Below are 72,089 nucleotides of genomic sequence, written 5' to 3'. Positions count from 1 at the left end.
AAGGTCGATGGATCTATCTACGTATAACCACAGTACTATGCGACGGGGACATCAGCGACACTCTCACCCGTCAACTGAGCCTTGACCTATCATGTCGATGGAAATACGATCGTCGGGCACCCTTTGGGGTCTTTCCCGTAAACAAGCTCCCTCTAGGGCCTTTTCCCTCACAATATATCCAATCATATCATCGTATCATCGTATTAGTCATAATCACTTCACCTCCTTCAATGTTTCATATTTTCATCACTTATGTAAAACGTATTCGTATCATCTTATTTTCCTTCTTTTCTCTTGTTGTCCAGACCTTAATCATGCCTCTATTGACCCTTAAACCTACTGTAAAACGTCCCTTCTAGTAGCTCTATCTTGGCAGCCCTTTTGTGCATCAATACCATGAATTTAAAAGCATGAGAATCCAAGTTTGATCATGTATAAGCCACAAAAACAAAAATAAATGAGAGGGTATCATATTTTTAATGCAAACATGTATAACCACACATAATATATGGTATGAACTATGAGCAAGGAAAGAATAAGGCGTGACTTTGCGTGTTTCACGTACGAAAAATAATTATTGACGCGAGGGACGTTGGTGGAGAGACGGAGGATTCTTGCTTCGTTTTTATTCTTCAAAATCACGTGAATCAGCCTCAAAACGTGGTGTGTGTGTTGCTGCTGTTGGAGAGAAAACTAGGAGTCCTAGGCGTTGTGTGTGTGTGTTTGTGTAGGTTTAGGGCTTAGGAATTTCAAAGCTTTGATATAAAGGACTTGGGTAAGATTTTAGACCCAATAACCTTAGTATAATAGGCCTATTATAATGTAGGTAAAATATTTTGTTTAGGAAAATTTTCGAAAATAATAACCGAGCTTCCAAAAAGTCCTTGTTTTCGTCAGAAATCGATTACCAGTTTAAAATCGATTCTGTTCCTCGATCGCGTCTCGAATAACTCTTAAAAACTCAGTTTTATGCATTATAATAGAAAACCATATTTTTAAACATATAAACATACCTACTATATATACTCAATGCAATTAAAATTGTTTAATCAAGCATTTTTCATTTTTCCTAAATTTGCATACGGTTGGGTTACATTATAGCATTTTGAACCTTGCCACTGTGTGGCTCAGTTCAAGGTTGTAGGCTATCCTCCTGAGGGGAACTCAATGGATTTCCTTAGTGTAAAGAAGATTTTAGATTATCTCCCCCCGGATATTTAAATGCTTGTAAAAAAAATTTGTGTATTGAGCTCTTGAAGAGTATAATTATGTCTTCAATTCTCATTTTTGTTTGTTGTTATTGAGCTTTTGAAAGAGATCGGTTGGGATATTGGAGCTCAGTTGAGCACTTAATAAATAACCATATGCTAACTTGAGAGAGGTCGGTCAGGCTCTAAGAGCTCGGCCAAACACTTAATAACTAAACAAAGGTCATCATGAGAGGTCGGTTGGACTCTGGAGCTCGACCAAGCACTTGGCTAAATAACCAAATAAAAGTCATTGTGAGAAAGGTCGACCGGCTCTAGGAGCTCGGCCAATCACTTGACTAAATAACCAAATAAAGGTCATTGTGAGAGAGGTCGGTGGGGCGATAGGAGCTTGGCCAAGCACTTGAATAAATAAACAAATAAAGGACATTGTTAGAGGTCGGTCCGGCCCTCCGAGCTCGGCCAAGAACTTGAATAAATAACCAAATAAAAGTCATTGTGAGAGAGGTCGGCCCGGCTAATAAAGGTCATTGAGAGAGGTCGGTCGGCTCTCAGAGCTCAGCCAAGCACTTGATAAATAACCAAATAAAGGTTATTTTGATAGAGGTTGGCCAGGCTCTAGGCGCTCGGACAAGTACTTGAATATTCTTCGAAAAAATCTGAGCTCCTGAGCCGAGCTCGTGTGAAAACTCTTATAAGCCTTGTGTAACCGATGCGAGGTGATCTTGACATAATCAAAGCTACTGAGCTGAGGTCGGATGAAAACCTTTATAAGCCTAGTGTAATCGAGGCGAGGTGAGCCCTGACGTAATCAAAGCTCTTGAGCTGAGGTTAGGTGAAAACCCTTATAAGCCTGGTGTAATCGAGGCAGGTGAGCCCTGACATAATCAGAGCTCCTAGTTGAGGTCGGGTGAAAACCCTTATATGCAATAGTTTCTGATAAAAATGTGCAATCTTATAAAAATAATAAATTTGACTTGACCCAAAACCAAAGTACAACGTTATTGTGGTAAAAGTAATTAAAAAAATAAATGACGTTAAAATCAACACAATTAAGCATAATAATTGCGAAGGTGATAAGCATTCCACGGCCTCTTCAACTTCCTCCCTGCTAGGTCCACAGTAGGTTCCTGAACTGAGTTTCTCTATCACTTTGAATGGCCCCTCTCATCTAAGATCCAACTTTCCAACATCCACACTTGAATCTACCAGGTCTCCGATTAGAAAGCTCCTCTGAATGAACCTATAGTTGTAGGACCTGGTTATGCGTCCTTTATAAGCTTCCATCCTAATGATTGTGGCATCCCTCTTCTCTTCAATTAGATCTAGATCAGCTGCCCGTCTTTCATCATTTTTCTAATCATAAAACATGACTCTGGAGGTCGCTTCTCTGATCTCCGACGGAAGGACTGCTTCATTTCCATAAAACAGGATGAAAGGTGTTTCCCCGGTGTCAATCTTCATAGTGGTCATGTATGTCCATAGAACACCCAGGAGCTCTTCCACCAAATTTCCTTTTGCATTCCCAAGTTTGACTTTAAGGCTTTGTATTAGGGAACTGTTGAAGACCTCGACATATTTGTTGCTTTCAGGATAAGCTAGAGAAGTTTAGTGTTGCTGAAATTTCATTTATTTGCACCAGACTTGGATCCGTATTCCCTGAAAATGTCTTTCATTATCTGATATAGAATTCCTTGGCACCCCAAATCTACAGAAAATGTTCTTTCCATGGAAACTTGAGGACCTCGTTCTCAATAATTTTGGCCAAAGTCTCGGCTTCCACCCACTTCGAAAAATAGTCAATAACTACGAGAAAGAATTTTTTTCTGAGCCAGGGCCATGGCTAAAGTTCTCACTATGTCGATTCCCCATTGGTCAAATGCGCAAGCCGCCACTATAGCTTACACCATTGTGACTGGTTGATGTTGGAGCTTAGCGTGACGTTGTCCGTTGTTGTATGAAATTACGAGGGTTTGAGCGTCTTTCTGCATAGTTAGCCAGAAATACCCGCCCAGAAGTGCTTTACGTCCTAAGAAATAAGCTCTAAAGTGATTTCCCTAACAGCCTTCATGAATTTCCCTTAGTACGCAATCAGATTTCTTGGGACCCAAGCATTTTAGAATAGGTCGAGAAAGTGACCTCTTGTATAAAACTCCTTCAATAAGTATAAATTGAAGGTTTTGCTGCTTCAGCCTGCATGCCTTTCTTGGATCTCAAGGGAGATCACCATCTTTCATGTACCCCAATATCTCGGCTCGCCATTTATTGTCTTCGAGTAGGGACTCAATTCTACCTGGACCACCACCTCCCTTGATTTCCAACTATGGAGTGAGCTGGCCATTTTAACTAGGGTATCAGCCTTCTCTGTAACGCCCCAGATTTGACGACAGTCCTCACTGTACCAAGACGAGTCTTTCCAGCGTGCTTATGTCGTCACTCACACGCACCCTAGGAAAACTTCCCAGGAGGTCACCAATCCCAAAATTGCCCCAATTCAAGCACGCTTAACTTTAGAGTTCTTATGTGACGAGCTGCCGAAAAGAAGATGCACCTTCCTGATATGAGTAGTACAAATCAAATCTTTTAAGCCCTCTTCAACTGTACAGTCCATTACATTGAACAGTCTCGGAATCCCTCTCATTCCGGTGTGGGATCGGTTCATTCATGTTCCCTCCACCTAGAAGCCTGCCCGGAGACTCTCATTGTCCGTGCAACCTCATGGCACCGGCGATCACCCCCCGCCCTCTTCGGCCCCGGGCCTCACATTCTCATTTTCTTCTATGGGATTTGCTTAAATGCAAGCTCGATGAAGAGCTCTTGTGATGCCTCAACTGTCTTCACGTATTACATCGCCTTCTCATTTTTTATATCATAAAATGCATTCACTTGTTGGGCTATCAACGGAGAATCGGAAAAAATGTGGACCTAAGTGGCTCTGACCTGCCGTGCTGCCTTTTGCCGGCTAAGACTGCTTCGTACTCCCCTTCATTGTTAGATGCCTGAAGTCCAATCTTACGGCAAACTTTACCTTGTCTCCATTTGGAGAGATCAATTGCACTCCTACTCCACTGCTTTCACTGATGGATGAACCATCCACATATACTTTCCACATATCTTTCGACATGCAAACTTTCAGCAAAGAAAATAGATAAGGCTTGGGGTTTGATGGTCGTCATGGGCCCGTACTGTATAACATACTGCCCCAGTTCACTTGTCAACTTAACTAACCGTCCTGAAATATATCCATGAGTCATCATCCTCCTGAGAAAGATGTTGGTAAGGACCATAATTGGATGAGATAAGAAGTATGTCCTTAATCTCTGAGCCGTTGTTGCGAAGGCCAAGACGAGGTTTTCTACCACCGTATGATTGAGCTCATCTCCTTTGAGTGCATGGGAGATGTAATACACGTGGTTCTGTTTGGGGCCCTGTTGTTTGATTCTGGAGAGCAGTTATACATCTATCTCTCACCAGCTAAAGGGGCTGCAAGTTCGGCCCAGGAGGTTAGATAGATTGAATGGTCTTTACTTTCTCAGGATTGGGCTCAAATCCTCTTTATGTTGTCGTGGCCTAGAAAATTTTCGCTCTTGAACTCAAAAAGCATTTTTGGGGATTCAGCTTTAAACCATACGACCTCAAAGTGGCGAAGGTCTCCTGTATGTCTATTATGAGGTCAGCCGAGCTCTTGGACTTCACCAAAATATAATCCACGTAGACCTCCACATTCCAACTGACGTGAGCTGTGAAAACCTTGTCCATGAGTCTTTATTACGTAGCTCCCACATTTTTTAATCCGAAAAATATTACCACATAACAAAATGTATTTTCAGAGGTGATAAAGCTTACTTTATCTTGATCTTCTTCAACTAGTGGGATCTGATGATATTACTGATAGGCGTCCATCAGAAATAAGTACTGATGGTCTGCGGTCGAGTCAATCAGCTGATCAATCCTAGGCAAAGGATAACAATCTTTTGGGCATATCTTATTGAGATCCTTGAAGTCAACATACATCATCCATCTTCACAAGTTCTAGGGAACCAAGAAAACATTCAATAACCAAGTTTGTAAAATGACCTCTTGAATGTGGCAGCTCATCCACCCGCTCCGTTATTATTTTGTCTTTTTTCAGGGCAAAAGAGCATTTTATTTTGTTTCACATGTTGAGCTTCAGGGAGCACATTGATGCGGTGCTCCATGACGCTCGGACTGATTCCTCGAAGTTCTTTTGCGGACCAAGCAAAGCCGTTTGAGCTCGCTTTTAGACATGTCATCAGATCACATTTAGTTTGAAGATCCAGGTCGACCACAACCTTAATGTTCTGTCGGATGCCTATCTCGACTGTCTCTGGTTCTTCTTTCATTGCGAGTAGAACCTCCTCTCGGGGAACATCCTCCGTTGACCCGCTCCAGTCATCCCTAATTCCTTACGGGACCTCTTCGCTTCCAATTTTACCTCATCCAATCATCAAAGCTCGGAACTCAATCAGGACAGGTCTACCCAATATTCCGTTGTAAGAGGAAAGAACATCCACCACAGTATAACATGTCATTTTGTAATACGACACGCCCATGTCCCCAAAGATAAGGGGAACATTATGTGTCCTAATGGCTGTAAAGCATGTCATGTGAACCCGAATAAGGTAGTAGCGATGGGGTCAAACCCATAGCCTTCCACCTTCATTTGATCAAGTGGTCTTTTTGAAGAGAAAATTAACTGAACTTCCTGTATCAAAGAAGATTCTTGACACATCGTAATTGGCGATAGTGAGGGTTACTAACAAGACGTCGTTCTGGGGTGCGACAACATCTTTTAGGTCCTTTGGTCCATAGCTAATAGTTGGGTTGGACTTAGGAACAATATCTACTCCAAAATTTTCAAATCTCCTCCCATGATCTTTCTTGTCTCTGCCCAAATCTCCATTGGTTGCCCCTCCTAATATCATATATATTGTACTTCGGGTCGAGACATTGGCTATTTGTTGACCCGAGACCTTTGATTACGTTGCTGTTGTGGAACATCAGCTCGACCCCCTTGATTAGGTCGGTTTTTCCTAGGTGGTACCTATGATTTGCCCACCGAGGTCCCTGAACTCTCTTGTCAGCCTAATACTGCCCCTCAGCTCGGGTTAGGAGGTCCCTTATATGTTCATCTCTCTGCATGATTCTTTGCACTTCTTTCCCAGTCATTGGAAATCATTAATGGTGTGACCATATTACTGATGAAATTCGCAGAATTTGTCCGAGGGAGGTAAACGTGGACCTCTCTCAGCTTGCCTCAGGCGCTCCAACTTCCTTCTTTCCTCGCAGATTACCATGACTCTTTCCAAACTCATAGCTAAGGGTGCATAAGGAAACGGCCCCACAGCTCGGCTCCACTCCTCAACTCTATATGCTGGCCTCTTCTTACCTGTCTCTACCTTGTCTTTCCCCTATCCTTATCTCCTGACCTAACATTCGTCGTCCTTTTCTTCTGCGCATCTTGAAGGTTCACATATTTCTCAGCTTGACTCAGGAGCTCATCACAACTTCAAGGGGGTTTTTTTAACCAAATATTTGAAAAACCGACCTCTCCCAAGGCCTTGCGTGAAGCCATTTACTATTGTCTCTGTAGCTGCAGCTGGCACCACCAGGGATGCGCTGTTAAATCGCCTGATGAAATCCGTTAGCGACGCTGCCTCACAGTACTTCACATTGAACAAGCCCATAGAGGTCTTCAAATATTTCTTAGTTGTGGTGTATTGGTTCATAAAGACGGGGCTAGATTCCCGAAAGATTCTAATAGAGTGAGGTGGCAATAGATTGAACCAACTATGGGCAGGACCCACCAAGGTGGTGAGGAAGACTAGACACTTCACCCCATCCAATATATGTGCAGTAGGGCGGCATTGTTGAACCTCCCCAATTGTTCTTCTGGATATGCACCCCGTCGTAGCCGGTCGAATGACAAAAATTGAGTGGGAGGTTTTCATTTAGTATTTCTGGGGAGAGTAGGCTCTCCATGTCCAATGGCGGAGGTCGACCTCCAACTTGTCTGCCCAACCTCCTATTTTCCTCTCACATGGCTTCTAAATGCTCAAGCGGAGGCGGAGGTGATGGTGGCAGTGGAAGGGGCGAAGGAGGTGGCGTTGGTGGTAATGGAACTCGATTTTGATGGAAGGCCTTCTCCACAGACCTTGTAATCAACTGGGCAAGTTGATCTATGCTGAGATTTGCCACACCTCTTCCTTGATTGTCATTAGGACCTGTTCTTCGTCCTCTTCATCCCCACATAGCTACGTTTTTTGCTCAAGATTTTCCCACAGATGACACCAATTGATGATGATGAAAATCGTGAGGCCTGTTGGGAGGTCGGATCTTGTTTTGGAAGCTTGGGTCGACCTTCAGATCTGGAAGCACAAACAAAAATGTTATGGGGGCGGAAAGTTGTTCTGACGTAGCTCTCCGATGCTCACGTCAGAGAATAAGAAATATAGAGAGTATTGTGTGTGTTCACAATGAGTGAATATATGAATAAATGAAAAACAATCGGAACCTACTATTTATAGGAGAATTATCACTATGTGAGTAGAGTTATTTGACTAAAACTCTGATCTTTGTAGAATTCTAAATATATTGGAATCATTCCCTATGTTGGACTCTAGATTCTCAGAATGCTAGATAAGGTTAAATTTAACATCTACTAGTCTTATTTATATGGATTACATATTGATAGATCTGAGTGTGAGCTTATTTGAGGCATGAGCTCGTCTGATGTGTATTGAGCCAGTTCAAGTTTTTAATGGGAGCTCGGCTCAGGAGGTCTGCCAAGAATTTCTCAATCGCTGCGATGGTATGTGCTGGGAGGTCGGATAAGCCCTTGTCGGGAGGTTGGCAACGCCTTGCTAATCGACAAGATTATGGAAATATTGGAGATCGGCTGGGATGAGCTTCCGCATGATCTCCCAATAAATATGGTAAATGTAGCCCAAGGTGGGTCCCTATACGATCTGATGGATCCATGTGAATGGGCTGACCTTTTAGTGAATCCTAGCCATTAAAATGATCTCTCAGGGCTACTTTAATATTAGACATGAATTCTTCCGGACTATCGAGAGTGGAGTGAACCTATCTCTTGGGATATCAACAATTGTGTCGAGAAAGTTGCTAGTTAAATACTTTTGAAATTGTAAAATAATTTTAATTTTCAAGAATTAATGTAATCAATCAGAAATAAGCTTAGACATATTATAATTCTCTTATGGAGAAATTAACTAAAAATAATAATAAACGAACAAAATATAAAAGTATATATTATATTTAAATAAAGAAAAAAATGGATACGCTGATGATGAATATACATGATTTTCAATGATAGAATTAAATTTAAAATACAAATGGAACAAAAAAGAGACAATAAAAAGAGAATATGAACTCATTCGTAGTAAAAATATTCCTAATAAAAATCTCAAATATATTATTGTGTTACAATAGTATATTATGAATATAAAAAACATTTAGTATGTTAAAATATATCAGTGACATCAAAATAATATTGAAACCAGTGAGATTAATATTTATTTTGTGGGGTTATATGAATAAAGAGAAAAAAATCATTTATTAAAGTTCTAATATGGGTATATTTATATCTAAAATTAATTAAAAAGCATGACAATTGACAAAGAAGCTTTTTGGTCACTGACTAAGGAACAAAGAGATCTGAAAGAAGCAAACAATATTTGGAAGATGAACAAAACGCCAAGATTTCTAAGTATACTGAAATATGCGTAAACCCAATTCTCACAATAAAGTCACCTCCCGGCATTTCTTTGACGTATGGATAATACAATTCAGATTAATGTAATACAACATATAGTTTTCTTGATTGTTCATCAGCTTCCACTTCCTCAGCTCAAACATAAATACAACACCGTATTTGTTCGTAGTTTATGTACAAAATGGGGACCAAGTAAAGCGATCGTATCAATCAACTAGAATCGTGATAACGGCCACCAACTTCAACTTCAGTACGAGTAGTCAGGGCAGGCCTCATGGTAACAAGAGCGGATTCATTCGCTCCGGCTTTCAAAGCAGCTCTTCCAGCTTCCAAGAACCTTTTTACTGCATCCTCAGCGTACTGATTAGCTTCACCCACAGTCATGCTCCTCCCAATATCAGGATAGGAATTCAGTATGTGGTCACCATTGAGCTGCGATGCAAGTTGAATCATTTCGATTTGGAATTCAGAGAGTTTTACATCTTCCTTTGGTCCAAATGGCCTTAAACTCACCTTGACTTCTGCGAGTTTTTCTGAAGGCAAAAATTTCAGAAATCGTTAGTTTCATAATCATGCAAGTTCCATACTTGAAAACAAAGCAACACGGATGCAACTTAAAACACAAAACACCACTATAATCAAGTCAAAGAAAAAACTCAAACTACAGGTTAATTGTCACGGATGGTAGTCATGTAATTATAGTGATCATTAGTTTAAAATGGACAATATGACATTGAAAGGTTTCACTTCACTACAACGAAGAAGACTACTACGTAGTATTCTTAACCCTGAAGATAAAGTCCATGGTCAGACCATCAACAAGCTAACAACAAGAAAGAAGTATTTTTATCTACACAAGCTCCAGAAGAAGCCAACAAATAATATAATCCATTCTCGTTGTTTTGTGTCTGGCCAAAAAAGCACTTTCTACTCTCATTTAAAATAGTTAGAAAGAAGCTCAAATGTCCCGTGCATTATAAGTTGTATTTTCATCCACAGGTGCAAAGCATTTAAAATCCAGAGGCATCCTATTTTATAACTGCTATTGCTCGCTTCTAATTATATTAGTTGCATGTTTCCAAAAGAAAAATAAAAATTTGGCCACAAGGATTCATCAACTTCGAGTTCAGAGGGCGCCCTCCCGATTCTTTATTCACCTTTTTAGTCACATGGTTTTACCTCCTCAGTCATTCAATTCCATCAAAAGATCATGCAATTAAAAAGTTCAACCATAGAAGATTTCTCCAAAAAAGAACATTCATTTTCTGCTTTGTGTGGCAATGTGATAAAACAATATTTTTCCATAACAGGTTTATACCAGTAGTACTTCATATCCAACTGAACAAACTTCAGAAGCATTTGGCTCGGCGTACAAGTTTCAACTACTTGTAACCAATGTTCTAAATTGCGGCCTAGGCGCTAGGCGAGGACCTACCGCACCGATAAGGTTCTAACGCGCCTAGGCGCACCTGGGCTGGCCTAGGCGGGCCTGGACACCCTTAAATAGGCTTGATTTGTTTTGAAAAAATTGTTTGGAGCTTTAATGTTTTAAAGCCCGATTAAAAAATTAAAGGCTGAAAAGAGGTTGTCCTAAATCTAACGCAGCACCAAAGAAATCGAGAAGCCCAGATGGGAAATATTTACATCTCCCGTCTTGTGGAGCAAAAGCGATGTCTTTGTTCTACCTCTTTTTTCTTTCAGTTTCTTGCATTTCTTGATATATCTGCCTTTTGTAATGACTTGAATCTTTATTTTGAATGAATTATAAATTAAGAGATAATTAAATAGTTGTTAATTAAGTATTATTAAGGAATTGATAATTCGGGATCAAGCTGTTGGAATCCATCGGATTTAAAATGGACAATCTGATCTACTTCAGATTACATTATCCCGAGAAATCCATATAGACAAATGAGATTCTGACACGTGGCAGATAAGATTGATTCGGATTTTCTGAACTAGTCCGGATGAATGGAAGCTGAATTCTTTTGTTTCCTACACCGCATTCTTCAGTGAGAGTTCTAGCCATATACATTGGTTTTCTAACCAGTTTCTAGGGCACTTGGGTGTCGGGAAGTTTCGGAGCTAGTGTCGACTCGAGGAGGGATCGGTGAACTGAGATCGAGGCATCATCAGCGGGCTGACAACGGACGCAGGTATAATCCTAAAGCCTTAAATAGTGATTTAAGACTAATTAGGGAGAACTTTGTAGCATGTTTGGTAATTCAGGATCTGGTTTGATAGTGATTTCATTATGTTGGTATTGTCTAAGTTCAGAGCTTTCTGTCAGATTGTTTTAGTAAGGTACGTGATGTATTGACTCAGATATCCAAGCGTAATATACACACTTATATGTTACATTTTTATCTGTTGCATGATACATATTTTACTGATTTGGCATATTATGCATGACATATCATGTTGAGCCTGATATCTTTTGAGATATACATCGTTTGTTGGGGCCGCTCAGCCCTATTCTGTATTGTGGACGATGTGACATCGAGAGCTACAGTGTCCGACGGGACCCGCGTGCTCTGATGACCTGGACATTGTAGGTCCACGTCTTGATGATGAGTGTAGGAGCCAAAACATGCCTAGGGCAGATCAGAGACTACACACTCAGGCGCCTCTAGACTGAGCATGAGATTTGTTGGAGCATTTCATGATCGCAATCTTGATTTTGATGTTAACAAAACTTGTTACTGTGTTTCTAACATATTTACTCAAGTGTGAAGTTGCAAACACAATAAGTAAACTGAAATGGAATTCAGCCAAACTGAATTTCTGGCGAGCTTCGGTGTTTGGAAGATATCTCTCAGCTGGATGATCCAAATGACAATCCGCCAACTGAACTGATCAGAAAACTCAATTTGGAACAAGTTGTATTTCACGTCAGTTGGACAAAATTGGATCTTATCTAGGTCAAACTGATCATAACTGATCATAACTGATCGTAACTGATCGCACGAAGACAGCAATCAGTTGGGTTTGAGCAGCTGCGGTATTTTGGTCATATCTCTCAGCTCGGTTATCGAAATAAAGCGATTCAGTATGCGTTCGAAAGATAAGACGATGATCTACAAATCATCTTCAGAAGTCAAAGTCTGAATCAGAGCTTACGATGCTGATAAATGACGATGAAGCTACTGGTTCTGCACAAACTGAAATCAGCCTAGCTGATTTCAGCACACCAGCTGAAACTGAACCAACTGAACCAGCTGCTGACCAACTGAAACTGAACCAGTTGAACTGAACCATACCAGCTGAAACTGAACCAAACCAGCTGAACTGAACCGAACCAGCAGCTGACCAACTGAACTGAACTGAACCAGCTGCCGACCAGTTGAACTGAACGACCAGTTGAGTTGACCAGAGTTGACCAGTCGGGAAAATGTCCAGCAAGGAGAATTTGACCGTGGCAATTGCAGAAACAGTACAGAAACTTTCCAAACAGTCATATTCTTGTATCTAACGTATATATCATTGTTGGAGCCTATAAATACAACATCTTGAAGATCAAACAAGAGCTTTTGAAAAGGATTCAAAGCATGGGCAGTTAGCATGAAGAAATCAGCTAGTTGAGAGCACAAGCCCTTGTGTGAGGGGACACATTTGAGATGTACACTGTAAAGGATAAATTCCTCACATACAATCACTCACACATATACAAGAGAGTTGAACTTCAAATATTAGTTGAGTGAGTCTTTACACAAAGACGTAAAACATTGTGTTTGTAGTCTTTGCATATGAGACATTAAACAATATGCTGATTGTGAGGTGCTGCCTACAATCTTAAGTGCTAGGAGTTCAGTTAAGCAATAGCGTAAGTCCTAGCTGAATGAGTTTGTACAAAGAATTGTATAAATCAAAGTCTTCTAGTGAATCCTTACCAAGGGGAAGAAGGGGTGACATAGGAACATTTGAAGTCTCCGAACATCAATAAAATTGCATTTACTTATCATTTTCATAGTTTTAAAGATGCATTGTTGAAGCATTTTATGTGTTCTTCAAATACCAAAATATTGGATACCAAGTGTTTAATAAAATGCTTTAACCAAAAATATTTTTACTCATTCAACTTGCATATATTTTAAATGCTTTACAAAATGTTTAATCGGTTTCTACGAAGGATTATTTCGAGTGTCTTCCGCTTGGTTTGAAAATCAAACTCGATTTAATTCATCGGTGTTCAATATTTCAAGAACCAAGCTATTGTAACTCAACGATGATCCCCCCAATCGATTCTAACAAGATTCTTGACTTGATCCTTGATATCCGAGCATATTGCATTTCGCATGCATCATATCAGTTTGTCTACTCGTACATTCTCGTATTGGGTGATTGTCGCTCACGTCCTTATTTTCATCTTGGACACCCCATTCCACGGGGCAGATCGTAGGTTGGACGGTTCAGACGGCCAGGGCAGTGGCTAGAGTGGTCCAGTGGAGGTTTTATGTGGTTTATCGTTTTCTCGTTCAGAATTATGTTTTCAACATGGTTGTATTAATGTTTAAGATTGTTGTTATTGTAAAATGATTAAGTATTTGGTTTCCGCTGTTTAATTGTTGTTATTAAGTTTAATGTTGCATGTTTATTAGTTTGTTTAGTAGTGGCTCGGGTAAGGCCGCTACACCTTTGCTCCCTCAAGTACATGAAACAGAATTGAAGATTTTTTTGCAAATATAACTGATTCTGATACCATTTTATTAAGCAACTTCCTCTGGTTTTATTGTTATCTCAGTCTTCTCATTTCAGGTGAGTGTGAAAGTCCTTGGTATTTGCAGAAAAGCATGTAAGTTATTAGCATTGGTATTTTCCTTCTCGTTTTTTCCCTTCTCGGCTAACTGCTAAGTTAAGTTTAAACATTAAATGATTCTATTCAATTCTTTAGCATTAGTATTTTCTTCCTCGTATTTTCCTTCCCCTGATGCTATCTTTGGCTAGGCTAAGTTTAAACCTTAACTTATTCTATTCAATTCTGAATTATTGTTTCTAAATTCCATCTCTGAGGTTACAACTGGTTGCTGTCAGTGGTAACTTGTGGGTTTTCTTGGCTATTGTTCCTGTGCGTATGTACTATGTAGGATCACATACTGATTCTCTATATGTGTTTCTCATATCCATCATCTAAAAAAATTTGGTGGATGTTGGGCAGTACTAATTATGCTTAATATATTATGGCTCTTAATGTATATGTTTATGCAAACAAAGATAGAGTTTTATAAAAACACAAATTATTATTCTAATATATTATGGCTCTTAAAGTATATGTTTATCCAAACAAAGATAGAGTTTTAGAAAAACACAAATTATTATTCTAATATATTATGGCTCATATCAAATGCATAAGGTTGGATTGTGGATGGTGGGGAAGAAAATTAAGTTGAACCAGGTTCAAGACTCACTTGGCAAATAGTTGATGAAGCAACTGGGACAGATGAAAATCCAACCCCGAAGAAGCTCTAGAGTTAGAGAACTTCATAAGGATGATTTTGAATTCGAAGAAGAAGAGGATGATCACAATGATGATATTGATTTTATGCCCAATGAAGAACAAGTTGTTGAAAATTTCGGAGAAGAAGAAGTGGAGTAAATTTGTGATATTCAATTAGTAGTGTAATCATTAAATTAAAGCTTCCTACATTTAAATGTGAAGTTTGGAAGAAATCTAAATTCTTTCTTATTTTATTGGGATGACAATAGATTAAGTAGGGAATATTTGAACGCATTTTAAATTTGATGTTATTGTATTGAAGTTCTAGTATGTAATTTATTATTGTTGGAACTTTTCAAGTTCGCAATCTTTATTTTTGATGTTAACAAAACTTGTTATTTCGTTTATAATAATTTACCTTAAGTGTGCAGAAGCTAGAATCAGTTACGAGGTGTCTGAATCGCAAACTAAAGACCCAACTGATCGCATAAACTGAATCAGACAAACTCATGTCATATGAGCAGTTCAGCTGATTGTCCAGCTGATAGGTGGTTCAGCAGGAGAACCTCAGAAGCCTGGCCAGCCGAAGGAGTGTTCAACTGATGAAGAGCCCAGCTGACCAGTTCAACTGAACAAGAGCGAAATCAGTTCAACTGACGAGTCAACTGATTTCGCTAGCCCAACTGAAGATCGGTTCAGTTGACTAGTTTGGAGCACCAATTAGAATCTTTCAGTTGTAGATCAAGACAAACTCATTTAAGTGGATTCCAGCTATACACAAAGGTACAAAGCAATTGTCCAGTCAAAGGACAATAATGAACGTTGCATCAGAGCATTAAAAACAAACGTTCCAGAAGGGCAGTCGTAAAGTCGAGACACAGAGTCCAAGGAACGAATTCAAGATGCAACGGATACAATAATTGAGTCTCACTGTACGATCAGTTTCCCCCCTATAAAGAGAAGATCAGTGGAGACGAAAAGTAGAGTGAACCATACAACACTAGAGAGAGTGTGGTAAAAAAAAAGGGCATGCATATCGCGTATCAGCTTACAAGGAAGCAACCGCCCAGTTGAGGGAACACTCCAAAGTTATATCAGCTTAGATTAGAAGCTCACTTCCCTTAGTGTGTGAGAACACCTTTCTCGTGTATTCATTGTTCAGTTCTCACACACGAACACACACCACCACCACTCAAATACAGTCTTGCACAAAGACGTTAAACTTGTATATGTAGTCTTTCTCACAGAGACGTTAAAGAAGTGTTGGCTGGAAGGTGCTGCTTTCAGCTAGGAGTTCAGTTAGGCAGTGGATAAGTCCTAAGCTGGGTGGATTTGTACCAGTAGTTGTATAAATCAAAGTCTTCTAGTGGATGCTACCCGAGGTGGTAGAAGGGGTGACGTAGGAGCAGTTGAAGTCTTCGAACATCCATAAACATATTTTGTGTATTATTTCTGTTTAACTGATTGTTTTTGTTCTTAACTGATTTGATCAGTTCAGCTGATATCAATTCAGTTCTATCTATAACTGAACTGATATAAGCCAGAACTGATCCCATGTAATTTTCAGTTATTCAGTTTACATAAGTTAAAACGTTTTCTAATATAACAGTTCTCTTCATGAAGGATTAATTCGAGTTTCTTCCGCTTGGTTTTAAACCAAACTCGATTTAATTCATCGGTGTTAACATTCTTAGAACACGAGCTAATGCAGCTCTTGGATAATATTTTGTTTGAAGCACCTCACGGTGCCCAGCAAGCGATCCTTCAATTATGTTGATAACGTAGAATACGATTAGTGGCGCCTAGTCCCCACCTCTCCGCCTAGGCGGTCTAGGAGCTGGTCTAGTTCCCGACTAGCGCCTAGCGAATTTTAGAACCTTGCTTGTAACACGAACAATCGACCGAGTTTTCAAATATTGTTAAAACAAAATGGTGTTTGCAAATGTATATTGATAACGTAATACATAGTAATATAATGTGCAACGGTATACAAAAAATGAAAGCACATTCATTGGATGACAAAATTTGAATAAAACGTTGTTTTTTAGGAACAATGCAACTATGTTTGAATAACTTATTATTGTGTAATTTGCATGGTTGTACATCAAGAATGTAATAATATAACATAGATCATACACAATCTGATATTCTTTGTTAAGTTACAATTAAGTTTAATTCAAGCTTAATCATTACAGTGAGAATTTTCAAATTCAAATTCATCATTTTGCATATTTAATAATAGATAAAAACTTAATTTTCCATGAGACAAATGACGCTTTAAATAAAGAATTTAAACTGTGCATGTAACAGTTGTCAGTATCGATTCCATCCGTAGACATCCCACAAACATAATCCCAAATCTAAAAATTTCTCACCCATGTTTAAAAATTAAAGCAATTAAGCAAACCCATTTCTAATTCTAGATAATAAAATACAGAAACTTTCAAATTTTTCATTCCAAACACAATTTTGAAAAATATATTAAAAGTTCTTTTCAAGAGTTTCTAATGATAAATAACAGAAAGTCCAAAGAAATGCCACCAAATGATTGCAGGTTGCCAAACAGGCAACATTCATTTAATATATCAAGTCATTCATATTTAGTCAATAAACCAAAGCTGCAATCATTTTTACCATGTGATAGTGCTAAACACACGTTCGCTCAACTGACTGCAGATTATACAAAAACATGCACACAAACAACAAATAAAATCACAAGGATATTTTGAAAGACGAAATACCTGGACAGTCGTCACGTGGAGAATCACGCATATAAAAGTAGTTCTCAAAGGTTCCAGCCCATGCATCCCTTTTAGTCAAGAAGTTTGACTTGAGATTAAAAAGCATTTTCACAGTAGCAGGTATGGAAGAGTGTTCATACTGTGAATCTGGGGTTGGGCCACTTGGTTCATGAATCACTGCCGGAAAGAATTATGACAGCAAATAATTATTGTGCTATAAAGTCGTGTAAAGAAGGGAAAGAGGACACTACTATAATTTTTTTTTATTAAAATAAGAATACTTCCTTGTATAATGCAGATCGAAAGTAACTTTTCACTTAACTGTGACTCTGAGGAAGTTTCTCCTCGAAACCTTGTACTCATCTATCCAACAACTATTAAAACAAGTATAAGTTGTCCATGTTGGGAAGACAGACAAGTAAAGAATCTGCTTTCAATTATGTCGTTATTAATAAAGGAGACGTGCTGTTTTCTTATCTAGGACAGAACCGTCGATCAAACGGTCATGGTGCAATATCTGAAGAGGCTAAGGATACTCTATGAGATAAAATGCAGATTCCACAATAAAATAACTTTCAACCGGAGCAGAGGAGGTGTTGGCTCAGTTCTCCAATTACTTTTATTATAGTATAAGAATTTCTTCTTCTCGAAGAAGACATGCAAATAAAATAGCAGACAAATGCATTGTTTTGATCCTGATAAACCCCTAGACAAAATGGCCTAATGTACTGTACTAGTATTGAAAATATCGAGGGTCAAGACAATACCCAAGTTAAGCTGTATCTACCTTGTTGTTAAGGTTGGATATCTCGGTCACGCTAAAAGGGGTGAAAAATATATTTTAATAATATATTACTTGATTACAGATGAAATGGTACAATTTTATATCACGCTTACACATACATTTACATTTTAGAATGAGTCCCACTTCCCAAAACGCTGGTCAAAAAGACATTATAGATCGACAAGAAAGATTTAAATAATAGTGGCATTTGAATGTAAGTAGAAAATCATGGTAGATAAGAATATATCAAAGTACTATCATGTTTCAGCTACAAGTTAATCACATCGAACTCTAAAAATCTGCATGAAACCAGACAAATAAAACAATTTTGCCAATCTCCCATTAGAAGTCACATCGGTAGCATTAGGTTAGGTTTTCAACTAGGTTCAACTCAAATGTTTTTAGTAGAGAATTGAGATTTGACAACATAATTTTGAAACGTCGTTTGGTTTAAAATTAGGAAAATTGCTGTGATACATCTAAAGTAGTATTATGATTGTCGGGAAGAAAATTATGACAAAAAAAAAACCAATGATGTGACAAATATATTTTAAATAGTTATTTCCAAAAATTAAAATGTCATAGAGGTTAAACATCTTGAAAAGATTAAACAAACTTACTTTCAGATAGTTCAAGTGGAGCAAGCAAAGCACAGGAATTATTTCTGATATCCAAATTTCTGGACATAATTACACTTTTATTCCCTAGGCTATATAGCACCAACCAAGTTGCCCAAGGGTTGCATCCAGCTGCGCCCTTGATAAGGCATGCTTGATGCACTGACTTGGTGACGCCAGGCACAGCCCTTGCAAAAGGCACACTTATGCACGTGACTTGCGCCTTATGCCCATATTAGGCCTAAATGAAATCCAGTTAAAAAAACAATATCTCAGGTCTAAAGAAGAACTCATGGACTAGCTTAACTAAATCTAACGCAATCATGCCAAGTCCAAAATCTTTAATAATTTTTCTTAACCTACAGTCCTGCACCACGCAAACCACTCTTCTTTCTTTATGCTTCAATAGCAAACGATACCAGCGACCTCTTCTTTAACAGTTTCCACTTTTTCTCTGTTTTCTTTGCAACAATCTAGATGATTGAAGTTTTAGTCTTTAGTCATGCCAAGTAGTTTGTAAAATATACTTATGCTGCTATATAATATTCTAGTAAAATCCAATTCATGTGAATACATTATAAACGTATGGTGCTTCTTACTTCGGTAAGACCCACCTTGCCCTGTGCCATGCACCTTAAATAACTACGGCAGAAACCTGAATTCCGAGGTTGCTTATACTTTAGCCACCATCACTTACATCTCTTCCTCACCTCAACTCAATAATTCTTGCACTTGCCCTTGCCCTTGCAACACAAAAACCATGCCTTCTGAATTTCTATTGCGGCATTCAAGTGCCTGATTCTTCTTATATTCAGTAACATTAGCCCAAATTTCAGGGAAACCATACAAGGAAACAACTATGGACAATCAGAAAATCTATACTCGCCACAAGCATTATGAAACAATTTGGATCAAGTCACAAGCACAAGATATCTACATAAATAAAACATGAAAACAGCATACCAGTGCCTTTGTCAATCCAGGGGGAAATCAACAATGTGGGCACACGCACGCCAAGCCTATCAAAGGCGAAATAATACGGGTCTGGGCCAATGATACCATCAGGGTTGGGCACTCCAGAAACAGGTGTGGGAACGTGATCGTAAAATCCACCATGTTCATCATACGTGATCAAAAGCGCCATCTCTTTCCATTGGGGACTCGACCTTAGTGTCTCGTATACTTCCTTAACGAACTTCTGCCCCAAGGCGACGTCGTGAGACGGATGATCGTCGTTTGCCGGACAGACCTCCACGTCAAAATATCTCTGCTCGATGACCACATAGTTGGGGAGCTTCCCCTTTTTCGCATGAAGTTTGAATTTTAAACTATAATCATGAAACTTAACTATATTTTTTAGCTTCCTGAGGCTAGAGTAGAACATAGTGGCCGGAATGTTCTGGTAATAAATCCCAAAACTGAGGTCATTTTCTTCCAATGAATCGAAGATGGTCTTCTGAGGGAAACCATTGACGAGGTCCTTCCTAACATTACTGGAGGCACCGTGGGAGGTGGCGGAATGGACGTACAACCTATTCGGCTGAGTCGATGCCGGTACCGACGCGAACCACCGGTCGAGAACGGCAAACTCGTTAGCTAACTGGGTGTAAACCGGTACGAGTTCCGGTTTGAACCCGCTCATGACGGTTTTGGACAACCCCACAACTCCCATACTCTCTGCCTGCTGCACAAACCCGTTCATAGGTGCCGGATTCTCCGACGAATCATTGCGCCCAAATATCTGTTCTCGTATGGCTTGGATAGAGTGCCCCGGATCGGAGTTGATGAAAACGGCGTCGTCGGTGACACATACAGGTCGCGAGTTCGGATCGGAAGCGTTGACCCGGTTGAACTCTGCGCCGGTTAAACCGTCTATATCAGGTCGGGTCTTCTTGAGCCAACCCAAGATATGGTCGAAAGAGCGGTTCTCCATGACCAGCACCACAAAGGTTTTGATGGTCCCTTCAATTTTGTGGGTTTCTTTCCTGGGAAAAGGGAAAGATAGAGAAACGGAGAGAGAAAGCAGCAAACAAAGGAAGATGGAAACCACTGAGAGGCTTCGCCTGAAACCCATTTTTCGGCGATGCATAGTTTCACCCGGAAGAAGGAAACTTGATAACCTTCCGAAGTGGGAATCCGCAGTCCCACTCAATAACACTTGACAGAATTATTCGACTCCCAAGGATAATATTCCCATCTGCGTTTGAGTTGGGAACTTCTTGTACGTTTCGTTTACGATTACGAAGACTGTGACCTCTTCCTTCTTTAACAGTGACATACATATCGAATTCTCACCCTTCAATTATATTTAAATATAACTATGACCCCTTTTGCTTTCGCTATTTCACTTTAAAGCCCCTGCCCTTTATTTATTGACATTTGTAGTCAACAGTTATGACTCGGGTTTGGGTTGATTTATTAAGATCGACTCACTCCTTTTAAATATAAACTCAGATTTGTGTTCGGTAATAACAAATCTATTACTCGATCAAATGAGCCAGGCTCGGGTTGAACACTCATGCTATCGGAAAACTATTGTCATCCCTATTTATTGATGGGCTACCGGTCTAACTAGCAAATTTAATTCAAAAATGCGTGAATTATAAGAATGGTCGAATCCAAAGAGAATGTGAGATTAAATCTTTCAAGGATAAACATAACAATCGAGATATCTGTAATTGATAAATCCAGTTTTATTGATTTATGTAGATCAAATATGCTATGATACCTCTCAACCGAGTTAATATATCGCTACTCACGTACCAATAATACATAATAATTACGAATAACTGAATTCATGGTTAACAATAAAAAAATCATACATCAAATTAATTTGTCATATCAATCGACATACAACAGTCATAGAAATAAAATCATAAATCAACATATGCTTAAAACAAAACAAGAATATTAAATTAAGCGCAAAATCTCACAATGATAAAATTGAAATAGAATAAATATTCTTGAATCAGAGATTAAACATTAGCCAACCATGGGTCAGCTTATAATCCCCAAGGAAAATTAAAGAAAAATATGAAAAACTAGGTTTGTGGAGAAGGATGAAAAATTCTTGCAGCTCTCCTTTGTGTTTCATGTTCAAGAAAGAAGAAGAGAGTCCAAATAAAAAAAGACTAGGATAAAAACTAATGCTAATAGAAAGAATTGGAGTTCTTATGGAATAATAATATCTTGATCAAATATTTCTTTCTTTCAGTACTAAATGTCTCTCTCCAAAAGTCTTTCATATATTCAATGTCATAATTAAGACTCGTAAAATATGGTATAATCATTGTAAAACTCGAGTCTCAATAGTTGCAAATCTGGTATGGTATATTTTGTATCTCCCAATAATAAAGGCAAGAACAAGGGGATATGATAACAAAATTATAAACTAATTAATACAAGTATTTCAACAATCATCTATCAAGCTCCCATGTTGATGCTTTAGCTTGGTCTAGATCAATTGCATCATATGAGATTAAATTTATCTTTTTCTAATATCCATTGATATAAATTTAGCTGACCAGATCAGATAATTCGACAAAACGATTTATCGTAATAAAAAATCACTTAAAGTGTACCTCCCATGTCGGTGAATTCCCAAAAGAATTGTTGAACTATATTGCCGTTAATAGTTTTTTCATTGTTCACTACTTAAAACCACTTTAATTTTAACGAATTATTTATTGCAAAAATCTAAGGATTGGAGGAAAATGCTAAGCTTTGTTTGACTTTCATATGGTGTTGGATTATAGTAATGTGTTATGTGTTGATGTCATTTCCGTATGCATTTTTATGTTTTTATATTGCACCACGTGTTGCTGGGCTAGTAGTTATAACTGGTGCATGAACCATTTCCAGGAAAATATAGGGGTGTCAAAATGCGACACGATCCTTCAATCCGACACGACCCAACACGAAAAAAATCAGGTTCGGGTTGGGGTTTTTGGGGTTCGGATTGGGTTGATTCGGGTTAGTGCCATGTTATGCGAGTTTCGGGTTGGGTCGCGGGTTGACCCGCAAACTTTTTTTTTTTGAAAATATTACCTATATTTTTATATATTGTATGTTTGAACAAAATTTATTGTATATTTATATGATAAATTTTCATCATTTAATATTTATTTTGCATATTTTTATTTTTTTAACAATTTTTTATTTGATTTAGTAAATATACTTTTAATTTTCGACGATTAAACTTTCCAATTTAAATCGAAAATTTTGTTATTATGTGTTCAAATTAAAATATTATTATTATTTTTATTTTTTTGAATTTTTTCATTAATTTTTTTAAAAAAATTTAAAAAAATAAATAAAATCCGGGTTAGACGGGTTGAGTCGGGTTATACGGGTTCGTGTTCGGATTGGGGGTTTTCGGGTTGTTTCGGGTTCGGGTTGGGTTAGGGTTAAAAAAAAATAAAAAAAATTTCGCGGGTTGACCCGAAACCTGACCCAACCCACCCGATTGACACCCCTAGGAAAATACATGTTGGCCATCCATGACCAATATTTTGCCGCATGAGCCTGATCCTTCGTACCCATGCTAGCATCGATCTTTCCCCATTTCTACAAGTAAAATCAGAGGCAGGAAAAATATCGAAATTTTTTGCATATTGAATTTATTATATCGAAAAATAACATATATATCAATATTAACGGGATACCGTATCAAAATTTTCATATCGATAATGGCATGATATTTGTAAAATTTTGATATTTCAGTATAATATGGAACAAAGTACTTACAATAAATATATTTTAGCTATATTTCTTATGCATCTAGATTTTGGACACCTTAGTTGAATGTCCTAGGGTGCAAAAAATATATTTTTGTTCCAAGAATGTGTTAGAGTATATGTTCAGTAAGCCAACTTATGGTTTGAGCTTTTCTTGAATTTAATGTAAAACAGTCTTTATTTTAATAATATTTTACGATTTTATTCAATTACGGCGTTATACTTTATCTTTATATCAATACAAGCTTCATAGATAAAGTCTTTGAATATACAATATAACATGAGGTCTGTCTCACAACGTAAGATCATGAAACTCATTAGGAAGTGTACCGTATATTTTAAATAAGTTCCTAGTCGAATCAGCCACCTGAAATCAAGATAAAGGTCGCTTGAGATTGAGATTAGCATCGGTGATGTAAACGTCATGCTTCATTGACAAGGACATGAAGACGTCTATTCATGCAGACGGGTGATCAAAGAATGATGCAAATAAAAACCCTCCATCGGACTGTCCAAGAGGTTCTCATTTATCGAGTGGAATTGTAAGGTCTAGAAATTCGAACAACGTAACGTGACTGCATGGAAATCTAGGGTTTTGTTAAAATGTGTGTTTAATTATTTTTAACGCATTAATTATATGATTATGACATGGATATGTGTTTTTATTTCATAGTTCATTAAGATTTCATGTTATAGAGATTTTAGCAGTATTTCACGCTCGAACGAGGAACGGAGACCGGAGACAGATAAGGAAAAATGTTTTATTAAATAATTATTTTTAATTATTTAATATATAAGGTAATTAATAGGAATTTTGGAAAATGGGCCTTTTAGGTATTTTTACGCATCGAGCCATATTTTAAACCGATATTCAATTTTTAGCAAAACGAAGAACTTTTTGAGGGTTCAGGTAATATTTTCAAAAACGTATCTAAACGAAATATTTTACGAGTATGTTATTGGGCTTAATGGGCCTATTTTAATATATATTGGGTCTAGACTCCTACACACCTTCATTAATTTTAAGTATGGGCCCAATATACACCTATTTTATATCAAACCCAACCCCAAAACCTTAATATCACCCTCACACACACTCGGCCGCCCAACCTCACGTCCAGCAGCCTCTCGTGACTTCCAGCAGCCTCCTTGCTCGACTTTCTTGAGGAATTTTCGTAGAAACTTCGCCCTGTCTCTCCGGTGTTCGTCCCTCGCTCCGTTGGTCATCGTTTTGCATATGTTTCTTCACTAAGGCACACCCTATTCCTCTTTCTTCTCATATTTCACACACTAGTACGTATTTTGATTTCATTTACATGATATGTCATGGATTTAATGATATTCATCGTTCCTTCATGGTTTTACATAAACATGTTGCATTTTATTGTCATGGAACTCACATTTTTGGTGTGGTTGAAGGAGCTGCTAGGGCTTGGTCATGCAAGGGCCGGAATACAGCAGGTTTAGTGAAATTTTAGGTATTGAGATTAGGTCTGGAGCGTGCGGCTTAGGGGTCGACCGGATCTCATGTTCTTTGTGGTTGTGGTGGCCGATCGGGAGAGGTAAAGATTCAAGGCTGTGTAAGGGCCAAACCAGGCCATGGTTCAGACCCTGGTGGGTCTGAGTCGTGGTCCAGGGTGGCCCAAGTGTAGCTGGTCGCAGCCCAAGACCAGATCGTGAGTCCTAAGCTATAGAACGGTCGCGCTTTGTGTTGTTCTGGGAGTTTCACACACGGCCACGTGCAATGGACCTTAGGCCTAGGTTGAATCCATCTAGGAGGATCCAATCACGTCCTAGAGTAGTCAAGTTATTTAGTTGGAACAAACATTTTTGAGCTTAGTTTGAGTAAAATTTCAAGTTTGTATTACTTACTTGATTTGCTTCGGATCGTAAAATCTCGGGTTCTCACATCCATCCCTTCTTATTAAAAGTTTCGTCCTCGAAACTTGCATTAACTTGTTCTTTCGAATAGATGAGGGTATTGTGATCGCATTTTCTCCTTGAGTTCCCATGTTGCCTCCCTTTCGGTATGATTTGACCACTATACTTTGACATAAGGTATGGTCCGATTTCTCAACACTTGGTCTTTTGAGTCCCCTATTCAGGGTAGGGACTTCTTCGTATTTGAGTTCTTCATTGAGGTTTCCCTCAATCATCAGTGGTGCAACCTTGAGTACATGACTCGGGTCTGAGACATACTTCTCAATTGTGAGATGTGGAAGACATTATGTATCCTGGACATATCAGGCGGTAAAGCTAGACGGTAGGATAAGGTTCCTACCTTTTCCAGTATTTCAAACGGTCCCACATATCTCGGGTTCAACTTTCCGGATTTACTGAACCGTACTACTCCTTTCATTGGCGAGACCTTGACATAAGCCTTTTCACCAATTTCTAATTCCAGCGGTCTCCTCTTCAAATCGGCACAGCTCTTTTGTCTATCCTGAGCTGTCTTGAGTCTTTTCTTGATCATGGCTACTTTGTCAACGGTTAATTGAACAAGCTCTGGTCCGGTAACAGCTTTTTCTCCGACCTCGTCCCAATATAGAGGCGACCTACACTTTCTTCCATACAAAGCTTCATACGGAGCCATCTCGATGCTACTGTGATAGCTGTTGTTATAGGCGAACTCGATCAGAGGTAACTGTTCACTCCAATTTCCAGCAAAATCCAGCGTACATGCCCTCAGCATATCCTCGAGGGTCTGAATTGTCCTTTCGGTTTGGCCATCAGTCTGGGGATGATAGGCCGTGCTGAGAGTAGCATTGGTTCCCATAGCCTTTTGGAAACTTTTCCAAAATCTTGATACAAATCTTGGATCTCTGTCAGACAGAATACTCGTTGGAACTCCATGTAGCCTCACTATGTTGTCCATATACAAAGTGGCTAATTTATCCAAATTATAATTCATTCGTACTGGCAAGAAATGGGCATACTTGGTCAATCTGTCAATGATCACCCAGATCCCATCGTGACCCTGTCTTGATCGTGGTAGTCCTACTACGAAATCCATGGAGATGTTATCCCACTTCCACTCTGGTATCTCCAATGGCTGTAAAAGTCCTCCAGGCCTTTGATGTTCCGCCTTGACTTGTTGACAGACTAAACACTTAGCAACAAAGACAGCTACATCTTTCTTCATACCGTTTCCACCAGTAATTATTTTTCAAATCCCGGTACATCTTGGTGCTTTCTGGATGTACTGAAAATCTCGATTTATGTGTCTCGGCCATTACTTCTTTTCGAATTCCATCGACGTTTGGCACATACAATCGTCTTTTCATCCAGAGTATTCCATTTTCATCAATTTGAAATTCTGGAGCTTTTCCTTCTTGGATTTGTTCTTTAATTTTAAGGATGGAGGTGTCTTGACTCTGTTTCAATTTGATGTCCTCTCGGAGACCTGGTTGTATCGATAATGAAGATAAGTTCACCTTCCCAGGGTTCCTTCGGCTCAAAGCATCTGCCACCTTATTTGCCTTACCCGGATGATAATTGATTGACAGATCATAGTCCTTGAGAAGTTCCATCCACCTTCTTTGCCTCATATTTAATTCCTTTTGAGTGAAAATATACTTGAGGCTCTGGTGATCAGTAAAAACTTCGCATTTTACTCCATAAAGGTAGTGTCTCCAGATTTTAAGCGCGAATACTACTGCGGGTAACTCCAGGTCATGAGTGGGGTAATTCTGCTCATATGGTTTTAGTTGCCGTGAGGCATAAGCGATTACCTGACCCTCTTGCATAAGCACACACCCTAATCCTTCCTTTGAAGCATCACTGTATACTGTGAAATTCTTACCATCCTCGGGAAGAACTAGTATTGGTGTGGATGCGAGTTTTGTCTTCAGGGTTTCAAAGCTTCTTTCACATTCCTCATTCCAAATAAATTTCGAATTTTTCTGAGTAAGTTTGGTGAGTGGGATGGCTATCGAAAAAAATCCTTCCACAAATTTTCTATAGTAGCCTGCTAAACCCAGAAAACTCCTGACTTCAGTTACTGTCTTTGGTTGTGGCCAATCCTTGATTGCTTCCACCTTCTTAGGGTCTACTGACACCCCTAATTCAGAAATTATATGACGTAAGAACGCCACACTTTTTAACCAAAATTCACATTTCTTGAATTTGGCGTATAGTTCTTTTTCTCTGAAGTGTCTGCAAAGTGAGACGCAGATGCTCTTTGTGTTCTTCTTCACTTCGTGAGTACACAAGGATATCATCTATGAAGACAACCACAAACTTGTCGAGATATGGTTTGAATACCCGATTCATCAGGTCCATGAATGCTGCAGGAGCATTTGTTAGGACAAAAGGCATTACCGTGAATTCGTAATGTCCATATCTTGTCCTAAAAGCAGTTTTAGGGATGTCTTCCGTTTTGACCTTCAACAGATGGTAACCAGATCTCAGATCTAGTTTTGAGAAGACCTTGGCTCCCTTTAACTGATCGAAAAGATCATCTATTCTTGGGAGTGGGTACTTATTCTTTATGGTGATCTTGTTCAACTCCGGGTAGTCAATACATAGCCTCATGCTTCCGTCCTTTTTCTTTACAAAAAGCACTAGGGCTCCCAATGGGGATGCACTGGGACGAATCTGCTTCTTGTCTAGTAATTCCTGTAGTTGCTCCTTTAGTTCCTTTTGTAACGTCTCACTCACTTTAAAAGTGCGAAAATATTTTTTTTTAGTTAAAAGCTCGTATTTTTTTAAATAACATTTAATTTAAAAATGATCGTAATTATTTGTCAGTAAAAACAATGCAGTTTAAAATAACTCAACTCGTCTAAAATCATACGTAAACATAAACGTATAAAATTCTTAAAATCATCAACGTATAAAAATATTTCATCTCATCTCAAATCTCATAAATCAAAATACGAAAAACATGTGGTCCTCGGGTTATGTCACCGAACCAGGTCTGCCTACTCAGAGTTCGTCACCTCCAGTCTCCTCATCATAAAGATCACCTGCATCACACACGCCTAGTGAGTCTAAAGACTCAACACGCCTGTACCAGGAATAACAAGTACATATACATAGCACACAGCAGTGAAAAATATCATACTCAACATATCTTTCATGAACTTAAAAGCATAACGTAAACGTATTGTATAAAATCATATCATGTCAAAGCATATCATCTCATGTTATCATATACGTAAACATATCGTGTAAAATCATATCGTATTAAAGCATGTCATCTCATGTCATCATATACGTAAACGTGTCGTATCCTTTCAAAACATGATAATAATCATAGCATGTATCATCGTATCAACATATACGTATTAAAGCATGTCAACTCATGTCATCATATACGTAAACATTTTCTTTTAAATTGAATTCAGTTCATTAGTTGTGACTTTCGTATCAGCTCTATCGTATCAGCTCTATCGATGGATCCATCTACATGTAACCGTGGTACCCGGCGGCGAGGGACATCAGCGACAGCATTACCCGTCCACTGAGCCCGGGCCTCAGCTCATCATATCTCATATCATCGTATACATATACATCGTCAGTCACAACCAAATCCCATCTTTCAAAATAGCATCATAATCATCACTTAATAAAAACATGTATATACGTAACTTTTCCTTTAAACCAAGCATGCAATGTATTTATCGTAATTCCTTAAAATTCATGAACGTGATGCATAAACATTTAAAAACATGATAAAATGTGCTCAGGGCGCTGCCAGGACCAATCTCACCCCGGGTGCAAAATGACCATTTGCCCCTGTAAACCCAAAAATTACTGTTTTCTCCCTAGACGTAAAATTTCACGTCTTTGACATTTTCTTAATTACATTGACTCTAACATGTCCCAAATAATTATTTAAGCCTACATGAACTTTCCAATATTTTTATTTGACTTAAATCGATGACTTATAAATTAATCTTTAACTATAACATATTAATACGTTTTAATCCCGAATTAAACCAAACTTATCATAAAATTCCCAAATTAAAAACTTAGACATCTAATAATTATTTGAGCTTAAATATAATTTTCCATAATTTTATTAAGCTTAAATCTAGATGTTTCCATTAATCCTTTAATTAACGTTTCCTGGGACGATTAAATCCCGGATAAATCCAAAACTCATTATTTTGATCTAAAGCTTACTAAACTCCTAAAGTGTTCCAAAACATATTTAAAAGCATCCTTAAACGTAAACTCGAGCTCATTTCATAACTTAACCGAATTGTTTTAAAACTTAGACCGGGGTCCCGGTTTTAACCCGAATCGACTCGAAACTTAACCAAAACTTTCCGAACTTTTTACCACACCTAATACCCTCATTTACAGCCTTAAAACCATCCAAACCAACCCCCTAAACCTTCGAGCAATAGGCCACCAGCTGCTGGAATTGCTATACTATCCAATCCTACCCACCCTAGTGACCCACCTTCTATAAATGCGACCCTAACCTTCTACTGATAGGACCAGCTATGATCCAGCCTTCCCTAGATCACCCTAGGACTCCTCTAGCCCCGCTAGACCCACGGCCCCGACCCCATGCAGCTTACACAATTGACACAACCGCTAGAACCCGAAATCGCTACAACCGAGCTTCACCCCTTCTCGCACATGGCCGGCTACAAGGAAAGTTCCAGCGGTGGTTGAGCCTCCATGAGCCGTGACTCAGGCCCACCAGGGTCTGATCCATGCATCGATTCAGCCCTTGCACCGCCAGCACCACCCCTCACTCGAACCACAACTCACGTGCAGCATGCCTCCATGCCCAACTGTCGGCCTCTCCTCCTACAGCAACACCAAACCATTTTCACTCCTAAAATCCATCATGACACCACCATCAGACCCTGAACAGCCCCAAGCCGCAGCCCCTTGCACCTCAATTCATAAAAAACGTGAGTAGCCAAGCCTGGAATGCAAAAATACATGCAAAAACCGAAAACCAACCATGCTCATGCTTGGATCGAGACTTTCCCCCACAAATAAACACTAACAGCATGTATACCACGTATGTGGTGCAGAAAAAAAAATACAATGCGTGCCTTATGAGTTTGGAGAGCAAGAACGAAGCGAAGGAACCCGGGAGAAGTTTTTCTTTTGCAAACCAAAAGCATAAAAGCTTTGCCATGCCAATACCGAAAAATGCATAAACATAACATACATGACAACACATATATGACGTGAATAATGCAGAAATAATGATACAATGCGTGCCTTGATGTATTAGACGCGAGGAGATCGAAGAACGAGCGCCGGAAGGATTTCTTTTGCAAACACAAGAAGTAACCGAGGGGCTTTCAGCTGTGGGAGGATAAAAATGATGGAACCGTTAGAATAATGAGGAAATTGAGAGGGTGTCGGTTGGTGTATAGGATAATTGGTGTAGGGTAGGTTTAGGTTTAATTTAAGTGTAGTTTAGGTTAATTAAAATATGTACTAGTGAGCCTCAATTAAAATAAAAAGGGTTTTAAGCCCAATAAGCTTAAAATTTGGCCCATTAATTCCAAACACACTCCCGAAAAATATTTCGTGTTGAAAAATTTTTGAAATTATTAGCCGAACCCTCAAAAAGTTCACCGATTCGATAAAATTTGCGCACCGTTAAAAATTAAAATCATGCGGGTAAAAATACCCAATAAATCTCAATTCTTTAAAAATACTTTTAAAGCATCTTATATTAATTAATAAAAATTAATCATGTTATTAAAATAATTTTCCTGAAAATTCTCCGGTCTCCGATCCTCGTTCGAGCGCGAAATGCAACTTAAAAATCTTTAATGCATGAACCTTTAAAATTTCATGAAATAAAATTCTATTATGCAATAATTATGCATAAAATGCATAAAAATAATTAAATCCATAATTTATGAAATAAACCTGCATTTAATGCTTTAAAACAAATTAATAAATTACCAAAGAAATTTAATAAATTGCATTCATGTGGTTTACGTGACCCTTCAAATTTTCGGGACATTACAATCTCCCCCCCTTAGATTGAATTTCTTCCTCGAAATTCGCTTAACCTTGATAATCAAAAAGTTTAGACTTAGTTCTAGTATCCCAATAGTCCACGCTTCCGCGGCGCTACTCTGATAAAATAATAAATTTTAAGATGTCCTTATGTCTCCTTGGTCCCGATAAACTCTACCTTCTAAATCCTCGTTTGCGAAACTCAACTTATAACGATCCATGGTGACCTAGTTCCATTTTTCTATAACCTCGAATTTCAACCTTTATCAAACTTCCCAATATTAGAGATGGCAGTCCGAATTTTTTATTGCGTCTTACTTTTCTTGTACTATACCCGTAATGTTCATTGACCTATTACATTTGTATTTATGTAGTTCGACCTAAGAAACCTTAGCACCAAAATTTATTGATCGACTTCTATTCTTGGTATTACACTTAGAAGTTAAACCTTACCTCAACCCCATAATAATATTAACCTAAGATCCTTAAATAGAATCTTGTCTTACGGCACCAAACTTACGTGACTTAATTATTTAAGAGTGCATCCCAAATATTAAATTGTTGCAAATCTTAATTTCGTGTAGCATTAATCCATAAAAACCAAAATGTACAACATCGATCTTCTACCTTGATAATAAAACCCTTCTATCATCAATCACATGCTTAAACTATTTTCTTCCCAATTACAATTTAGTTGAGACCTAAGACCCTTGGACTTTCATCGTTGAAATGAAATGTCGCATTCTTACGTATCCCTAATGCTTAATTAATATTAGCGTTTAAAACTTAATAAGTTATCACATGGTAGCATTAGACTAACCTTAATAAATGAACTTCACTTATAACCCATAGAGTTCTAGAATCCCAATGTCAAGCTTTTAGATTTCTTACTCGATAAAAATCTTAATATTCATTCATTGATATCTTATGTTGAACACAACTAATTCCCTTTTGTTTTTATTTTACCCAAAATTTCCGTGTGAACAAATATCTCATAAACTTGAAATTCAAGCTTACGCATCCCAAATGATAATAGATAACATAATTCCCACACACATAATCGCTTGTTCTCAAGTTTCTAATGACTTCCAAGAATTTCTCAAAACGAGGTGTCTACCTCACCTCTTACATGCTTCTATCAAATATCATAACCATCAATCACACCCAACTTTCTAGAAAAATTAAATTCCAACAAATGTATAATTTTAATTCTTAAGATCACGATTAAAAATTACGATACATCAAACTTAAGTTCCCAAAATTTTGCTAACTCAAGGTCTATTCTTATAACTTAGCTAACCGATCAACTTCACCTTAAATTGTCATCACTTTAAATTCTTAATTTGCCACAACATTATTTTACTAACACTTAAATTTTTTTAAGCTCAAAATTGATTCATCCTACAATGTCCTTGATTACCATTCTTAAAACATTATAATCCAAATATCTCAAGGTTCCAAATATCCCTTCAAATCTAAATCATCAAAATTCCGGTCATTTAAACCATTCCCTTCTCACTAACTGCTAAACAAATCCCCCAAATTTCTTAAACATTGCAAAATTTGTTCTTACTTTCCACGAATATTATCCAATTTGTCCTAAATCTCAAGAATCCAACAATTACTCATAAGTTCTTGGCATTCCTACTCCCACTTTATAGGTTTCTCGTAACATAAAGTTCAATAATTATAAGCTTATTAAACCCAAAATCAATTTTCATAACCTCGAAAATTACTGATTTAACCCAAGTATTACTCAAAAGTTCGAATTTTAATCCTTAAAAATTTCGGAATTTGCAATTTGGCCCTTAAAGTTCTCGAAGATTACAATTTTGGCCTTATAACTCCTCGAAATTTGCATTTTTTTCCCATAAAATTTTCGACTTGGCCTCATTAAACCTTAAAATTCTCAAAACTAAAAATTTAATCCCAAAGTTTGGTAAATTCGAAATAGTCCCTTAAAATTTTATTGTTGCACTTAGGTCCTCAAATTATTGGTTAATACAGTTAGGTCCTTAAAATTCTCAATCCATTCAATTCAATCCTTAGGTCCCACTAGGTAGAGCATGCATCCTAAAAAAAATTCTACGTTTTTATACTTCCAAATATTGTCGTAGTTTTCGAATCATTAATCCTTACATGGAATCCTAAAAAATTAATTCAACTAGCAACCACGAACCATCATTACTCTCTTAGAAATTCTACAAGTCCCAAAAGCATTCATAATTTTCAAGATTAACTTATAACCCCAAAGAGTAGAACATCAGTACTTCTAACCTAAAATCAATATAATCAAATCATTATCAACTTCTCCTAAAGCCCAATATTCGAATTCTTAGACACGTCCAATTCCAAACGCAACCAACATGCAATTTAAAATAGTTTTGAAAACAGTAAATCCTTAAATCATAAAAGCAGTTAAACATTTACCGTAGATCATCATAAAGCGTAAATCATGTTAACATGCAGATGATATGAGTAAATAATTTAAATCATAAAAGCTTACAGACTTGAGGCTTGAAGACTGAGCTGCAGAAACTGGCGGTGGCACAATCCTATACAGGATCCTTGCTCTGATACCAACTGTAACGTCTCACTCACTTTAAAAGTGCGGAAATATTTTTTTTAATTAAAAGCTCGTATTTTTTTAAATAACATTTAATTTAAAAATGATCGTAATTATTTGTCAGTAAAAACAATGCAGTTTAAAATAACCAAACTCGTCTAAAATCATACGTAAACATAAACGTATAAAATTCTTAAAATCATCAACGTATAAAAATATTTCATCTCATCTCAAATCTCATAAATCAAAATACGGAAAACATGTGGTCCTCGGGTTATGTCACCGAACCAGGTCTGCCTACTCAGAGTTCGTCACCTCCAGTCTCCTCATCATGAAGCTCACCTGCATCACACACGCCTAGTGAGTCTAAAGACTCAACACGCCTGTACCAGGAATAACAAGTACATATACATAGTACACAGCAGTGAAAAATATCATACTCAACATATCTTTCATGAACTTAAAAGCATAACGTAAACGTATTGTATAAAATCATATCATGTCAAAGCATATCATCTCATGTTATCATATACGTAAACGTGTCGTGTAAAATCATATCGTATTAAAGCATGTCATCTCATGTCATCATATACGTAAACGTGTCGTATCCTTTCAAAACATGATAATAATCATAGCATGTATCATCGTATCAACATATACGTGTTAAAGCATGTCAACTCATGTAATCATATACGTAAACATTTCCTTTTTAATTGAATTCACTTCATTAGTTGTGACTTTCGTATCAGCTCTATCGTATCAGCTCTATCGATGGATCCATCTACATGTAACCGTGGTACCCGGCAGCGAGGGACATCAGCGACAGCATTACCCGTCCACTGAGCCCGGGCCTCAGCTCATCATATCTCATATCATCGTATACATATACATCGTCAGTCAATACCAAATCTCATCCTTCAAAATAACATCATAATCATCACTTAATAAAAACATGTATATACGTAACTTTTCCTTTAAACCAAACATGCAATGTATTTATCGTAACTCCATAAAATTCATGAACGTGATGCATAAACATTTAAAAACATGATAAAATGTGCTCAGGGCGCTGCCAGGACCAATCTCACCCCGGGCTGTAAACCCAAAAATTACTGTTTTCTCCCTAAACGTAAAATTTCACGCCTTTGACATTTTCTTAATTCCATTGACTCTAACATGTCCCAAATAATTATTTGAGCCTACATGAACTTTCCCATATTTTTATTTGGCTTAAATCGATGACTTATAAATTAATATTTAACTATAACATATTAATACGTTTTAATCCCGAATTAAACCAAATCTTATCATAAAATTCTCAAATTAAAAACTTAGACTTCTAATAATTATTTGAGCTTAAATATAATTTCCCATAATTTTATTAAGTTTAAATCTAGATGTTTCCATTAATCCTTTAATTAACGTTTCCTGGGACGATTAAATCCCGGATAAATCCAAAACTCATTATTTTGATCCAAAGCTTACTAAACTCCTAAAATGTTCCAAAACATATTTAAAAGCATCCTTAAACGTAAACTCGAGCTCATTTCATAACTTAACCGAATTGTTTTAAAACTTAGACCGGGATCCCGGTTTTAACCCGAATCGACTCGAAACTTAACCAAAACTTTCCCAACTTTTTAACACACCTAATACCCTCATTTACAGCCTTAAAACCATCCAAACCAACCCCCTAAACCTTCGAGCAATAGGCCACCAGCTGCTGGAATTGCTATACTATCCAATCCTACCCACCCTAGTGACCCACCTTCTATAAATGCGACCCTAACCTTCTACTGATAGGACCAGCTATGATCCAGCCTTCCCTAGATCACCCTAGGACTCCTCCATCCCCGCTAGACCCACGGCCCCGACCCCATGCAGCTTACACAATTGACACAACCGCTAGAACCCGAGATCGCTACAACCGAGCTTCACCCCTTCTCGCACATGGCCGGCTACAAGGAAAGTTCCAGCGGTGGTTGAGCCTCCATGAGCCGTGACTCAGACCCACCAGGGTCTGATCCATGCCTCGATTCAGCCCTTGCACCGCCAGCACCACCCCTCACTCGAACCACAACTCACGTGCAGCATGCCTCCATGCCCAACTGTCGGCCTCTCCTCCTACAGCAACACCAAAACATTTTCACTCCTAAAATCCATCATGACACCACCATCAGACCCTGAACAGCCTCAAGCCGCAGCCCCTTGCACCTCAATTCATAAAAAACGTGAGTAGCCAAGCCTGGAATGCAAAAATACATGCAAAAACCGAAAACCAACCATGCTCATGCTTGGATCGAGACTTTCCCCCACAAATAAACACTAACAGCATGTATACCACGTATGTGGTGCAGAAAAAAAAATACAATGCGTGCCTTATGAGTTTGGAGAGCAAGAACGAAGCGAAGGAACCCGGGAGAAGTTTTTCTTTTGCAAACCAAGAGCATAAAAGCTTTGCCATGCCAATACCGAAAAATGCATAAACATAACACACATGACAACACATATATGACGTGAATGATGCAGAAATAATGATACAATGCGTGCCTTGATGTATTAGACGCGAGGAGATCGAAGAACGAGCGCCGGAAGGATTTCTTTTGCAAACACAAGAAGTAACCGAGGGACTTTCAGCTGTGGGAGGATAAAAATTATGGAACCGTGAGAATAATGAGGAAATAGAGAGGGTGTCGGTTGGTGGATAGGATAATTGGTGTAGGGTAGGTTTAGGTTAGGTTTAATTTAAGTGTAGTTTAGGTTAATTAAAATATATATTAATGAGCATCAATTAAAATAAAAAGGGTTTTAAGCCCAATAAGCTTAAAAGTTGGCCCATTAATTCCAAACACACTCCCAAAAATATTTCGTGTTGAAAAATTTTTGAAATTATTAGCCGAACCCTCAAAAAGTTCACCGATTCGATAAAATTTGCGCACCGTTAAAAATTAAAATCATGCGGGTAAAAATACCCAATAAATCTCAATTCTTTAAAAATACTTTTAAAACATCTTATATTAATTAATAAAAATTAATCATGTTATTAAAATAATTTTCCTGAAAATTCTCCGGTCTCCGATCCTCGTTCGAGCGCGAAATGCAACTTAAAAATCTATAATGCACTGAACCTTTAAAATTTCATAAAATAAAATTCTATTATGCAATAATTATGCATAAAATGCATAAATAATTAAACTCATAATTTATGAAATAAACCTGCATTTAATGCTTTAAAACAAATTAATAAATTACCAAATAAATTTAATAAATTTCATGCATCTGGTTTACGTGACCCTTCAAATTTTCGGGACATTACACCTTTAATTCAGCTGGAGCCATTCGGTATGGTGCCTTTGATATTGGTGCAGCACCAGGGACCAAATTGATTTCAAATTCTACTTCCCTATCTGGTATCTCTCCCGGTAGTTCCTCGGGAAAAACGTCTGGAAATTCTTGAACAATTGTAATATCCTCCAACTTTGGGACTTCTTCTTCTTTGATTTCATTGATCACTGCCAGGTAAATTTCTTCTCCTCCCTTTATAGCTTTCTAGGCTTGTGAAGCCGATAGTAGAGATTTTCTTTCTTTGGATTTTCCGTGATATACGACTTCCCCTTTTGTCGGAGTTTGAAGCCTAATATCTTTCTTTTTACAGTCTACTATGACATGGTTTTTGGCTAATCAGTCCATTCCAAAGATGATGTCAAACTCAACCATATTGAGTTGAATTAATTCCACTTCAAAAGTTTGATTGCTGATACAAATTTTACAGTTTCGATACACTTTGTGTGCTTCAATTGTTTTGCTGGCAGGTGTTGCTACTCTTAACGGTTCACTAAGAATATCATGCTCAAGTTTAAGCTTTTTAGCAAATCTTCTAGACACAAATGAATGTGTGGCGCCACAATCAAACAAAGCATATGCAGGCATTTTATTGAGTAAGATGGTACCTGCCACCACTTCGTTGCTGTTATCGGCTTCCTCTTGGGTTATTGCATAAACCCGAGCATTAGTCTTATTTTCATGTTGTTTGCTGGGCCCCGTCCTTTTGTCCTTGTTGTCTGGACAATCTTTAATTCTATGACCCACCTTTCCGCACTTAAAACAAGCGCCTGTCTTCCGATAACATTCTCCAACATGTTTCTGTCGACATGTATCACACCACTTTCCTTCGGTGTTACCAGCACTGCCAGGATTCCCTTTGAAAGACCCACCTGAATAATTTGGTTTCTTAAACTTGGGACCATTCTGAGTAGATTGACTGCTCATCGGTCTTTTGTTCTTGTTCTCGCGTCGCTTGATATCAGTTTCTGCGCTCATTGCAGCGCCCATCAAATCCGCAAAGCTGTTTGGCTTGAATACTGCCAATGCTGACTGAATTCGACTGTTGAGTCCCTTCTTGAATCGATGCATTTTTAACGTTTCATCCAATATGATCGTTGGGACATAGGTTCCCAGATCGTTGAACCGTGAAGTGTATTCCATCACTGACATGTCCGGAGCCTGTTTGAAGTTTTCGAATTCACCCAACTTCTGTAGTCGAAATTCAGCGGGATAGTATTGTTTCAAAAATTCTCTCTTAAAAATCTGCCATGTGATCTCTTCCACTTCTACCAAAGATGGCGACACAGTTTCCTACCATTTCCTAGCTCGGTCTTCCAAAAACGGTGTTACAACCTCCACTCTTAGTTCTTCAGGTATCTCCAGTAAATGTAGTTGTGTTTCGACGTTCTTGAGCCAGTTGTGGCTGATTTCTGGGTCTGGGTTCCCATCGAAAGTTGGAACTCGATTCCTTCTGAGAGATTCGTAATGGTACTTAATCTCACGCGGTTGCGGTTCAGGTGGTGGTTGGATGGCGTTAGCCAATGGGTTCACGAATCCTTGTAATGTTGCAGCTACGATAGTAGCTATTGCCATCATATCCTCTTGACTGAGATTCACTCTGGGTGGTGGTGGATTTTCGTTTTGGTTGGCACCACGAGGGTTACGATTGTTTCGGGGTGGTCTGCCTGCCATTTCCTAGGATAAAAATCGAAAGCAAAGCATCAGAATCGTATAAATGATAGAAAGGCACAAATAGTAGAAACAAAGTTGTCGTGAAAAATTTTCGATACTCAGAGTTCGTGGAATGATCGAAGGGATGGATTTTTTGAAGTCTATTCGAAATTTAGAAAACAGATGAAAGTTAGACTTCAAGAACGGATGAAAGTTGGACTCAAATTGGGATACACTAGGCTTTTGCCAAAATTTGACTTCGCTAAATTTTGTCTATCAAAATCCCAGCGGGATTATGAACCTGGCGGCTCTGATACCACTCGTCGATGACATCCGGCATTATTTAACAATTACTTGAAAACAATTAAGCCTCGTATCAAAATGCCAAAAACAAGTCTTTTTCATAAATTAAACATTGTATTTACATTGACAATAGAATTAGAAATACATCAGAGTTTCAAATAGCGGAAACAAAAGGAAAGCAAAATCTTGAGTTCTGATCTTGATCTCCGGTTCACCAACCCCAGAAAGCATCTTGCTCTTCCTCATTCAGTTGCTCCTCATTTTTATCTGAAATTTGTAAGGGGTGAGTGTTTTGAGAAACACTCAGCAAGTGGGGGTCGATCGATTCCAAAGATACATATAGAACTTAGTTTTCTTAAAATGTTCTTTTAACAAACTTTCAAAACTTAATATTCTTAGCTTATCAGGACAGAGACAAATCGAATAAATGACAGAATTCATCAGATGATTCAGAACAATTCAGAAACAGATTAAATCAATTCAGAACAGAACATATCAGAACAGACAGAACACTGTTACTCATCTCATTTCCATGGTCAAATTGTCCCCAATATGTTAGTCCTCTAAGGGGTGAGGCCAGAACATGGTTTTATACCCACCAATGGGGGCCAGAACAGAACATTGTTTTATACCCACCAATGAGGGCCAGACAGAATTACAATTCTCGTCCCATATCAAATTGAGTCGTAACAGTGTACACAGAATTCAGAAACAACAGACAGACTTATCACATTTCTCAGAGTTCAACATTTCAGATTTTTAGACAGACACAGCGGAATCAAAGATATTCGAAGAGCGAACGAAGCATATGATCGATCGAAATTTTAAAAGGTAGACTGACATTTTTGAAATTTAGGACACACATTCATGCATGTCATATTATTGATATCAAAGTTTAAAATACAACAAAATATGTAACAAAAGCCCACTTACTTGAATTTTTATACAAAGCTCTTTCTTGAAATTTCGGCAGCACTTCGGCGCAACTTCACAAATACTGTCTTCGATCGGGGAACATTTCGGTACGGGGTTATTGTACTGGACTGCACGAACTTTTCTTCTTTTCCCTTGCTTGACTTGGTCGAATTTTTGGAGGGTTTTTGAGAAGAAGTGAGGGCCGAAATTTTGGAGAGTGAGGGGAAAGAGGAGAACCGAAATTCTTGTTTGTTTTTTGGGGTGCATTTTTCTCAACCACATGAGTGGTATTTATAGGCAAGAAAAACAACCTTCCACCTAGCCCCCCCCTTGGCCGAATTCTTGGTCATCAAGAAAGGTTTGAATGTGATCATAATGTTGGTCCAAATTTTCATGCATGAATACCCCAAAATCCCATGCATTCTTCAAGTTCTAGATTAGTTATAATGGTGGGTTCAAAAATTCATGCATCCTTAAATGTCACCTTGATTTTCTAAAGGTTCATTTCCTGCATCATCAATATGTCCTAGCTCTTAGCTCCTCCCGTAGCTCCTTCATGGTTTAACGCGAAGGTCATTTCTTGTACATTTAATTTGTCCCAACTCTTGGCTCAACTTATAGCTCCCTTTTTGGTCCTGTTAGGACAAACTTGGTTGAGCTGCTTTGAGCTGACAGATCGTGTCCTTGAGCTGGGGTTTTACTCCTCCCGTGACAACACTTCGATGGATGCGGTTACTTGTGGCTTGGCCTCTTGCTGAGCTCATTTCCGAGCTTTGAAGTTGCTTCCTCGAGTTAAATTTAATGAAAATCTAGTTAATAGTCAAGTTATTTAGTTGGAACAAACATTTTTGAGCTTAGTTTGAGTAAAATTTCAAGTTTGTATTACTTATTTGATTTGCTTCGGATCGTAAAATCTCGGGTTCTCACACATAGGAGCAAGGAGAGGCTAGTTACCTTGTTGGGATTGAACCATAGATGAGGAATATTTCCTCAGAGTGATGATATGTTACCCAATTTATATTGATCTGCATAATATTTTGAAAATCTAAATTTATCCCGAGATCTGGATTCTTACCCAATTTTTAAGAGATTCGCTCACATATTCCATGTTTATGGCGATTCAATGATATTATCTCCTAATTTTATTTGACTTGTTAGTAATGTTTGAGTAAAGGTGGAATAGTGTAGTCGTGAGTACAACTTTGCCAACTTATTAGATATATCTCGAACTAAGGCTTAGTTGATCCCTTTTTTCCACTGAACACCAAGTGTTGCCCGACCACTAAGTTAGGACCTAAAGCCAAACCGAACTCTTAGGTATTCTTGATAACTAAGTTCGGGGGGTTCTAGGCTAGGTTTTGAGCATGGCAAGGGCTCGGGGGTGACTAGGGCTTGGTTTGAGAGGGGTTGATACTACCTCCGTTTTTTGTCTGAAAAAAGCAATGAAGTTTAGATCAGATGCTAGGCATGGTCGAGATCCTAGCCTTACCCTTTGTGCTAGTCGTGAGATGGTCTTAGCCATTCCTCATGGACAATCAAGATTTTTATTTGCTTGATGTTCATTAGTTGCCGTTGATAAGAAAATGAGCGGCCCATATTTAGTGACGGTCCAGTTCATGAGGCATTTGTTCTGCTGCCTCACATGATCCGAGCCGTTTATCGTAAGTTGATCCAATGACTCCCCTTTCCCGTCGTTTTCTAAAAATAAGGGATTTAAACGTCATAGGGTCCACGTCGAGACCATATCCAGTACTCGCTAACCGTCGTTAATGTGTGGGTGTGAAGATCCACACATCTCTAGTTGCCTACGCAAGCTGAGGAGGTTGCATAAGAGATCTTAGTAGACCGAACTTCTTCACACATCTCTAGTTGCCTTCTTGAACTGAGTAGGTTGTAGAAGAGATCTTATCGACCGAATGTGAAGTAAAATTCTTGTTACATTATATATTATATATAATAAAAAAATACATATATAATTAAGAGAGAGAGAGTACAAATAAACTCTCTAGACTCGACGTTCTTGTCACTCAATATTTAAGTTTTATACTATTATCATTATAAAAATAAAAAAAATTCTAAATTGTTATTTGCCTACTTGTCAAGTTTCGATTGGGCAATATTGTATCGTCGCGTTGGAACGCTATGCTTGCCGAGTGGGGACGTCATAAGTACTCTAAGTTCTTGTGAAGTTCTCAATTCAGAGAAGCCAAATCGCCACAGAAACAAATTTCAAAATGGGATCCAAATTTGTCTTGAAAGCGGCTTTAATTTTTCTCGTCTTTTCATCTATTGCATCGGGTACTGTTTTCTTATTCAATCGAATTTTTTGCCTTTTAGGACTTTTCCTTCCGCTGTTAATGTTTTCCGAGTAGTTTCTGGATCCACGTTTGTTTTCTGATGATATTTTCTGCTTTCCTTTTTGTTATTTTTCTACGTTCAGCAAAGAAATCTGTGGATGTAACAGAGCTGCAGATCGGTGTGAAGGTAAATTAATTTATTTGGAATTTGTGCGTAATCGGAATTTTTGGATTGCAGCTATTCCGTTGCTTAAGAGAATGCTGCGATTTAAGAATTAATGCTGCAACACTGGCACGGTCAAGTCGCATTTTCATGTATTCTTTGTATAACAGTAAGAGGAAAGCCTTCTAGCCTTTGGACTCATATAAAAAGTTAGGAGAATATCATAAGTTAATTCTCAATGCTCATTCTCACTGTCTGGATTTGAAATGCTGATTGGCATGGATGCTGAATCATTTTTCAATCAAATGCTTTACCATTTAGATTAGATAGTTCTATTTTACAGAGAGCGTTGCAGTTTTACCTTCCCATCTCATGAAGTTATTGGAAACCTCATCTTCAATTAATTATGTTCCAGATTGTTTCTATGCTACAAGTGTTCCTCTCTACTACAATACCATTAGATCATATGAGTCCCTCGTAATTTTATGGAAGTTTGACATACATATTGATGATCCAAGAGCTTACATTTGACCACGTTAGCATATAATAATCTCATTTTCTTGCACATATTGGTTTCCGTTGTGGCTGTTATTAATCTAGCTTCTACTGCAGTATAAGCCAAAGATTTGTGAAGTTCAAGCACACAAAGGAGACAGCGTTAAAGTGCACTACAGAGTGAGTGGAATGACAGCCTCTCTGCTCCCATCCCCCATTCCACCTTTCCCTACCCCCAGGATAGCTAGAAAGTATTCCCATCTTCTACACAAATTGAAGTCAAAGAGTTCTACCATTTTTAAATCTATTTAGATATCTTATATTCTGACTTTGAGGACACTAACTTGCTATTGTAAATACTGGGAAAATTACCAAACTCCCCACTCTACAAAATGTTATAGCCTCAATTCCAGCCTCATATGGAAGTCTAGGAAGCAGTAAGCACATGTTAGGTAGCGAGGACGTTGGGCATAAGCCATAATTTTGTTCTAGGAAATTATGTTGTGCGTTTCAGGCAAGGGGGGAGGTTTTCTTTCGCAAGAGCACAGACTCTTTTAAGTAATTTGGCGAAGTTTGCTTTGGGTCATAACTTCTATATAAAAATCTCGTTTCACTAAATTTCACATTCAAAATTTAATGTCTGTTTCATAATTGACCTTTACTTAGTTAAAGCCCTATTAGGGAGTAATATTTAATTTGACCAATTGTATCGTTTGGTGGAATGAGTTTGTATCCATAATTTGTTTGGATATGGATATAAAAGCTTTAAGGTAATTTTTTGTAAGTGCTAATTCTTTTATTTGATCATTTGATGTAATTCTATAATACATCCGGAGAAGAACTCCAGTTGTAGTCCCACCCCTTAGAGTGGAAGGGCCTTTTTTTTGGAGTGGACCCCACCCTAATATATGTGAGATGCACATCATCCAACGTGGTCTGACTCTGCTACATTTCGTGTAGTTCTCCCCATCGTTTTTACCATTTGATATTGTGGGTGACGTATATCTTACATATGGGGGGGCCCACACCACCACTAAGGAATTCAAGAACTTTCATTTAGCCACACTACATGGGTGAATTTTACACCATGTAGCATAGAAAAATCTAATCCAATGCATGTACTTCACAGGGAGAGTTAGATAACATGTACTTCATAGGGAGAGTTTCCTGTCTAACATAGCCTCTGCACTTTTTTCGGGTCATATTTTCTTTTAATTCTTTTCTTACCATTCATCCTTACAGTTTTTTTATGAATTCATCAGTCCAGTTTTTGAATGATAATGGGACTGCAAGACCAGTCAATTGTGATTCACAAATCACAAGTCACGAGGATTAGTCATGGAAAGTTTTTTTTCTTTTATGTGATTAAAACTACGTATTGCATCTTCACGGAACCTTGCATTTTGAAGTTATTTTAGATTTCTTGTTACCTTTCCTTAGAAAAAGCTTAGCTTGCATTGGCTTTTGTGCCACGAGTAACAACATACATAACTTAATGGGCCTTCACCTTAACATGTATTTAGCTATCCCCACAAAGCATATGATTTTTTTACTTCACCTTCTAAAATCCTTTCGGTGTAAAGGGGAGAAAGTTAATCTTTTCAATGTTAAGCCAGTTAAAGAGTTTGATTTAAAATATACAGATTATGGAATGTGCCCTTCCATTTAGCATTGTGATGCCAATTAATTTGCTCATCTTTTTTCTTATTAGTATCGCAGTTCAGGCAGTCAACTTGTCTGATCTGCTCATGTAAATTCTGATGATGTTTTCAGGGAAAGCTTACAGATGGAACTGTTTTCGATTCCAGCTTTGAAAGAGGGGATCCAATTCAATTTGAACTTGGTAGCGGCCAAGTTATCAAAGGTTAGAGACTATTACTTCACCACAACATTCTAAATTAATTTAACTTTTCCCCTGGTTTAACAATCAATCTTTGAAAAGCGGTGTCAACCTGGTCTTTCTTTACCCATTGAAGTGAAGGTTTAAACTTTCAAGAAAGTTCTGTTTTGGTTCTGTCCATATGCCTAAAAGGTGCAAGATGATGTTATTATAACTTATTTGGCTCTCGTACTTTTGTATGTTATTGGGCTACGAAGTTTATGTGCTACCGCGTAGCATACTTTCTACATGTGACCAAAAAGGGCAGCTGCTGCTCGAGATAATATGGTGAATGTCATATAAATATGAGGTATTTGGTTTCAGTAGACTGAGACTGATGAGCAGGAATGATGCCTACTTTTTTTTCATATGCACCAGTTGCCCTTCCTGCACCTGGAATGAAATCTTTGTGCCTAATTTGTTTGTAGCACCTAGCTAAAAAATTACCAGAAAGTTGAGATGTAATTTTATAAATTGTTGGTATGTATCATGACATCCGAAGACTCCTATGCAAGGCAAGAAATTGTGACGTGGGAATAACGTGAAAGGCTACATTTAAAAGGAGGGCTGATACCGTTTATGGAAATAAGAGGATAAATTTTGTAGCATTTTTGTCGTCCTTTGTACGTTGGAAGGAGGGGATTTCAGAAACTGGTCTATCACTGATATTAACATGAGCAAATGATGAGAAGAGTGAAGTTCTTGTTAGTAAGTCACATTTGTCAAGTGATAAGAAAATTGAACTCTTAAAAGTAGTTGGGATGAAGAGAACCTTTGCCGGATGGAAGCATCTTTTTTAAGGAAATCAAGCTATCATTTGCAGGATGGGATCAAGGAATTCTGGCAATGTGCTTGGGTGAGAAGAGAAAGCTGAAAATTCCTTCTAAACTTGGTTATGGGGAGCAAGGGTCCCCTCCTACCATCCCAGGTAATAAGCCAAATTGCTTTGTTGCTCTAACTTTACTCTAATGGGAGGTTACATTTGGCAATTTGTGGCATGGTCAAATAACTCTCGTTTCTAAAGTTTTACTGCTCTATATTCTCTTCGCATGGCATACGAGGCCTACATAATTTGATTAGACTTTAGATAAAAAAAATTATTATATCCCATTTATGTGGATGCCAATTTTAATATAGTCATACGCATCCAATATGACAAGGAGTTTTTCCTAAGAAACCACTGCCCACCATTTGGCTAGTTGTTTGGAGTGCGAAGTTGTTTGGTGGTGTTGATAGTTTTAGACGAGATAACATCTACTATTTTGATATTGGAGATTTGGAGTCTCTGGTAATGTTGTTGAGAGATATTTTTGCATGGGAGCATCTGATCTTTGTTGGTTAACTTGAAAGTTTAATAGGTTCTCTAATTTTGCCATATACATTCATGTTGAAGTGCTTAGACATAGTTAGATTGTCATTTGACCGGTACAACAAGTTAGAAGTTTCTATTATATTCTATTTCCAACCCTAGTGTCTCTAAATTTGTTGAAACATGTCACTCTATGGTATAACATCTAGTTAAAGATTAGTATTATGAATTTAAATGGGCATGCACTATCCATATTTAAACTCTATGGTCTAGAAAGCAGTATCGCACTAGTGCTTGTAATTTCACATCAAACTGAATGGCATATTTGCTCTAAAATTTGCCTTGCCTTGCCTTCCCTTGTTTGATCATGTCACCCCCAAGCCCACACATGCATATCCTGAATCCTGATAATATAGGATTGGACTGTGGCGATACTAGTGCGATTTCACTCTTATGGGAATAAAAGGTTTTATGATTTACGCAGATCCATGAAAATGCCTCATCGCTGGGGCTCTCTTGTGAAAAAAATGAAATACATATTATTTTCTACGTAATGGAATGTCCATTGTGATTTGATAAGTGGCATTGTTGTAAGCATGGAGTTGCTTTTCTCGCTTTGCTTTTTATGAAATTCGACTCCTGAGGAATTGACAGCTAAGAATTCATAACTAACTTGTTCATTACTATCAGGTGGTGCCACGCTTATCTTTGACACTGAGCTGGTAGCAGTCAATGGGAAAACATTGAATGGCGAAAAATCAGATGACAGTGAACTCTAATTTGTGGAAGCCATTGAGCTCGTAGGTGTTCGTAAAAATGTTCCTGTAATGAGTTGTAAGCACATAGCAGTTTGGCCCATAATGAGTAGACAAGTAGATAGAGGCTTTTCCTGCATCATGGTACAAATTTTTAATTCTCTGCTAAACAGATTTCCAAAGAATCATGTCTCATCATAAGGTGGAAGATTTGCAAACGTAAATGCATTTTACTTGCGTAATACACTTATATTTGGGTTGTCGATCGAAATTTAAAGTTTTGGTTCGGATGGTCTGGTTTTTTGAATTTGTTTTTGATGAAATCTGGTGATTTGATTGGCATGTTTTTGATGATATTTGACCCCATTCATAGTTGGGGGGTTGAATGATGTATATTTTATCTGACATTTGTTGCCAGAACAACGTATGGATTTTGACACAATTCGATCTCAAATATTGTGATGGGTCGAGGGAAAATACTTATATTTTCATGTTCAAATATCCTGCTAATTATTATTTGTCGAAAATAAAAATTTTGATTATGTAATTTTTCATATTAATAAAAACCCCATTTGTCAGCATTGAAAATTATGTTTAAGACGCCCACTTATTTGAAAATGAATATCATATATTTTATTATCTATAGATAAGTGTTTCAAAATTTTGTTAAAATTATTTTAGATGCTATTTTTCATTTTAATTTTCTATTCAGTATTGGATGCATTTATCACACGTATATGTACACATGGATCATTTCCGTTCCTAAATGATCGAATTTAGGGTGCAAACTGGCTGACTGAAAATACAATCATAATAAACACAATACTAAATATACAAATTTATTACATTCATTTTAGTTAAAATTAGATTTGAAATTTTAAAATTCACTTTGATGGCCCAATATTGTATTATTACTATAATTGTTTACTTTAATTTTAATTTACTCCCGAAATTTATGATTCCAGAAATCAAATAGTTTCGTCTAAACATGTTGTGAAAGGATTTAAAAAATTGAGATAATCAATTGACGAAAATTTCCCTGGATTTGATTTAATACTATTATGCGTAGGGATTGGTGGTTCAATTTGTTCTGAATTTAGGCCGAATCATGTAATTATGATCCAAAATATTTGATTTAATATAATACGTATACAAGATATATGTGTCCGACTATTTCGGTTGAGAATAATTCTAGCAAGCGTACTAGGTCAAATAATAGTAATTGAATTATAAGTACATGTATGTACCCACATATATCGATGTTTAAATACTAGAATATGAATTATTTTTCCTAATTTAGGCTACTCAAGTTCAAGATAGATGAGATAAATTAATTAAAACTAATTAAACAATTTTAATAAATTAACAAAAGCAAAAAAATTCCAAACTATCAATTTAGACGAAAATTCAAATTATTTAAAAACGAATAAGCACACAATGGTAGCGAGACAAGTTTATAATTTACGTGTCAAATTCAAATTCAAATTCAAAAAATTAATTATCTAATTCACGATGAAATTTTCAAAATTATTTATTAAACGATTTTTCAAATTAATAAACCCAATTAAATCTAACAGTCCAATTATTCCTAACTGAATTTAATTAGATTCAACCGCGTTAAGTCGCTGTTAAATTACAGTTTTTCAACTTAAAGTCACACAGTGAAACCGAATACTATTCTAGTCAGCTTAACCATGTGTTGATTGTAAAATAAATATCAATCTATCGTCTTCCTGTTTAAGATTAACCAACAAATATTCAATTTAGTTGGCCAGTTTAAAAGAACACGTGATAAACGACATCAATCAATGAATAAAAATAAATAATCAAATTGAATCAAACTCAAACATAAAAAATTAACTTGTTTTGGCCCTATAGTAACCTTAGGCTACGTTCGGTTTGTGTGATTAGATAATGAAATGATTAGTATTTGAAGTGATTATGAAATGATATCTGTGGATTAATAGTACGATGAGATAAATAAATTGTTGTTTGGTTTGGTTTTTAAATGATGTATTAATATTTAAAAATTTATTCGAATGACCAAAATACCCTTTGGACATATACTAATTGAGCTAATTATGTTTCATTCATGGATAAGTAATGGATGTCATTATTTCCTTTACCCAAATACCCGCTCAAATCTAGGGTCCCAAAACGGCCCACGCATTTGTCTTCCTCAATCCAATTTGTAAGCCTTCCGTCCTCTGTTGGGCGAACACTCTGTGTGCGATTTTTAATTTCATGATCGTTGCTTCGCACAATTATGAGGAGTGCCGACTACTGAGAATGTGAAATTCTTCCTCTCGAAGTGTTTAAATGGTTTCTGCGAACCGCAATTTCATTTTGATTCCCACCAATTACAGTTGTCGTACGATTTCAGTCTCCTTTGCTCTATAACGGCATCGTTGTTGTGCATCGTACTTTTTAGGGTCTTTCAAGGGTGACTCGAATTGTTGACAACGTATTCCCCGGTTTTCAAACTAACGTCAGTGAAGTTTAGCAGCTCCTTGTGTAACCTATTTAGTCGAAGAGATGGTGATGTCTTCTATTTACTCTTCGCATTTTGTTTTTTAATATATAGTGTAGATTTGCGGAACGGTTGTTGAGAGTTTTTTGTTGGTTTATTTTCAATTACTCTGTTTTATATTTGTTATGAGCTGAGACTTATACCAATTCAACGGATAGTTACATTTTTCTAATAATGGTTGTGTCAAGAATATGTTAAACGTCAAAGCAGGTTTTGGTATATCTAATTGGATACGTACAAATGTTTTAAGTATATTAATGAACAGCATGTACTACATCACAGTTTATGGATTCGTGTAGTTAAATTCTGTTGAATACTTCAGATGACCTATTCGTAGTTTTATATACTGTTAAGTCTTCCCGAGTTTGTGATGCAACATCGTTGAATGCAGCCTAAAACATATGTTGTTTTTGTTGGAAGAAAACCTGGTGTATACGACAAGTGGTCTGAAGAGAACTCCAAAGTTTATAGATTTCCTGGGGCTTGTTTCAAAGGGTACGAGAGTAGGAAAGAGGCCGATGACGCCTTTCAAAGTTTTTTACAAAAAAAGTCGGATCATACGTCGTGCTCACCGCCTAATCAGTCCACTTCAAATCCGAATGTGGATTGTGGCAATGAGCGTAAGTGTTGTAACAAGCTAGGTCATTTAGTGCAAGCTATATCAGATTTAACTTGTGAAAATCAGAAACTAGCCAAGAAAATGGAGAAAAACTCGGAAGAGATAGCTATGTTGTTGGAGAAAATGGAGTTGATCGACGATTAATAGTTGACTTGTGATTACGAAGTACTACTTCTTCCCTAGTATTTCCATGTAAGTATGTGTGGTACCAATTTTATGTTTTTCCTCAATGTATGCTGCACTTAACTTGTATGCACATATTATTTAAGTGGTCGATACATTTTCATTGCTGTCTATTGACGTTGGAAGGATATTTTGTGTAAGTGTGTCCTTCGTTTATGGTTCTCAAAGTTTTTGAATGAGCATCAGCATTAGTTTGTGTAATATTCCTTATAGATGGTTGTCCATGACTGATTTTTTGTAGTAACTATTATTTCAAACACTTTTCTACAACTTTGTACTGCACTTTTCTACAACTTTGTTGATGTATCATTTTAAATTATTTTACGCCTTCTTTGCACGTAATTGTACTAAGTGTTGGTACTCAATCCCTTGTGCGCGAAGGGGTGTAGCAGCACATACAAGTGGACCAAGAACAAGAATTTTGGTTGGTTTCCAAATAATAATAGTAATGAAAATATTATAATTTGTTGTTAATGGCTACTATCTACCACCATGGGACCCTATGTTACTATTAGATTTGCATATCTTCTTTGACTGCACATACGGATATGCTAATTTGAGGGAACAGGTTGAAAGACTTGTATTTAATACAAGCAGTTGGGTAAGTTGCTCCAGATTGAAGTTTGTATATTTAAAGGCATTCTTAGTCATGCACACATGTATTGATATTTCAATTTCATGTGCTCCTTGCGTAAGCATTTTCTGAAAAATGTCTGTCACTTGTAAATTTGGTTCCGAAGATACGGTCACTAGCCCCTACATTGTACCGATGATTGATCTGTGTTCCGACGATGAAACCAAGAAGGTTGAGAAAGGTGAAGTCAAATGCCCGGGTGTTGAAATGCTGCACCCTTCATCTGATGTGCCAAACCGGAGGAAGAAAATGAAGCTATTGTTAGAGTAGATGTGTAACGTCCCAGATTTGACGACTTTCCTCACTGTATTAAGACGTGTCTTTCCAGCTTGCTTATGTCCTCACTCACACGCACCCTGAGAAACTTCCCAGGAGGTCACCCATCCCAAAATTGCCCCAAGTCAAGCACGCTTAACTTTAGAGTTCTTATGTGATGAGCTACCGAAAAGAAGATGCACCTTCGTGATATGAGTAGTACAAATCAAATCTTTTAAGCCCTCTTCAACTATACAGTCCATTACATTGAACAGTCTCGGAATCCCTCTCATTCCCGTGTGGGGTCGGTTCATTCATGTTCCCTCCACCCAGAAGCCTGCCAGGAGCCGCTCATTGTCCGTGCAACTGATGGCACCGGCGATCACCCCCTGCCCTCTTCGGCCCCGGGCCTCACATGCCCACCAGCTTCCGCTTGGTTCGTCCCCGAACCACACCGTACTAAGAGAGAACCTGGCTCTGATACCACTTGTAACGTCCCAGATTTGACGACTGTCCTCACTGTATCAAGACGTGTCTTTCCAGCGTGCTTATGTCCTTCACTCACACGCACCCCGAGAAACTTCCCAGGAGGTCACCCATCCCAAAATTGCCCCAAGTCAAGCACGCTTAACTTTAGAGTTCTTATGTGATGAGCTACCGAAAAGAAGATGCACCTTCGTGATATGAGTAGTACAAATCAAATCTTTTAAGCCCTCTTCAACTGTACAGTCCATTACATTGAACAGTCTCGGAATCCCTCTCATTCCCGTGTGGGTCTGTTCATTCATGTTCCCTCCACCCAGAAGCCTGCCAGGAGCCGCTCATTATCCGTGCAACTGATGGCACCGGCGATCACCCCCCGCCTTCTTCGGCCCCGGGCCTCACAAGATGCCCTGTAAGCCAACTGTTGGCTAGGGAATTTATTGACTCAGTTGTAATAAACAATCTTTATTTTAATATAATTTAATGTTTCATGGTTTGTTATTTCTTTATCTGTATACCCATGTGAACAACATAGATAAAGACCTTGATTATACTTTAATACAAATGAATCGTAATTCGATGTTGAAACTCATTTGTAAACACTGTATTATCTAAATTCGTTCCTAGTCGATTCAGCCGCCTAAAACATGGATAAAGGTCGCTTGAGCTCGAGACTAGCATCTGTGATGTTGTGTACTGCGTTTCTTGGTAAGGACATGGAGATGTCCAAACATGCAGATGGGTAGTCATATGATGATTATACCGAACAACCCTCCCTCGGACTTTCCAAGTGGTTATCATTCATCGAGAGGATAAGTCCGTGGTTATGATTGTACACCATTAGTCCTTACGACCCGGGACAACACTGATGCTCTATATGCTAGGGCTGTGCTTTGACTCGTTTACCGGCTCCAGGAGAGTCATCAGGTGACGAGGTTGGGTACAGTTGCGACACATATAGGAGCCAGTGCATTGTAGTCGGGGATTCACCGCTCACCTACGGGTGTGGATATCCTATGTGATCTAACTTATTAATAGTGCATGGAATCTCTGGCCAGAGTATGAGATGTACGTTGGAGAAAGAGTTCTCCAATAGTACACGCGATGCCACTATTATAGTTATCACATAGTTATCGAATTAATATGCAACCCTCGATGAACCAATGGTTGCAGATTCGATCGGGATATTTGAGATGAAGGGACCATACTGTACGTTAATCATAATCGACTGGTTCTTGCAGGTACTATCAGTGATACCTAGGGGATCATGGGGCGATGCTACTAGACGCTCTTACCATGATCCGATGGATGCAATCAGAAATGAGTTCTGACATTCTTGATCAAGGTGTTGATGAAAAGAATGGGGCTAACTAGGGTAAGCCCGAATAAAGGATTATGTCCTGAATCACAAATAGTTGTGAACCCACGACTAGCTGTATCCCTGAACCATTGAGGGTCACACAAGCATTGGATCGTTTGTTCCCGTTGAGAGAATAAATTCAAGAAGTTGAATTTATATTATATAGTAAATTCAAGGAGTTGAATTTATGATAATTGAATTTTGAGAGAATAAATTCAAGAAGTTGAATTTATATTATATAGTAAATTCAAGGAGTTGAATTTATGATAATTAAATTTTGAGAAATAAATTTAAGGAGTTGAATTTATAAAATTTGAGAATTTAATTTATTAAACTCAATTGTTGGGTTTATTAAATATTAAATGTTGGAGGTGATAAAAATTCAAGGAGTTGAATTTATAATTTAAATAATAAATTCAAATGTTGAATTTGTAATGTATTTAATTTATTAAGCTCAAAATTTGAGTTTATTAATTAATAAATTAAATATGGTGGATAATATGGGCTTGTAGGAGTACAAGTCTAACATAATAAATAATTAAAGTTTTAATGGTCTTTGATTAAATTAATTAAACTAGTTGGACTAGCCCAATTAATTAAATCAAGTCCATTAATGTTAATTATGTAATTATGTAATTATAAATAATACTTGAAAAACACTAAACCTAGCCACCACAACAAAAGGATACGTGAGCCTCCACACAATAAAAGAAGAAATCGGCCAACTTTTGAAAAGAAAAAAAAATTATTGTGCGGTCTGTCAATTATTTTCTCTCCTACGCAAAATATCTTCCATATTTTCTAGTGCAAATTGGAAGAGGAACACACTATCTAGTCGTGGACTTGATAGGAGGATTTCTTGAAGAAAGTTCGTAGGGATTCATCAAGAGCTATCTCCGCTAACCCCGGAATAGTTGGAGCCACGTGATTTAATCACCAAAGGTATAAATTTCTAACATTCCTATGAATGTTTTGTTAAATCATATGAGCACATAAAGCAATATTATTTTGTTTTTCAAAATAAAATAAAAATTTTAAATCTTCCGCTGCGTTTGGGCGTGTAGAAAACCAGATCCAACAGTGGTATCAGAGCCATGTTTTCTGAATCGTATGATTTTAAATTATATTGAATAATTTGTTTCTAACCACACAAGAAAATTTTCAGAAAAATCGATGCACCATAAAATTATTTTTTTTCGGAAAAACAAAAAAAAAAAAAATTTCGCGATCTGCCCGGAACTGTTCCGGGAAGACCGCGCGCAGGGCTGCGCGCAGAACGCGCAGCGTGCGCGCGCGGAGCGGTGCAACGTGCTGAACGTCCGCACGCTGTGCGCCGCCTTGCACGACGCACAACGCGGCGCAGCGTGCGGAGCGTCCGCACGCTGCGCGCGGCGCCGCGCGCACCTGTTCTCGCCCTGCGCCCACAGGTGGCTGCCACTGCCCGAAACGTTCGGGCAGCGGGCGGGCAGCGGGGGCGACTGCCCGGGATCGTCTCGGGAAGCGTTCTGATTGGTGGGCTTGAATTGTTTGGGCCCATGGTGCAATTTTCTGATTTTTCAAAATTTTGGGTAAAATTGATATTTTTGAAAATTGGTTCAATTTTTATTTTGGAAAATTAATTTTCGGAAAATTTATAATTTTCTTGTAAAATAAATAATTAGAATATGATTTTAATTATTTATGGTAAAAATGAGTTTTTACAAGGAATCAATTATTATTGATTTAATTGGAAATTAAATAAAGGAGTTTATTTAATTTATTAAATTCTTTAATAATTGTGGTGGTTAGTGATAAAATTATTAGATATATGATTTATCAATTAATTAAATTGATGTTAATATTTGATATTAATTGCATGAAGGATGATCGAGAGCCTTGACCAATGTGTTAGGTGTATGTTAGGATATTTTACTGTTTTATTCGTTTTTAATATTTGATATTATTAAAGTGAGCCTGGTTTATGGCCCGTTCCCACCCCATGAGATGTATCCCTTATGTGCCATGGCTATTTAAATGTAATTATTAGAAATAGTGGGAGATCAAGACTGGAAGATGGTGGACCCGATGATCAAGATGAAGACATGTAAAATATTGGAAGCTTTTGTAATCGTTGCATTTGCATCCCTGCATTCACCTAGGTTTTGGACCTGGATCCATGTATGGCTCACATGGATCTAATAGTGTTGGCGATCGATCATCCTTATTTATTGTTGAATGTCATATTATGATATATGTGATATATAGTAGTATGCATGTATGTATATTATTAGATAATATAGTTGCATGGATCCGACAAACATACAAACTCGTGGCACGCGATTTTAAATTGAAATGATGAGACAATTTTAAAAATTAAAATCCCTCATTTTGAATATGATTCAAAATTTATATCAAACCGAAAAAGTAAAAATTAAAAGAGTTTAATTTTTCCTTGCCTTCCATCAACCGTGGTTGCATGTTGATCGCTACCCGCGGACAGTGTCTGGCTCATATTATTGGGGAGGCCTGTACGCTGGAAAGCTGTGACTTCCACCGGACATATGATGTGAATTGAGTGGAACTCCCATGACTTCGGCTCATATTATTGGGAGAACTCATGGCGACCGTCCACTACAATTCAATATTGATGGGTTGGTTTGACACGTGAAAATAAACGACGTCATATTATTGGGTCCTTATTAAACGTGAGGCAAAACACGTGGAGGTTACATAGGGATGTAATTGGACTCTATCTTTTAGAAATTATAATTGGCTGATATTATTCGGGATTATAATTGGCTAATTGGACTCTACGTGCCCACTAAGGAAATACGATTTCCCTTTTTCATCAGAGGGTGGTGGAAATGTCAAAATAGTGGGAGGGAGATTTATAAAATAAAATCCATATTTTATATCTTAAAATTATTTTAAAATAATCAGTAACAATTATCTGTTTTTCTTTCAGTATATTTGCAATGACGTCACGCAATCCACTTTCTATCATCCTCGATCAAAACAAGTTGACTGGCCCTAACTATAATGACTGGTTTCGAAATTTAAAAATTGTTCTGAGCTCGGAAAGGATTCTGTATGTGCTTGATAAGAAGCCACCGAAGGAGGCAGCTTCGGACATCAGTGAGACTGAACTAGCTAAGCTTGAGAAATGGTGGGACCATGATCTCCAAGCTAAAAGCTATATGTTGGCTTCTATGTCGAATGAACTGCAGAGGCGGTTCGAGGAGGCTGTGAATGCTGCTGACATTCACTTTCATCTGAAAGAGTTGTATGGAGTACAGACTCGCTCAGAGAGACATGCTACTGTGAAAGAACTCATGACTACACGTCTGCGAGATGAGACTTCTGTCCATGAGCATGGTGTTAGGATGATTGGGCTCATTGAGAAATTGGTGGGGCTCGACATGGTTATTCCTGGTGAGCTTGCGACTGATATTCTCCTGCTGTCATTACCCTCCTCGTTCGATGGATTTGTGGTTAATTTTAATATGAACAAGCTTGAGCCACCCTTGAAGAGTTGGTCAATATGCTTACTACTTATGAGGCCACAATAAAGAAGGAGAAGCCTGTTCTTCTAGTGGGTTCTTCGTCTGGTACGAAAAAGGGAGCCCCAAATAAAGGCAAGAAGCGTTCTGCCCCTCTAAAGAAGAACAAGCCCAACAAAAAGCCATACAAGAAACCTACTCCAGGGCCCTCAAAGCCCGACAAGTCAGAGCATGTCTGTTTCCACTGCAATAAACCTGGACATTGGAGGCGTAATTGCAAGGAGTATCTAGCCCAGAAGCGTTCTGGCCATGGTATGTTTTACATAGAAGTAAATGTCTCAATTAATTCCTCTTCTTGGGTATTGGATACCGGATGTGGTTCTCATCTTTGCAATGATTTGCAGGTGATGGCAAAAAGCAGGAGACTTAGAGATGGCGAGACATTTCTAAGATTGGGGAATGGAGCAAGGGTTGCTGCAACTGCTATTGGAGACATTACTTTGATTTTGAACAATAATTTTAAGTTACTTTTGAGAGACGTTTATATGTTCCTGAATTGGTTAAAAACATTATTTCTATTTCTATGCTTGATAGAGATGACTATTCTTGTGTTTTTGCTAAAGGTGTTTGCAATATTTACAAGAATGAATGTTTGATAGGAACCGGCAAATTAATGAACGATCTCTATAACTTAAAATTGAAAGATATTCCGTTGAACAATATGCAAGCACAAAAGAAAACAACAACAAACAAAAGAAAGTTAGATGATCCAAACCCCGCACAGATATGACACGCTAGACTAGGTCACATTTCCTAAAGAAGGATGCACAAACTAGTGGGAGAATGCATGTTTGACTTGTCAGACATAAATTCTCTACCTACTTGTGAGTCATGTCTAAAAGGAAAAATGACCAAGGCTCCCTTTAAGGGAAACGTGGAACGTGCACATGGTCTACTGGATTTGATCCACACAGACGTTTGTGGCCCGCTAAGCGTTAGCACAAAATATGGGCAATCCTACTTCATTACTTTTACTGATGACTATTCGAGGTATGGGTATGTCTATTTAATGAGACACAAATCTGAAGCATTTGAAAAGTTCAAAGAATTCAGATCTGAAGTAGAAAAACAGCTAGAAAGGAGTATTAAGACACTTCGATCTGATCGAGGTGGAGAATACTTGAGTGCTGAATATTTGGATTATCTAAAAGAGAATGAGATTCTCTCACAGTGGACTCCGCCAGCAACACCACAATTGAATGGTGTTTCTGAACATCGTAATCGAACCTTGATGGACATGGTTCGATCTATGATGGGATTCACTGAATTGCCTACATCGTTTTGGGGTTTTTCGCTTGAAACTGCGGCAATGTTGTTGAATAATGTCCATACTAAAGCAGTGGATAAAACACCATATATGATATGGATGGGAAAAATTCCCAAATATTCTTACATGAGAATATGGGGTTGTCCTGCTTACGTGAAGCGGACAGTGGGAGACAAATTGGATAGTAGATCCACTTTGTGCTACTTTGTAGGATATCCAAAGAATTCTGTTGGATATTATTTCTATCATCCCAATGAAGCAAAAGTGTTTGTTTCAAGAAATGCCACCTTTTTGGAAAGGGAATTTCTATTAGATAGAAAAAGCAAGATGATTGAACTTGAAGAAATTCAAGATACTCCCTCAACTTTAGAAGTTGAACCTAATCCCCTAGAACCAGTAGTTGAAGTACAAGCTCCTAGAAGGTCTGATAGAATTATTAGACCACCTGCAAGATATACACTTCTTCATGAACAAGACCATGATGAGTCTTGTGTTGGATGTGATCCAAAGAACTTTAAGGAAGCAATATCTGATACTGATTCCACCAAATGGCTTGAAGCCACGCAGTCTGAAATGGACTCTATGTATTCGAACCAAGTCTGGACATTAGTGGATCCACCTGAGGGAATCGTTCCCATAGGATGCAAATGGATCTACAAAAGAAAGCTTGGGGCGGATGGGAAGGTATTGACCTTCAAAGCAAGGCTAGTTGCAAAAGGTTATACTCAAAGGCAAGGAATTGACTATGAGGAAACTTTTTCACCAGTTGCTATGTTTAAGTCCATTAGAATATTACTAGTCATAGCAGCATTGTATGACTATGAGATATGGCAAATGGATGTAAAGACTGCTTTCCTCAATGGAGACATCAAAGAAGAAATTTATATGTCTCAACCTGAGGGATACACATCAGTAGGAAGTGAGCATAAGGTATGCAAACTTCAGAGATCAATATATGGTCTCAAGCAGGCGTCAAGGAGTTGGAACTTCAGATTTGACAGCACTATCAAAGAGTTTGGTTTTGCCAAAAATCCTGAGGAACCTTGCGTATATAAGAAAGTTAGTGGGAGTGCGGTGACATTCCTAGTACTTTAGGTTGATGACATCCTACTCATTGGGAATGATGTAGGATTACTGCAATCAACTAAAGTATGGTTGGCTAGTAAATTCTCCATGAAGGACATGGGTGAAGCATCTTATGTATTGGGAATACAGATCTATAGAGATAGATCGAAGAGGATGCTAGGACTCACCCAAGCCACTTATATCGATACCATACTTAAGCGATTCTCTATGGAAGAGTCCAAGAGAGGATACTTACCAATGTGTCACGGTGTTACTCTATCTAAAGTAATGTGTCCCAAAACTGATGAAGAGATAGAAATGATGACACGTGTTCCATATGCGTCAGCCATTGGTAGTATCATGTATGGTATGATATCGACGCGTCCTGATGTTGCTTACGCTTTGAGTGTTACAAGCAGATATCAGGCGAACCCTGGTCCAATGCATTGGAAGGCCGTGAAAGATATTCTTAAGTACTTAAGAAGGACTAAGAACTTGTTCATGGTCTATGGGGGTGGAGAATTGAAATTGGAAGGCTATACTGATTCTAGCTTCCAATGTGACGTAGATGATTCGAAGTCGACCTCTGGTTTCGTATCATGCTTAATGGTGCGGCTGTCTCTTGGAAAAGTTCCAAGCAAGACACCGTTGCGGATTCCACCACTGAAGCTGAATATATTGCTGCATCGGCTGCAGCCAAAGAGGCAGTTTGGATGAGGAACTTTGTCCAAGAGTTGGGCGTCATTCCTAATGGAGTTGATCCAGTCCCGGTGTACTGCGACAACACTGGTGCCGTTGCGCAAGCAAGGGAACCAAGGTCTCATCAAAGATCCAAACATATACTGAGGAAGTTCCACATCATTGTGGGAAGAGGAGACATATCAGTCGAAAGAGTTCTCTCTGCAGATAATGTTGCTGATCCACTTACAAAGCCCCTGCCAGGACCATTGTTTGAGAAGCATCGCGAAGCAATGGGATTAAAGTTTATGGGTAGTTGGCTCTAGGGCAAGTGAGAGATTGTTAGAGTACCTGCCAGAAGCCGCTCATTATCCGTGCAACTGATGGCACCGGCGATCACCCCCCGCCCTCTTCGGCCCCGGCCTCACAAGATGCCCTGTAAGCCAACTGTTGGCTAGGGAATTTATTGACTCAGTTGTAATAAACAATCTTTATTTTAATATAATTTAATGTTTCATTGTTTGTTATTTCTTTATCTGTATACCCATGTGAACAACATAGATAAAGACCTTGATTATACTTTAATACAAATGAATCGTAATTCGATGTTGAAACTCATTTGTAAACACTGTATTATCTAAATTCGTTCCTAGTCGATTCAGCCGCCTAAAACATGGATAAAGGTCGCTTGAGCTCGAGACTAGCATCTGTGATGTTGTGTACTGCGTTTCTTGGTAAGGACATGGAGATGTCCAAACATGCAGATGGGTAGTCATATGATGATTATACCGAACAACCCTCCCTCGGACTTTCTAAGTGGTTATCATTCATCGAGAGGATAAGTCCGTGGTTATGATTGTACACCATTAGTCCTTACGACCCGGGACAACACTGATGCTCTATATGCTAGGGCTGTGCTTTGACTCGTTTACCGGCTCCAGGAGAGTCATCAGGTGGCGAGGTTGGGTACAGTTGCGACACATATAGGAGCCAGTGCATTGTAGTCGGGGATTCACCGCTCACCTACGGGTGTGGATATCCTATGTGATCTAACTTAATAATAGTGCATGGAATCTCTGGCCAGAGTATGAGATGTACGTTGGAGAAAGGAGTTCTCCAATAGTACACGCGATGCCACTATTATAGTTATCACATAGTTATCGAATTAATATGCAACCCTCGATGAACCAATGGTTGCAGATTCGATCGGGATATTTGAGATGAAGGGACCATACTGTACGTTAATCATAATCGACTGGTTCTTGCAGGCACTATCAGTGATACCTAGGGGATCATGGGGCGATGCTACTACACGCTCTTACCATGATCCGATGGGTGCAATCAGAAATGAGTTCTGACATTCTTGATCAAGGTGTTGATGAAAAGAATGGGGCTAACTAGGGTAAGCCCGAATAAAGGATTATGTCCTGAATCACAAATAGTTGTGAACCCACGACTAGGTGTATCCCTGAACCATTGAGGGTCACACAAGCATTGGATCGTTTGTTCCCGTTGAGAGAATAAATTCAAGAAGTTGAATTTATATTATATAGTAAATTCAAGGAGTTGAATTTATGATAATTGAATTTTGAGAGAATAAATTCAAGAAGTTGAATTTATATTATATAGTAAATTCAAGGAGTTGAATTTATGATAATTAAATTTTGAGAAATAAATTTAAGGAGTTGAATTTATAAAATTTGAGAATTTAATTTATTAAACTCAATTGTTGGGTTTATTAAATATTAAATGTTGGAGGTGATAAAAATTCAAGGAGTTGAATTTATAATTTAAATAATAAATTCAAATGTTGAATTTGTAATGTATTTAATTTATTAAGCTCAAAAGTTGAGTTTATTAATTAATAAATTAAATATGGTCGATAATATGGGCTTGTAGGAGTACAAGTCTAACATAATAAATAATTAAAGTTTTAATGGGCTTTGATTAAATTAATTAAACTAGTTGGACTAACCCAATTAATTAAATCAAGCCCATTAATGTTAATTATGTAATTATGTTATTATAAATAATACTTGAAAAACACTAAACCTAGCCACCACAACAAAAGGATACGTGAGCCTCCACTCAATAAAAGAAGAAATCGGCCAACTTTTGAAAAGAAAAAAAAAATTATTGTGCGGTCTCTCAATTATTTTCTCTCCTACGCAAAATATCTTCCATGTTTTCTAGTGCAAATTGGAAGAGGACATAAGCACGCTGGAAAGACTCGTCTTGATACAGTGAGGACAGTCGTCAAATCTGGGGCGTCGCAAAGTCGTTGTGGTTGTTAAACAACAATTTAGCGGCAAGCACTTGCTCGTCCTCCGAAAGATGAGTCATCTTCTCCACTGCATTCAACACCTGATCTTGTGCATCTGAAAGCTTATCCTCAGAACCAAGCTTTTTGATCAAATCGCTCATTGTGTTTTGCGTTATGGCCGCGAGGTTTTTGATGGCTTCAACAACTGTCTGTTCGTCGTCATTGGTTTTCTTCCTTTTCTTAAATTTCGAAGTTACACATTCTTTACCTTTCGAGGACGGCGTATTATTCTCAGATTTTGAGTCTTCGGCAGCCTCAACGGTATCAAACGCTGGTGTCTCGGCAAGCCACGCAGCAGTACGTATTTCATTGTCTATGTTTAGGACCTCATGCAGTGCATTTTCAAAATTGGTTGGGCGCTCACCTGTGGCATGATCATTTCCAAATATCTCACACTAGTCATGGTAATGTGTCCACTGCTTGTGTCTCATTGACCGTAACGTTGGGTCGGTCTACGACAAATCTAAAAATTAGACAAGGAAATTGAACTACGTATGGAATTAATAAAATAATCATTGCAGAAAATACCTTCACGATTGTCTCCCATGTCTTATCTGTGACATCGATTGTGTTATCAGAATCGTTCCACCCCACACCACTTTTTCTTAACACTGTAACAATAGTACTATATGTTTTCTTCCATACGTGGATCTTCGAGTTTATATGTGGATTTCCACATAAGCTACTCCCGGGGATAGATTCCTGCATTGCATTCTCCAGCAGATTGAGATAACCAGCCTTAAATCCATTCTCACTTTTCCATCCCTTTGTTATGACATCTTTCAGTGCTTGGATTAGAACTTCTTCTTCTCGAGCATTCCAACTACGTCGTGTCTTGTCTTGTTTTTGGCTCCTACCGACAATGATCGCGGACGATGCTCCACTATCCATATACAGTTGGTTGAGTTGTTTCTCTGACTTTGTAACAAACACAAGATATTTCAGATGTGTCATAATGCTTAACGAAGTAAACACCACTGTAATTTTAATCAATCGGTAGCGCGAAAGGTAATTTCAATCTCTGATAAAAAAAACAATGTTTAACAAAAGTGAATTATGTCACAACGTTGGTAAAATGACCATAGCAAAACAAATACACAGAAATGGAAAGTACATTAGCTAAAAATTGAAATGAAATACAAGCAAGTTAAATGTCCATGTTCCACATCGACATTGCTAAATCGTCTCTCCAAGCATCCCACCCAATTGAAGACTCGACACTGGTAATGAAATCATTTTGTGTCTCAGTAGCCGGGCTACCGACATTGTCGTCGGCATTGTCCATCGGATCTTCATCCATTTGAGTTCTTATGAAATTGTGTAAAAGAATGCAAGCCAAAATTATATGGTTCTGAACTTTGAGTGGGTAAAACGAATGACTTCGAAGGATGGCCCATCTTTTTTTCAACAAACCAAATGCTCTTTCTATTACGTTACGAGCTTGAGAGTGTCTCCAATTGAACAACTCCTTGTAATCTTGTGGACCGCAAGCATGATTGTCCCCTCAACATTTGCATATCCATTATCACAGAGATAATAACAACCTGCGTTTGCGTAAGATGAATAATGAAAACGTTGACAAATATTTGTAACTAAATCAGTACTTCAAAATCTTGCTACAAAGCGAAATAAGAAATCGAAACATCAACATGTCAGGTATAACCTCGTGGAACTCTCAATGAATCATTCCTGCTTAGCGCATCTCTCAAAACTCGAGCATCAGCCGCGGATCCCTCCCAGCCCGTCAGAGCGTATATGAAATTCATATTGCGGTCACATACACCCAATACATTCACCGAAATAGTACCTTTTCGATTTCTGTATCTTGATTTATCTCGGCAACGGACATGTACACCGATATGGGTTCCATCTAATGCGCCGAGGCAGCCCTGTCAGCAATGTGTAAGTAAGATAGATATAGTCGAAGCACAGAATAAGGAAACCAAATTACAGATATCATATAAGTCGAAATGAGGTTTTACCTTAAAACACACTGCTACAATCTTCATCGACAGGAGACGGCTTCACAAGGAGTAGTTGATGTAACTTTAGCAACGCTTTCAGAACATCATGGAAATGAACGCTAACTGTCTGCCCACTACGTATATAATCATGCCCAGCTACCCTATTCTTTTTATGATGCGCCAATATAGACAAGAACATGGCCACTTTCTCTTCGATGCATACGTATCTTGAATCACCTAACCCTCCTAAGTTTGTTAACAGATAACACAGTCGTGCAAACGCGCTTTGACTCATCCGTAAGTTAGTGACACATTGGATATCTCCGACCGCAATAATCCTATGCAAATTGCTCAATTGAGCATTTACTCTTTCAATCATGCTGTACGAAGCAGCTTGTCTTCGCCGGACACGACGTGTAATGGAGACCATTCGTGTATGCTCTCGCATTAGGAGGCATAACATCAAAAAAGATCGACATAACATATGGTTCACCAGCACAAGGATTAAAATTTTTCTATGTGGCTCCATGTTGTCAACAAACTCAACACGGAACTGGAAATTTATGAGTAGTTAACCAACAAATCAAAGGAACATTGTAAACTAATATCTGAATTACTGGAGACGCGATTAACGAACATGGATATTAACCAAAATGCACAAAGCACAATTGTATTTCGATTATCAGTTCTGTAAATTTACATACAGTAGTGTTATCTAAAAATTAATGTCGAAATTAAATGGTAATTATGAGAAATTAAGAATTATATGCATTAACAAATACGTGGAATTCGAAGAGAAGAAAGGTGATTATTTTCTTCCCAATATCTTTAGACAGAATGCAGAAAAATTTTCTTCAAAAAAGGTTGGGAACTTCACCACTAACCAAACATCACTTCCATGGCATAGCACAAGCTTCGACAGGCTCCCAGTTAGATATAAATGAGACCAAAATTAAGCAGAAATCATTAATGTTACGAAAAAAAAGCGGGAGAATGAAATCTTACACCGTAATAAACCATTTTGAAGAAGTGGAACATTTACCTACACAAACGGAAGATGAACAAGACGGATGCAGATGACAGAAATGTACTGCACATTTCAACAGTACAGCCGCATTGACGAAGACGAGAGCCACTCAAATTTAAGAGATGAGAAGACGTAGGTATTTATGTTCGTGAGAATGTGGGATGAAGGGTAATTTGGGAAGGGGAAACAGGAATTTGTGCTACTGTTCATGTCAGGATTGGGTATACCATCAAATTTTCGGGACTATTTTCTCTTCTTTTCATGGCCAAACGGTGCTGAAATCACGGGCCGCATGTTATCAAGGCCAACGTGAAAAACCAGTCAAACAACTGATTCTTCATTATTTCTTCATTAGTCCGCCGATTATCACTCTTACCAAATGTGGCCTTAGTCTATAAAAGTCTACACCATAAATTCAAAATAAAAGTGAAAAATCGTATTTAAATTCATATGAGAAGACATAATCAAGAAGGAATAAGATGAATTCTTAGTGATTTTGGCGTGTTGAGAACTTCCTTCGTGTTCTTCTTTCTGCCTCTATTTTTCTTCATTTTCTTTTTCTTCCTCTTTGTTGTTGTCTTCACTTGTGTTCTCCTCGCTTCACTTCTGCTCACTTCTCAGCCTCCCCTCTCTTTCACGTCTTTGCCTAGTCTTATGTTCCTTTCTTCTATTTTTTTTGTTGCTTCTCATGTACGTTCTTTCATCTTCACTTAATGAGACTAACATTCCAAATCTTTGAAGCTCGTCTTAAGTTCAAAATTGTTGATAAGATTGTATATATTTTATTTTTAAAATGCGAAGCTTCATCTTTACAAGGATCTGCACAGATTTTTTTCCGAAACTTCAATAACCTCAAGGTAATAAAATATGAGAATATTTTATTTCATTTCTTTTATATTTTGTTGCCTTTGAAGTCTTGTACAATAATCTTATCTCTAAAACTAGGCTTTTTCCACTTTTATTCAAATCTATGAATATTAATTCAGTAAACACATAATTAGGGATAACAATTACAAATAAGCACAAATATTATAAAATTAAATCTTTAAAATCTCTATAAGATTTTAGTTTATCAATCTTCCCACACTTTGCCTTTATTCGCCATCGAACAAATCAGAGAATAAAAATACAACTGAAAAATATTCAATGATTCACCACAAAAATAAAACAATCAACACTTTTCAACCTATCAAATTATGTCACACTAAATCAAAGTATCACATTTCAAAAATCATAAAATTCACTTTTGTTGCAACTTGAAAACTCAAGCATTCAATGAAAAAGATCAAGAGAATGAGACTTACGTAGTGTGAAAATCAAAACTTATATTCCTTAAAGGTTTTTTTAGTTCAAAAAGTGCTCATATGTTCTGATACTTTTTTTTTGTTTAAAAAAAAGAACACTCCATCAGCATATCTGTTGCGTGTTTTCTTAATTGCTTGCAAGTGCACAACGTCAAGCTGTAATAAAATGTATTTTCGAGTACAAGTGTCAATCCCACGAGGAGTATGTATATAAATGTATATTAATGCTTGTAATTAAAATAGTCTCGATTTTATTTAGAAAAATCGATTAAAAGATTTGTTTGCAAGAATAACTAAATTGAAAATGAATTTTTAAATAAAATATAACACCAAACTTTAGCAAATAACAATGGAATAAAAGATCTAGATGTCCGATTTCACTTAACTATCCACCATGTGTAATTTCTTGTAGCTATGTTATAAAAATCCTTCTTATTCATTAGCCAAGAATCCTATAGTTATCTACTCCCTCTCCCGAGTGTTAAATAGATATTGGTTATCTAAAATTTGATTGCAATGTTCCCATCAACAATCTACAAATAAATAACACATCAAGCACTAGATTCTCTATAGGCTTCAATAGCAATATAGGCTCTCCCAAACTCTATAAATACCATTGATGTATTTTTCTCTTTTCTTGTTTATAATTTCCTTTTCTAAATGATAAATTGTAAACATATAAATCATTCAACTCATGGCCAATAAATTGAAAGCATTAAGATTAGAACAATACAAATGAACAAGATGTAGAACTTAAATAACTTAGTTCATAGGTTCCAACACATGGTTTCTAGTTTTGTTCCATCATTCCTCTAGAAATAAAAATTAGTTCATAATAACACAAGCAAAACAATAAAACATAGTTCTAAAACAAGACATATCAAATGAAAAATAAAAGAAAGAAGATCTTAGAACAAGATTTTGAAGTGCTGTTTCCGTCCCCGGATTTGTGCAAAAGATTTCTCAAGAACTAGAAGAACTTGAGTCTTCAATAATTTCCAGCAGCCTCCACTCCTTATTTTGATCCCCAATACCCTAGATGGTAAGTAAATGATGCCTTTTTATAGTCCAGACAAGTCTCAAATCGTAGCACACCATTTTCATAGACTTTCATGCGCAGCCCACAAAGTTACAGATTTTTCGGACTCTAGTTTTTCGAAGACGGCGGGTGCGCTGCTATATAGACCGCGGGTGCGCTCTCTTTGTTAGCGCGGGTGCGCTGGAGCTTCGGCAATTTTTATCTTTTGCACTTTCCAATTCAGCACTTTACTACTCCAAACTCTCATTCTAAGCTTCCAAACTAAAACAACAAAAACAACAACAAATCACATAAAACCTGCTCAAGAATCACAAAATTCTAAGTTAAAAACAAGTAATAAAAGTACAATAAATTGCACTTATCAAACTCCCCCAAACTTAATATTTTGCTAGTCCCGAGCAAAACAAAACAACACAAACAAACAAGTCATGAAATATTTTAAAGAACTTGGCCTAAGATAAATTAACAACTCTTCATGCATTCACAAGTCAAATCAATCCAACCATTTTTTCATCCGGATAAAATCATGCAATCAGTTAATTTTCTTAACTTCTAATTTCTTCAACTCATGTTTCAAAACATTCTCAATCAATTTCAATTTTTACAAACACAAATCAAGAGGTCCTTTATGGTAAAGATTGGGTTCAAAGCCATATTCATTCAAGAAAGGAATACCCAATAAATATTTGATGCAATGAGGTGTGTGTAAAATTGTTCAGATTCATACTCAATGGAAGTGTTTATCGATTGTCCATAGGCTAAATCCTCCCAAACACTCTCCACTAGTATATTGGACAACTATGACTTGGTCAATAGGATTTGCAATGCTTGTAATGTTAGGCCTTGGCTCATGGCTACAAATGAAGATTAGGAATTCAAATAAGGGAGTAAGTTGAATTTTATCTCTTTTGCAAACTCCATTTATTTCTTTCATCTCCATTTTTTTTATTCATTTCATCTCTTTTTTCTCCCATATTTCTCCAACTTCTTCAATGTAACATCATTCATTTTTCTTTTCTTTTGTAGGAGAATTTTCATTTCTTTGATCCTTTGAATTCTTACTCCCTTGAGAAGGTAGGAAATTAATGTTTAAGATATTCAACGGGGTAGTAAATATGGGATATTTGAAAGGATATCGAATGGGGGTCTTTTACACATATTAACGTGTGCCATTCGAATTCATATAAGCTCAAAGAGGTGACAAATGATAAATTATTTTTATTTGGTAGCTTGAAAGGCTCAATCGATCCAAAAAAATCACCTAAATCATAGTTTGTCCGTATTTCGCCTCGAGCGTTGTTTGGATAGTTCTAGACAAAATCTCAATTCACTAACACAAAGTAGAATATAATCATCGTGAAAAGTGATGTCTCAATGCATCAACTTAAATATGTGCATTGTCCTCGATGTAAATGATCATTAAAGTTAGACGAATACACATACCTCGGGCAACGACCGTCAGTGGTCATCGCCATCCTCATCATCTGCGTCATCTTGTGGTGGTTGGAACTCCGGCGGGTGGTATATGGGTGGCCACTGTGGAGGAATTTCGAAGTGGAGGAGAAATTTTTGAAGAAGTGTTCTTCGTTTATGCGTAAATGTTGCCCCATTCTGATTTTAAAATCAACCACCGCGGGTGCGGTAAAACAAAGACCGCGGGTGCGGTATGCTTTCGGGAATTTATTGAAAATTTTTCTTCATTGACCACGGGTGTGGTCTCATTGTTAGCGCGGGTGCGCTTAGCTCTCGGGAAATTTTCAATATTTTATTTCTCAGACACCGCGGGTGCGATCCAATATATTCCGCGGGTGCGGTATTCCTTCGGGAAATTTTTTTCTTCTCCAATTTTTATTCCCGAAAAGAAAACAATTGGGATTCATTAGATTTGGGAAGATACAAGCACACACTATACTAAAAGTACACAACCAAAAATAATCATAATAAAAAAAATAAAAGCAAAACCGAAAACAAAATGCAAAAGAGAAACAAAAATTTGGGTTGCCTCCCAATAAGCGCTTGGTTTAACGTCTTCAGCCCGACTGTCACTAGTCTGATCAGTTTGGTTCGCTCAGCTTGACATTGTCGATATTTCTTACTTCAGTCCCATAGTACGGCTTAACCCGCTGTCCATTGACCTTGAAGGTTCTCCCATCACTGCACTTTAACTCGATAGCCCCATAAGGAGACACCGTTTCCACAACAAACGGCCCTGAACAACGCGACTTTAGCTTACCAGGGAACAACTTCAGACGAGAGTTGAACAGTAGTACTTGTTGTCCTGGTTTGAGCTCCCTTCGGACAATGATTTTGTCATGCCACTTCTTAGTTTGCTCTTTGTAGATCTTGGCATTCTCATATACGTTGTTTCGGAATTCATCCATCTCGCTCAACTGTAGTTTTCTAACGTCGCCAGAAGCTTTCAAATCAAAATTTAATTTCTTCACAGCCCAAAATGCTCTATGCTCCAACTCCAACGGCAGATGACATGCTTTCCCAAACACTAGCCTATAGGGAGACATCCCAATAGGCGTCTTGAATGCAGTCCGATAAGCCCATTACGCATCATCCAACTTCATAGCCCAATCTCTCCGGTTGGTGTTGACAGTCTTTTCCAGTATTTGCTTAATTTCTCGGTTGGATACTTCAGCTTGTCCATTTGACTGAGGATGATATGCTAGTGCCACTTTGTGCTTCACATTGTATTTAGCCAAAAGTGAATTGAAAATTCTATTGCAAAAATGCGTACCTTTGTCACTTATGATGGCTCTCGGTGTTCCAAACCTAGTGAAGATATTCTTATGCACAAATTTCGCTACAACATGAGAGTCATTAGTATTGGTGGCGATTGCTTCCACCCATTTCGACACATAATCAACAGCTAATAAAATATAAGAATTAACAAAAGAAGGGGGAAATGGTCCCATGAAATCTATGCCCCAAACATAAAAAAGTTCCACTTCCAAAACATTTGTCAGTGGTAATTCATGACGCCTAGATATGTTTCCTAACCTCTGGCATCTATCACATGACTTTACTAAGGTATAACTATCCTTAAACAAACTAGGCCAATAAAAACCAGATTGCAATACCTTAGCTGCTGTTCGTGATGCTCCAAAATGTCCACCATATGGTGAAGAATGACACTTCTCCAAAATTTGTTGAGCTTCGATACCCTCCACGCATTTCCTAATCACTTGGTCAGCACACCTCTTATATACAAATGGATCATCCCAATAATAGAACTTGATGTCATGGACGAACTTCTTCTTCTGATGATAGCTCAAATCTGGAGGAAGGGTGCCACAAGACAAAAAATTAGCAATATCAGCAAACCAAGGAAGTATAGAATTTACCTTGAAGAGTTGCTCATCAGGGAATGTTTCTTGTATAGCTCCCTCTTCTTTCTTCTCCTCCAGCTCAAGCCTTGAAAAATGATCAGCTACCTGATTTTCACTACTTTTTTTATCCTTGACCTCAAAGTCAAATTCTTGTAATAGCAAAATCCACCTTATCAAGCGTGGTTTTGCATCCTTCTTAGCGAATAGGTAGCGAATAGCTGCATGGTCAGTGAAAACGATTACCTTTGTGCCAATCAAATAAGGTCTGAATTTGTCGAAAGCAAATACTACTGCAAGCATCTCCTTCTCGGTTGTAGTGTAATTTTGCTGTGCAGCATCTATCGTGCGGCTTGCATAGTAAATCGCCCTAAACATCTTCTCCCTTCTTTGGCCTAATACAGCACCCACTGCATAATCACTTGCATCACACATTAGCTCAAAGGGTTCCTTCCAGTCCGGCACTATCATAATCGGTGCAGTTACCAATGCCATTTTTATCTTCTCGAATGCCTGCAAACAATCATCATCTAATATAAAAGTCGACTCTTTTTCAAGCAAGTTACACAGAGGTTTAGAAATATTAGAAAAATCTTTGATAAATCTACGATAAAATCCGGTGTGTCCTAAGAAACTCCTTATCTATTTGATGTTCTTCGGTGGTGGAAGATTTTCAATTGCAACCACTTTGGTTCTGTCTACCTCTAATCCCTTTGAAGACACTTAATGTCCAAGAACAATACCCTCTTGGACCATAAAATGACACTTTTCCCAATTAAGAACTAAGTTCTTTTCTTGACATCTCTGCAAAACAAGGGAAAGGTTATGTAAACAGTGATCAAACGACGAACCAAATACCGAAAAGTCGTCCATGAAGACTTCCATTATTTCCTCCACCATATCTGCAAAAATGGCCATCATGCACCTCTGGAAAGTGTCATGCCCCGAGTCCGAAGCATCGGTGACATCCGGCATTGTTTAACAATTACTTGAAAACAATTAAGCCTCGTATCGAAATGTCAAAAACCAGTCTTTTTCATAAATTAAACATTGTCTTTACATTGACAATAGAAATAAAAATACATCAGAGTTTTGCGGAAACGAAACAGAGGAAAAGAATAAGATTCTCAGTTCTTGAACTTTTCTTTTGATCACCATCCCCAGAACGCTTCCTGCTCCTCCTCATTCAGTTGTTCTTCATTTTTATCTGAAATTGTAAGGGGTGAGTGTTTTGGGAAACACTCAGCAAGTGGGGGGTCGATCGATTTCCAAAGATACATATAGAACATAAGTCTTTAAAACAATTCTTTAACAATCTTTCAAATCTTACTACTTAACTTATCATAACAGAAAGGAACATGAGACAGATATTTCAGAACTAAACAGATTCCTCAGAACAGATCATATCAGAACAAACAAAACACTGTTACTCATCTCATTTCCATGGTCAAATTGTCCCCAGAGTGAGGCCAGAAATGGTTTTCTACCAACCATTGGGGGCCAGACAGAATCACAATTCTCGTCCCATTTCCAATTGACTCGTAACAGTGTAACAAAGATTTCAGATTTTTAACGGACAGA

The 72,089-nt window shown here is 37.8% G+C and overlaps 2 protein-coding genes and 2 long non-coding RNA genes across 4 annotated transcripts; 2 read left to right on the top strand and 2 right to left on the bottom strand.

Annotated features, from left to right (window-relative positions):
• Positions 1 to 8,984: 8,984 nt before the first annotated feature.
• LOC142528246 (non-specific phospholipase C1-like) lies at positions 8,985 to 20,790 on the bottom strand. The gene is made up of 3 exons (XM_075633282.1): positions 19,504 to 20,790; positions 17,140 to 17,316; positions 8,985 to 9,497 (listed from the first exon to the last, which is right to left on the bottom strand). Exons 1-3 carry the CDS (start codon positions 20,627 to 20,629, stop codon positions 9,175 to 9,177), a joined length of 1,626 nt encoding a protein of 541 aa, XP_075489397.1. The 5' UTR covers positions 20,630 to 20,790; the 3' UTR covers positions 8,985 to 9,174.
• Positions 20,791 to 33,916: 13,126 nt separating this feature from the next.
• On the bottom strand, positions 33,917 to 36,440 carry LOC142529684 (uncharacterized). The gene is made up of 2 exons (XR_012815939.1): positions 36,343 to 36,440; positions 33,917 to 34,134 (listed from the first exon to the last, which is right to left on the bottom strand). It is a non-coding gene; the product is annotated as an uncharacterized LOC142529684 (long non-coding RNA).
• Positions 36,441 to 42,139: 5,699 nt separating this feature from the next.
• On the top strand, positions 42,140 to 47,189 carry LOC142529722 (FK506-binding protein 2-like). Its single transcript, XM_075635336.1, has 6 exons — positions 42,140 to 42,303; positions 42,446 to 42,489; positions 43,078 to 43,140; positions 44,734 to 44,824; positions 45,663 to 45,767; positions 46,839 to 47,189. The coding sequence occupies exons 1-6, from the start codon at positions 42,240 to 42,242 to the stop codon at positions 46,925 to 46,927; spliced, it is 456 nt and encodes a 151-aa protein (XP_075491451.1). The 5' UTR covers positions 42,140 to 42,239; the 3' UTR covers positions 46,928 to 47,189.
• A 1,857-nt stretch (positions 47,190 to 49,046) lies between these two features.
• LOC142530156 (uncharacterized) lies at positions 49,047 to 63,507 on the top strand. The gene is made up of 3 exons (XR_012816038.1): positions 49,047 to 49,441; positions 49,825 to 50,393; positions 63,496 to 63,507. It is a non-coding gene; the product is annotated as an uncharacterized LOC142530156 (long non-coding RNA).
• Positions 63,508 to 72,089: the final 8,582 nt, after the last annotated feature.

The sequence above is a fragment of the Primulina tabacum genome, chromosome 16 (genome assembly GCF_025594145.1).
Source record: "Primulina tabacum isolate GXHZ01 chromosome 16, ASM2559414v2, whole genome shotgun sequence".
Classification (NCBI taxonomy): Eukaryota; Viridiplantae; Streptophyta; class Magnoliopsida; order Lamiales; family Gesneriaceae; genus Primulina; species Primulina tabacum.
This window is presented reverse-complemented; position numbering and strand designations above follow the sequence as displayed.

What these genes read in the sequence shown, in the direction of transcription:
- LOC142528246 (XM_075633282.1), bottom strand. Translation starts at nt 20,629, where the DNA reads ATGCATCGCCGAAAAATGGGTTTCAGGCGAAGCCTCTCAGTGGTTTCC. An exon ending in CTGGATTGACAAAGGCACTG is followed by an intron (nt 17,317 to 19,503) that starts GTATGCTGTTTT and finishes TCTTTCCGGCAG; the next exon opens with TGATTCATGAACCAAGTGGC. An exon ending in TCCACGTGACGACTGTCCAG is followed by an intron (nt 9,498 to 17,139) that starts GTATTTCGTCTT and finishes TTTTGCCTTCAG; the next exon opens with AAAAACTCGCAGAAGTCAAG.
- LOC142529722 (XM_075635336.1), top strand. Translation starts at nt 42,240, where the DNA reads ATGGGATCCAAATTTGTCTTGAAAGCGGCTTTAATTTTTCTCGTCTTT. An exon ending in TAGCGGCCAAGTTATCAAAG is followed by an intron (nt 44,825 to 45,662) that starts GTTAGAGACTAT and finishes TATCATTTGCAG; the next exon opens with GATGGGATCAAGGAATTCTG. An exon ending in GTCCCCTCCTACCATCCCAG is followed by an intron (nt 45,768 to 46,838) that starts GTAATAAGCCAA and finishes CATTACTATCAG; the next exon opens with GTGGTGCCACGCTTATCTTT.